The 60,948-nt window shown below is 44.0% G+C and overlaps 3 protein-coding genes across 5 annotated transcripts; 1 reads left to right on the top strand and 2 right to left on the bottom strand.

Annotated features, from left to right (window-relative positions):
• Positions 1 to 3,414: 3,414 nt before the first annotated feature.
• LOC129342557 (nodal homolog 2-A-like) lies at positions 3,415 to 9,900 on the bottom strand. Its single transcript, XM_054998388.1, has 4 exons — positions 9,869 to 9,900; positions 9,494 to 9,618; positions 3,895 to 4,715; positions 3,415 to 3,567 (listed from the first exon to the last, which is right to left on the bottom strand). Exons 2-4 carry the CDS (start codon positions 9,600 to 9,602, stop codon positions 3,415 to 3,417), a joined length of 1,083 nt encoding a protein of 360 aa, XP_054854363.1. The 5' UTR covers positions 9,603 to 9,618; positions 9,869 to 9,900.
• Positions 9,901 to 21,094: 11,194 nt separating this feature from the next.
• On the top strand, positions 21,095 to 44,515 carry ASH2L (ASH2 like, histone lysine methyltransferase complex subunit). Of its 3 annotated transcripts, none has more exons than XM_054998485.1 (17): positions 21,095 to 21,232; positions 22,481 to 22,550; positions 23,253 to 23,398; positions 25,770 to 25,858; positions 26,263 to 26,357; positions 27,531 to 27,626; positions 28,012 to 28,107; positions 28,664 to 28,739; positions 30,213 to 30,230; positions 33,049 to 33,142; positions 33,989 to 34,206; positions 34,914 to 35,081; positions 36,891 to 37,084; positions 37,281 to 37,373; positions 39,538 to 39,636; positions 41,566 to 41,625; positions 44,313 to 44,515. In XM_054998485.1, exons 1-17 carry the CDS (start codon positions 21,096 to 21,098, stop codon positions 44,418 to 44,420), a joined length of 1,857 nt encoding a protein of 618 aa, XP_054854460.1. In that variant the 5' UTR covers position 21,095; the 3' UTR covers positions 44,421 to 44,515. The 3 variants fall into 3 exon arrangements, with proteins under 3 accessions (XP_054854460.1, XP_054854461.1, XP_054854462.1); XM_054998487.1 differs by lacking the exon at positions 21,095 to 21,232 and adding an exon at positions 21,589 to 21,633; XM_054998486.1 differs by lacking the exon at positions 30,213 to 30,230.
• Positions 44,516 to 49,281: 4,766 nt separating this feature from the next.
• STAR (steroidogenic acute regulatory protein) lies at positions 49,282 to 60,539 on the bottom strand. The gene is made up of 7 exons (XM_054998420.1): positions 60,476 to 60,539; positions 53,716 to 53,829; positions 53,417 to 53,544; positions 52,989 to 53,147; positions 52,589 to 52,773; positions 50,196 to 50,289; positions 49,282 to 49,389 (listed from the first exon to the last, which is right to left on the bottom strand). Exons 1-7 carry the CDS (start codon positions 60,537 to 60,539, stop codon positions 49,282 to 49,284), a joined length of 852 nt encoding a protein of 283 aa, XP_054854395.1.
• Between the last annotated feature and the right edge of the window lie 409 nt (positions 60,540 to 60,948).

Genomic DNA, 60,948 nt, shown 5'->3' on the forward strand with positions numbered 1-60,948 from the left:
ATTGCCCTCTGCGCCACTGAGCAGCACGGAGGTCAATCTAAACTCCCCTCTGTCTGGAGATCAGGGGGCGGGGCCACCAGCCATGTGACCATTTTCAAGAGGTTCCGGAACTCCATTCCCCTGCATTCCAGCTGAAAAAAAGCCCTGCATTTATTAATTATTGTGCAACAGACTGCCCTGTACCACCTTCTGACACAGATAGTAAACTGACTTATGGTGACCCCATAGGGTTTTCAAGGCAAGAAACGTTCACAGGTTGTTTGTCTTTGTCTTCTCTGTGTAGGGACCCTGGACTTCCTTGGTGGTATCCCATCCAAGTATTAATCTGGGCCATCCCTGCTTAATTTCCGAGGTTTGACAAGATTAGGCTAGTCTGGGCTATCCAGGTCAGGGACTAAGAACTAGTAATGGAAAATACGCTTTGGGTATAAATATTTCAGTACACCAGCATACCAAATGAACCCCTCATGCATTTGTTGAAGTGAGCTGACTCATAAAAGCTTTGGCTTGGGATAAACCGTTTTCATTTTTAAGGTGTCCCTGGATTCCTGTTTTATTTAGAAATTGTGCACTTTCCCTGCTGAATAGGGACTTGGGTCATTTATAGGGGGTCTTCCTGTGGCAGCCTGTCCTGTGAAGTGACCCTTAACTCAACTCTTGTTGGGCCAGTGTCAACGGAGCTGTTTATGAGCGTGAATGACCTGTCAGGGCATTTCCCCCCCCTCCCTGCCCACAGCTGAGCTGGACAGGTGCCTGAATTCTCACTTTAGATTATGTCAAGCCCCACAGGGAGGCTAGGGTTCTTGTTCAGTTACACTACACAAAACGATCCCAGGGCTAAGGGCACAGCCTAAGGCACTGTCAGGCACTTGAAATCTTGGAGGGGTATAGGATTGGGGGGGGGGGAGCAGAGGAATAAACATGTTAAATTTGTTTCAGAAAAAATACCAACTAGGAACCCTGTGGTACCTTAAAGACTGCCAGATTTACCACTTTCTGCAGATTACCGTTTACCACTTTCTGCTGCTAACTGCTTTAAAAAATGTTTCTTGGAAATGAATGAATGGAGAAGAGACAAATGGGAGAAAGTTCTCATAATCATTCTAGTATGCAGCACCTGCAGAGATCCATTTGCTGCCTTGTGGACTATTGCTTTAAGTATGTGCTCCTATGTACTACCTGTTGCTTTAAGTATGACCCTACCAGGTACTTCTATATATTGTTGTCATATCTAGAACTGCTTACCTGTTTCAGCATTTCTTCCACTCTGTATCAGGTTTTTGCTGATGTTATAACTTTGTAAACCCGCATTTATTTACCTCGTGGCATTGTTTATTGAAATGTCCTTGATCTTGACTGTACTGATCTCATGCCATGTAATCCACCTGGAGTCTCAGTGAGAAAGGTGGACTATAAATGACATAAATATGACTTATTTGCAGCTACTTCAACCTGCTTTAAGAGAAGCATGAACATGCAACAGTACTTGATGGATGTAGCCTTTGGTATGCTACCACAAATCATTGTGAAAATCTGTTTAGGCATGAATGACCAAAAAAAGAGGTGTTCTTGATTAACTGGGAAGATTTTAAAAAATATTTTAAGACGAAAATGTATACAAATTGTGCATGGCAAGAGCCATCTCCGAAAAAGACATTCTCCGTCACAAATGAAGAATGCTTCTTTTAAGATGGCCCCTGCTGGCGTCATCTAAAAACAGAGCAAAGTATTCCCTCATCAGAAATACCATTTGATTCAGAAATCAAGTTATGCAGGTTTATTGAGTAAGGCTGCAGATTTCTGTACACTTAACAGTTTGGCTGAAGGCTTCCCATCGTAAACAAACAGAAGTGATGTCTGAATGCAGCCAAATTGTGTTGTATTTTAGCCAAACGGAAACTTACCTAGGCCAGCAGTGGCCATGTATCATACACACATAGGAAGAGGTTTGGCTTAGAAGAAGCTGCCTGTGTTTGTGGTAGAATCTTTACCGCTTAGAGAACAGATGGGCTATACATTGGACTGAATCAATCCACACATGGAGGAGGTCATCTCCTGTGGTTGTTTCTATCTCTACAGCTGAGGACCTAAGTTTTTCTTTAAGATACTTTAAGTAAAATTTCTGCTGCTAGCGCCAGAACAATTTGTCTGGAATTGTGGAGTTTACCCCCCAAAGTCTTTAACAGCATGTTGGACAGCAATTGAGCTGGATTCATTTCCACCTGTGCAGCCGGAGATGATCTACTGTGGTCATTTCCAACACCCAGCTCCATCTTTGGAGATGCATAATTCAACTTAAGGTGCTTTCAGGAGCATTTCTGCCACTAGCAGGAAGTTGAGCAAGATTCAGGTCCTTTAGCACCTTAAAGACCAACCAGATTCCCAGGGTATCCAGCCAAATTTTCTTGGAAATCTAGTTGGTCTTTAAGGTGCTACTGGACCCAGATCTTGTTTTTCTACTACAGAGCAACATGGCTACCCACCTGAAACTAGCAGGAAGCTGGGTTTGATAAGCCACAAGTTCCTTTCTGAGGAGTCGGTGAGCCCTGTTATAATGGAAACTTAGGAAGATCCTCCCTGTTCCCCAAAGAATTGATAACAACCGCCTGGGAAGGAACTCAACAGGTTTATTTACAAATTATACAACATATTATACAATTTGGGCCTAGAGGCCCTAACTGCAACAACAACAGCCATCTTAATGTCGCTTCTTCTTCCCAGACACCACTGGGAGACAGATGGCTTTAAGGATGAATGCTTTCTGAACCATATCATCCCTATAACTCTCTAACACAGTCCCACACATCATTGCCCTACAAAGCCACAAACTTCAGCCCTTTGTGAGATTCACAGGCAACCCCCATATCTTGAACACCTTTGGTTGAGTCCCTCCTTGGAAATGTCTATAGACGATGGATGCCAAGCTCTTTGTAGAAAACTCTTTCCATACGTTAAGTTCTTCATGTGCCTGCCCTCTTTATAGTGATCATAGTACTTGTGTACTATGTACTTATGTACTACTGGCCTATGTACATATTTTAACTCTTGTTAATTTACAACCTGAAAAACTGTACACTTGAACAGGAATATTTTTTTCCTTGTTGATGGATGGCCTCAGGGAATACATTTCTGGAAGGATCCCCTTAAGGGCAGGCTCTCATAAGATGCAAAAGATGCGTCCCTACCACAATGCTGCCCTTCTGCTGTCTCCTCTTCCCATTCTGTTCAAAGTCTGTGGAGAAAACCCAGAGAAACAGCTTGAGCTCCATGCAGTAAGGAGTCCTCTTTGTTGTCACTATGATGCTTTGGACTGATATCTGCTCTACCCTCTCCCTCTTTAGCATTAGGAGAGGGTTTCGGAGAGCTGTTTTCTAGAAGGTTTGCTGATCAGTTAGCAAGGAAGTCCCCTAAACATCAGTTGCAGCCACATTCTTCTATGATCATGTCCTCATGATGACGGAGCATCACCTCCCCTTTCTCATAGTACAGCATGGACAGCGGGCTCATTTTGACTGGGGCGCAGACCGGACAAGGCACTCGATTGGGCTGGTATAACTTGAGCAAACTCTTCAAGAAACAAAGGAAAGGGAAAGAACACATTAACTGTAAGAAGTATTAAGAGATTACAAAACAACAGGCCCATATTCAAATGGGTATTGGATCTTGGCTCAGTAATAGAGCGCTTGCTTTGCATGCAGAACTTCCCAGGTTCAAGACCTGCCTCTCCACTTGAAAAAAAAATCATGTAGGTGGTGATGTGAAAGACCTCGACTGACCAGTGGTCTGGCTCAGTATAAGGCATCAGTTAAATCTTCCCTTCCCTATACTTTTGCAGACCCATTTCCCAGCTCTCAAGGACTTCAAAAATACCCTTTAAGTGTAGCAGTCTCCTACCTGAATGTATGCATGGTTGGTTGGCTTGAAGGTCTCATCTACCGGTGATGGGCAGTCCCCTGCACAGCGGTATGCGTTGAACTTCTTGGGGTACACAATCCAGCTTCCCCAGCCAGTCTGTTCAAAGTCCACCATCATGTCTACTCTCTTGCACAGAGATCGGCCTTCCTCTCCAAAGTTGGTGTTGGGCAGATCAGTCACTTTAATCCTTTGCTTTTGCTTTCTGTTCCGCCGGTGCCGACGGCCCCCAATTTCTTTGGAGGTGTTGTCCGACATGATGTGTTTTGACATCTCCACAGTCCTAATGAGACTTGGGCCAGGAGAGGAAGCTGAGAACTTATCTTTGGAGAAGACGACAAGTAACACCCTATCAGCCACGCTATGGGTCATGACAGCTTGTTGTGCTTGGCTGGAGTCATTATGCCCAAATCTACCCTGGAACAAACTGGCTGCTCCTCCACCATTGTTCCCAGAGAGGTCTCCTTCCTCCCAGTCCTGGGCCTCTGGAGTGTCCTCATCAGCCCCAGAATTCACAACTTGGTGGAGCCAGAAGCGGAGCATGCTGGTGACATTAAACACCTTCCACGAAGAATGGCTGAAGGAGGAGGAGCTGATGAAGGAGCCGAGGAAGAGTTTATTAGTGCAGGTCTGATTCCCATGACATGTGTGCCCATGGCTATGGTAGATGCTCACAGTCACATTTCCAGCCTGAGAGAAGGGCAGCAGTCGAACACGGAGCTCCGCCAGTCTTACCTCATGGTTGCTGGAAATAGAGGTCATGTCGAAAGAGAAGTCCCAGTGGTTGGCAAACTGGAAAGAACCTGGAAGACAGCAAAAAGGACATTGGAGGAAAAGAGCTTGACTGGAGCAAAGCATTTTCAAGATTGTGATCAGTCTTTGGACAGCAAGCAGTTTTGCTGAGAGGTTGGGTAGAAAGATACCAAGGTGGGAACCTATGAAGGTCTATGTGTCTTATGTCTTATGGCCTTGAGGAGCATAAGTGCATGTTAACTTGCATTGTGAGAGATGGGCTGCTGTGCTCTAGCCACGTTTTCCAGCCTGATTTCTAGATTAAAATTAAGTGAGCGGGTTCTACCTATTTGCTACACTGTGCATAGGGCTAACTGGCTGGTGTTTCTGACTTTGTGAACCTACCTCGTCAAAGCAGTATTTCAACTTTAAAAATCTCTGAGCACACTTGGATTGGAGTTTGGGAATGTCATTGCCAAGTTCCAGACCAATGAAAAGGCACAATGGCTAGCTTTGGGCATGTCATAATCTTTCAGCTTGATGTACTTCATATGAAAGGGTTAAACTTAATAAAGTTACAACTTGCATCAAACTCTAGGGATTTGAGGGGAAAGATTCTAAATTCCACTTCCAAATGCAGGCTTCAACCCAGCAAATGCTAGCCATGATTGAATTGTTACGCAGATGAAAATATCTATGGTAGCAAAATGCAAATTGGATTTACTACTAATATAAAACAATAATTCCATTCTAAGGTCTGGTTGCTTTTGAGAAATGTGATCTGGGTGTAAACCAAGATCAGTTTAAAGGGGTTAAAGTCTCATTGAAATCAACAGGGCTTCATGGCATAATTATGCATTTAAATCCCATTCCTTCTCTCTAAAGAAGGGATATTGATGACAGCCTTTGCAATTTACAGCCGAAAGAAATCCACAGTCTTGAAAATAAATTAAGTGGTAGCTGACAGCATCACTTCCACATTGTCTGTGCAAGCAACCATTTATATCTACAGCCACCAGCAGTGTGCATGGCACATCACAAAAGAATTGAGATCCCTGCCCCAAGAAGTTTACAGTAGCATAGGAACTATTTATGTTTACAGATGAATTACTTCATTTATACCACAGTTTCTCCCTAAAGAGGACATAAAGCTACTTACGTTTTCCTCCCCTCCATTTTATCCTCACAAAAACCCTGTGAGGTAGGTTAGGGGTATGACTGGTCCAAGGTCACCCAGAAAGCTCCTATGTCAGAGTGTGGAATTGAAGCTAAGCCTCCCAGATCCTAGTCTAACCACTAAACCACACTGCTTCTGATAAGCACAACACTTTGTTGTTAACTTTATATGGATCATACTTTTTTCACTTTTTCTTCGTTTGTTATTGCACTATTAAAAGAATAAATACATTTTAAAAAACAGACTAAAATGTGACACCAGAGAGACAAGAAAGAAAGGAGAGGGGTAGAAAGGCAGGATAAACAGGGAAATCTGTCTTCATTTCAGTTTCATATATGTAATTTCTTTGGGGGGGGGGCTAAGGAGTTGTGGCAAAGGAGAAAAATAAAACTACAGCCCTCCAGTTTGCCTTCTTCCAGCCCTGACTTGTTGCAGACCATTATTACACATCCCATTAGTTAACTAGGTCACAAATGATAAAAAGACCAGAGAGATTCAGATCTCATTACATTGCATCGCTCTTTTGTCTACTAACACCGGCACCCCCCTTCCTTTGATATAAAAGCCTTTGTAGAACACTTGAAAAAAGTTCACACCTATTAAGAGATTTTTTTGAAGTGTTGACAAAGTAATGAAGGGAAAGTGCTGGTATAGTTTGTGTACAGTTATTTTCAGCACTGGTGAGAAAGAAAGCAAAAGGGAACAAATCCACATTCACACGTACATATGATAAAGAAGTTCATATTCCTTGCCTTTGCTGGAAGACCCAATAATCCCAATTTGCCAAGATATAAATGTTGATTTGGTCTTTCCAAGACCCACAACCATTGCCAGAGTTGGCAGCATTTTGTGGAATGTGTGGTGTTTTCTTCTCTTTGTCTTGCAATCTCCTCATACTCTCTCATCCTTTCAGTAAGCAATTTATGGCTAATTTTAACAGAACCAGAATGTTGCCCTCTACCTTGTCACTGAAGGCAGCAGAGGTCCTGGTAATATCTAGTAATGTGATTATTTTTCTTGATGATTTTTAAACAGATTGCAGCCACGTGAAGGCCTGGGAGTCAAGAGGGACCCAGCCTATAGATCCATTTGGTGCTCTAAGTTAGTTTAAGGGAGATAATAATGTTGTCTGTAATAGAAGTGCAAGATGTGGGTCTAGAAGCACCTTAGAGACCAACTAGATTTCCAGGGTATGAGCTTTTGAAGGGCACTTTGACTCTGAAAAGCTCTCACCTTGGAAATCGAGGTGGTCTCTAAGGTATCACAAAAATCTATACATTTTTTAGTCTATAGGGTGCCAGTGGACTTCTGTTTAATTTTGCTGCAACAGGATCACACAGCTATTCCTCTAGGATGGTGTATTTATGTTATTTTACAATTACCGTACCTTCTCCCCACCCCCCAGCTCATACGATTGTATGAATGAGATGTGACTGTACGTGGGAGTGGGAATGTTACAGATTCATACCATGCCAATAGGAATATTTTGGGGGCCTCTTCTGCTGAGGGCAGGGATTGTGGTTACTTAACTCTCCTTGTGTTGTTTTCCAGCCTGCTTCTGTTCACATTGGGGGAGAAATATAGATGTCCATACATTTCCCCCAGTGTCAGATGGATAAAATCAGGGGCGGAAGAACATTGTCAAAGAAAAGCATCCCCCCACCCCCGATCTACATTCTGCTTACAAAAATAAAAACTGAGGGGGGAATCATGTAATGAATAGTTCCAGCCTGAATTTTTTTCTTCATATGGGACTGACTTTTACTTGAAAAAGCTTTTGAGTCTCACAGAGAACTTCATTGCGCAGAGTGGCAAAGGAAATTACTCTCAGTTGATGAAAAGGTTGCTTATAAATGCTCTTTGGTCAAAAATCCCATCAATTGTCACCTAATTAAAAAACATTTTTCACTTCAAAGAGGAGGGTGGGGTAGCAGGTTATTACCCTGACCTCACGACCCGAACGCTCCCCTAGTTTTGTTCATCTGACAGGAAAAAGCCAAACAGAAGGCGCGAACCCACAATTTATTTTTAAACGCTTCCCCGCAGAGACTTGCCTGGCACCAAATACACACCAGAATATAGTTATGGTTACCAACAGCCTGGAGGAAAAGTGGCCTATTCCATTAATAGAGCCTTACCATGGTGTTATTTACCGCTATGACATGAAAAGCTTCAGCCGCCCATTTCCACACATTAAGCCTCTATTAAAGTGACTGGACATTTTTCTCTGGTTTGTTGACAACTCTAACCATAGTTCTTTATCTAATTTTTATCCCTGCACTCATCAAAGGAGCTCAGGATAGCATGCGTCCTTCTCTCCTCCATCATTTTATTCTCAAAACAGCTCTGTGAGAGAAGTTAAGGTGTGAGGGGGGTGAACTTCATAGCTGAATGTAAATTTGAACCCAGTCCTTGTCCCAGTCCCACACACTAACCATGATATTGCTTTGGCTGAAACCATTATTATTTTCTACTCTTTCACCTCACCCACTCATTGATTCTTTTAACTGGAGATGCTGGGACTGAACTGGGAATTTCTGCTGCAAAGCATATGCTCTACCACAACATTTTAAATAGACACAATACATTTATGTAGTTATTGAAAACATTTACACTGTACTTTTTCGTTAAGTGATCAAAGCAGCTCACCAAATATTAAAACTGTCATATTGTATTTTGCTCAGCAAATGTTGTAGCTGTTGATTATATTGTATTCACTTGCACTGTGCAATCTGCCTTGGGTCACAGTGAAAAAGGTGGACTATCAATAAAAAAGCAAATAAATAAACACATTTTCAGACAAGGTCCTGCATATTAGCTTTGAGCAATAGCACCCTAAAGACCAACTAGGTTTCCAAGGTATGAGCTTTTGAGAGTCAAAGCACTAAATATCTGGTGGAGCTTTAACTCTGGAAAGCTCTAACCTTGGAAATCTAGTTGGTTTTTAAGGTGCTATTGGACCAGGAACTTGCTCTTCAACTGCAGATCCACACAACTACCCACTTGAAACAAGTTTTTGCAATGACCCCCTGCAGCACAGTCTAGGAGCCTTTCTGTGTGAACTTGAGATGATCACCTAACCCATGCCACAGAAAGGTCGGGAATATACACTGCCGGGAATCCCTTGGAAGAAAGGGGAATATAAGCGTGCTATTCAGAGGCATGCTTTCCCTTTCTTCCAAAAGAGCCCTATCAGCAACTTTCTCCCAGTGACCTGCCAGTGAAAGTGCGGGTACCACTTTAGCCTCTGGAGATCTGCAGGCAGACATTCCGCCCAGTCCAAATGCCTTGATTTGGGCAGCTCCCGCATCCCTCCAGGGCTTGGGAGCCCTGCCTTTCTTGCACTTCTCAATAAACACTGGAACAACTGGCTTTTCCTCCCCTTTCTTCCTTTTTGTCCCGAGCCTGTCCCTGCCAGATATCAAAAGAGTGGGGATGTGGATTGGCCCTCCCTCCCCCTCTCCCCCACAGACGTCTGAGGCCACAATCCACAAACCAGGGAGGAGAGGAGCTTCATTAAAGCCGGGGCGGGGAGGGGGCGCAGGGAAGCACCAGCTGTCAATGACAGCCCCGCAGACCCCAACCCGGGGCGCTTGTTGGGGAGGAAACCGAGAAAGGATCGCGGGGTGGGGGGCGGGGAGGAGAGAGAGAAAAGAACCGAGCAGCCCTTACTTTTCGCCTCCAAGCTGAGGACGGAGTCGGAATCCTGCAGCGCCGAGGCGTCCGCGGCGGGCCGGGCCAGGCTGTTCCCCGCCAGAAGGGAGCGGTAGAGCTGCATCATGTACGCCGGGTACCGGAGCGCGCGGGGCCGGGGGCCGGGGCGGCCTGGAAGGGCGGAGAGGTGCTCGGGAGATCCCTGCTGGAGGAGCCCCCGGGGCTCGGAGCGGGCCAGCGGCAGGAGGGCTACAGTCCAGCAGAGCAGCTCCAGGGCGGCTGGGGTGCGCTGGGGAAGCATCTCTGCGGCGGATGCTCGCAGCGCGTCCTCTCTGGCTGGCCCCGAATGGTCCTCTCGCTCCCGCCGAGCGGCACTTTATACCTGCTGCCGCCCGGCCTTTGATGTCCACGCTGCCTTCATCCCAGGCTGTCAAAACTTACAGCGATCTCCGCGCACTCCGTCCTCCCCCCTCCGACGAGGAAGTGATGGAGAGGAGAGGCGAGGGGCGCAGCAGCGCCGGCGATTAATTACCCTCTTCCCCATTAGGGGAGGGGAGCGGAGGGCTCATTTCGCAGCAGCTTGAAAATAAGCAGATCATGAGTCGCCCTCCCCGCCTTTCTGCTTCCTCCTCCCCCTTGTCACCCCGATTTGGCGCACTCTTAAGAAAAGTGGGTGTCCAGATTTGGCTAGCGATCCGAGATTAGTGGGTTAGCGCTCTGCTTTTTAACTTGCGGCATAAATGGGAAATGGGGACCCCACAGGAGGAAGACACTCTAGGTAACCTTTCTTTCTTTCTTTCTTTCTTTCTTTCTTTCTTTCTTTCTTTCTTTCTTTCTTTCTTTCTTTCTTTCTTTCTTTCTTTCTTTCTTTCTTTCTTTCTTTGTCCATCGTCCATCCTTGTCTGTCTGTCTGTCTGCCCTTGTCTTGCTTTCAGTCTGTCTGTCTTGGAAATATTTATATCCTACTTTTCTCCTGATCAGCAGGATTGGAGTCCAGTGGCACCTTAGAGACCAATAAGATTCTCATGGTGTAAGTTTTTCTGAGTCAGAAGTCCTGTCTGAAGAAGGGGGCTCTGAGTCTCAAAAGCTCATACCCTGAAAATCTTATTGGTCTCTAAGGTGCCACCAGCCTCAAATCCTGCAGACAAGTGGCTATTTAGCCCAAAAATTCTCCTGATCAGTGATCAAAGTGATTGTATTTTGGACTCTGCTGTAAGGTGAAAAAGGCCTATCTAAACAAAGCCAGAGTCTGCATTGGGCCAGAATAAAACTCAAGTCAAAAGGTGTTTTATAGCCTCACCAGATTTATTCCAGCATAATCCTGATACAAGGTATCTGCGAAGTGAGGTCTGACTCCTGAAAAATTATGCTGGAATAAATTTGGTTAGTCTTGAAGGTGCTCCTAGGGCCTCCTGTTTTATTCCACTGCAGCAGATTAACAGAGCAGTCCTATGCATAGTTACTTCCTTCCAAGTCCATTTAATTCAATGGGTTTAGAAGACTGTACTTCTGTTTAGGATTGTACTGTAAAATGGCTAACCATCATTATTTGACCAGCCGACCCCAAAGAGAATTTTTTTTCCATACATCTGATCGCTTGATCTGTCTGCTTTTTTTTTTTTTTTTTGCTTTGCATGGTACTCATTGCACATACGGAGCCCCTATGCGTGCAGTTTGCAGGCCTGTAAGCTCTGTCCAGACATTCAATAGAAGGGTGTGATCCTTCTCCACAATTATTTATTCAGCCCTCCAGGTGTGTTGTAGGAATAGAGCAACTGCAAAGTTTGGCTGCTAGTGACAACAAAACAAAATTATTGGATTTTTAAGCAAAAGTCCTACTATTAGTTTCTTTGTTCCTCAGATTGTATCCTGCCTTTCAGCCACGTGGCTTCAGACTAATGAAAAAGTATCAATAAACACACAAAAAAGTAACATCCTACCAATAAAATTTAATTTCAAGAAGGCAAAGTAATTAAACTGGGGAGTTCACTGCTGGTGCAGGTAGTGAACACAGTGGGTATAAACAGCTTGATAAGACAGATTTGTCTCTCAGGGGACCAAAATCAAGATAATTCAAAGGATGGTATTGCCCATTACTATGCATGGATAAGTTAGATTGTGAAGAAAGCTGACAAGAAGAAAATTGATTCATTTGAAATGTGGTGCTGGAGGAGAGTTTTGCGGATACCTTGGATGGCCAAAAAGACCAATAAGTGGGTTCTAGATCAAATAGAGCCTGAATTCTTTCTAGAAGCTAAAATGACAAAACTGAGCCTATCGTACTTTGATCACATCATGAGAAGACAAGACTCATAGGAAAAGATAACAATGCTAGGAAAAGTGGAAGGCAGTAGGAAAAAAAGACGACCTAAAGCACGATGGCTGGACTCAATAAAAGAAGCCACATCCTCCAGTTTGCAGGATCTCAGCAAGTCTGTTAATGATAGGATGTTTTGGAGGTCTCTCATTCAAAGGGTTGCCATAGGTTGGAGGTGACTTGACGGCACATAGCATGTGCACACAGAGAGAGATGCATGGAGAAGAAGTCCACCAACAGATACTAGCCATGGTGACTGAAAGGAACCTCCATATACTGAGGCAGCAAACCCCTGAAGACCAGTGCTGGAAGGAAGCATCAGGGCAGGGTTTCAGCCTCTCTGGAGAGCCAGGTTTGATTCCCCACTCCTCTGCTTGAAGCCAGCTGGGTGACCTTGGGCTAGTCACAGATCTCTCAGAGCTCTCTCAGCCCCACCCACCTCACAGGGTGATTGTTGTGGGGATAATAATGGCATTCTTTGTAAACCACTCTGAGTGGGCATTAAGTTGTCCTGAAGGGCGGTATATAAATCAAATGTTGTTGTTGTTATGCCTTGTTTGCCCTCCAGAGTGACTGGTTGGCTGCTGTGGGAAACAGGATGCTGGACTAGATGGGCCACCAGTCTGATCCAGTAGAGCTCTTCTTATGTTCTTATATTCTTAAACATCAGTTAGCAACACATGAATAACAAACTGGTAATATAAGCAACAGCCCAGTAGAGTTTTTAAAAAATGCAATGCTTTGGGACAGAAGCCTTTTAAATATTATTGGGATAATTGCTCCTTCTTATATTACTCTTCAGTTGGCTTTATATATATATTCCTTATATCAGCATTTTCTTTATGCTTGTGTTGTTTAAGACCCATTTTAAGCTGCTTCATGTTTTATGTTGTTTTATTCTCTGCTGTGTTTTGAGTGGTGGGTTTTATAACTTTTGTGATGTTTTCTGGTTTTAATTATTTTTTTTGTAAGCTGCCTTGCACAGATTTCCTGGAGAGACAGTACAAAAATTCCCCAAACAAACAAACAAACAAACAAACAAACAAACAAACAAACAAACAAACAAACAAACAAACAAACAAACACCCTCCTTTTTCTCCCAATGAGGATCCAAAGCAGCAAACAACATTCTCCCTTCAGCTTATCCTCAGAACAACAACCCTGTAAGGTAGGTTAGGCCAGATGTATGTGTTGCCCAACTTCACCCACCAAGCTTCTCTGGCAGAGAGGGGATTCAAGTCGGGGTCTCCCAGATCCTATTCTGGCATTCTAAACCTGCTGCATCTCTAGCATGTCTTTTTGTATCTTACATGATTTTCTACGTTGATACATTGTTGTGTTTGTTTTAAATTTCTCAGTTTTGTGTACTTGTAGTAGCAGAGGGGTATGCATTCAATTAGTGAATCAAAGAGTTAGGTTCCCTCCTCCCTTTTCTTACATCTCCAGTCTGAACTGGGCCCTTGTATGGCTGGAACTTTGCTTTCAAAGGGAAATCTATTATCTCCATCGTACCTTGTTTGATCTTCATTTGATAGGCAAGCAGTCTTTGAAGTACTTTTATACTTCATATGAACAAATATATCAGTTTCCCTGTGTCATATCCCTGCTGCAATGGCAAGAAGATGATAATTGGATAATGCCAATTATGTGTTTTGCAGAGATGCTAGCATGATATAGTGGTTAGGGTGTCAGAATAGGATCTGAAATATCAAGATTTTAATCCCCAGTCTGCCATGGAAGCTCACAGGTGACCTAGTCTGGTCACATTCTCTCAGTCTAACCCACCTCAAAGGGTTGTTAAAGTGAGGATGAAAGGGGAGAAAGATGCGGTCAGCTGCTTAGGGTCCTTTTTGGAGACAAAAGCAGAGTATAAATATCTAAATAAATAAGCAGCCATCCTCACCCCCCTGCACTATCATAATTTATACCTTCCTTCTTAAAGGATTCTTCCTCTGTCTTTCTATGCCTCCAGTCTGACAATACACATGCCACATCAAAAGCAGTTTTATGTGGATGCACTCTCTGTTCAAAATAAGCAGTATTTTAAGAGATTTTCTGTCTGTGAAGTTGGCAGCATTTAGTGTGGCAACTGGCTGACCAGTTAGTGCATGCTTGTAATTTAATGGATAGCTTGAATTCCAAACACCATAAATGAAGCCACACTTCATTTATTCCAACCTTGTGTGTTGCTTCCATGCTTATGTCACTGTGCAGTTGACACTATTCATCAGTCAGGGGCATTCATCACACTGGTACATGATCACAACTCACCTCCTGAGACTTCAGATAGCTGGATACCTGTGTGAGAATGCACAAAGCAAACAGGATGCAGTTTCAAACATTGTGAGTGTTAGGAGCCAGGGAGGCAAAATGGGAAAGTCTATACTATTAAAGAGACAAGCTATGCCATTTCCTCCTACACTTACCCACACTCCATCAGATCAAGGAAAGCACACCTTTGAGAAAAAAAAATTCTGTTGGATGGTTTGGCATATGAGGAATGGAGACAAGAACAGCTGTAGGAAAACAAGGTGAATATGTGTGTACAATGCTTGTGAATACAATCAAGAACAAAGTAAAGTGCTTAATAAAAAGCACCCCCCTACACCAGTTGCTTGCAAGTGGCAATCAAACTGTAATTCAAACATGGGAGGGTTTGCCCAGCACTGACAAAAACTAAGGGTTTGTTTCAGTTTGTAATCTCAGAAAGAATGCCAGCTTCATCTCTTGCTTGTAGAAGAGTTGCAGGAAACTTGAATGTTTGCACCTGTGTATGTAAGAGCCATTGGTTTAATAAAAGGTACATCCTGATTTTTGAGGTGTGATACACCATTTGTCTATTGTATTTACTTACTTACATAATGGATTTATAACTTGCTTTTCTCCGTAATTGGGGGCCAAAGAGGCTTATATCATTCTCCTCTCCCGTTTTCTCCTCACAGTAACCATGTGAGGTAGTATCTGTCTGGCCCAAAATCACTCAACAAGTTCCTATGACAGAGTGGGGGTTCGAACCTGGGTCTTCCAGATCCTAGTTGGACACTCTAGCCACTGCACTGCACTGGCTTAGTATCATTTTCTTTAACTGGCAGATGCTCTGTAGGGATTCAGGCAGGGAAAGATATTTCCCATTTCCTGCTCCCTGAGATCTTTCTGCACTTGGGAATGCCTGCATGCAAGACCCGGGCTGTTAGGCCATCTCTCTTCCCCTTAAAAAGTGGGCTCCAGGTAAGGATTAAAATCACAAGCTCATTATGTCCTTCTGTTTTATAAGTATCCCTTCCTATCCTGTTAAGAGCCCTGTGGCACAGAGTGGTATGTTGCAGTACTGCAGTCCAAGCTCTGCTCATGACCTGAGTTTGATCCTGGCGGAAGCCGGGTTCAAATAGCTGGCTCAGGGTTCACTCAGCCTTCCATCCTTCCAAGGTTGGTAAAATGAGTAGCCAGGTTCCTGGGGGTAAAGTGTAGATGACTGGGGAAGGCAATGGCAAACCACCCCATAACAAAAAGTCTGCCAAGAAAACGTCATGATGCGATGTCCCCCCATGGGTCAGTAATGACTTGGTGCTTGCACAGGGGACTACCTTTACCTTTTACCTATCCTGTTGTGCCATTGGAGCTCTACCCACATGCTGGGTTAAAATGATTGCTTGAAGTAATTCTTTACCCAAAGCACCAATGATCTGTAACAGATTGTTTTTCCTAGAGGAAAGAAAAACTAGAAAATTCTCTCTTGAGAAAGCAATTTTAAAACTGCTTTCTAGACTTGCAGTTTCCTTATCCTTAGATCCAAAGTTTTTGGTGACATTGGCCTTTACTGCCACCAAGTGGCTTCAGACTTTTCTCTTCCTCACACAGACATCTTCAAGGGTCACCCACATGCCATGAGGCAAGCAATTTGATACCATTCAGATTTTTAAAAGACAGATGTTTCTTTGTTTGTTGGTAAATACTGTGGCTCGTCATTTTTTTTTTAAAAAAATTGGTCCTTCTAATCCTGGGGGCTTTGAGTAGATGTTTTGTTACATGATCAAGCACTATAGCATCTTCTATTTATAAGGGAAAATCAAAACTTCCATAAGAACTATGGATTGATATAAGAAGATCCGGACAGTGGCACTCTGTGCTGAACTGACATATTATAAACAGGAAACAGATAAACCTCAATCCGTGTGAGAAATAAAATTCTGTTTATGGCTCATTGGAATATAAAATTTTTAGATTCGGTACAACCTTATACACATTTTTTCTGTCACACACACACATATATGAAACATAATCTCAGTGGGGCAGTTGTATTAGCCTTTTGCAGCAAAAGTAAACAAGGCTCTTGTGGTACTTTAAAGATGAATGATGATCAATTAAAGATGGTCAGTTTTATCCCAGTGCCAACTTTTGTGGACTGGAGCTTACTTCTTCAGATGCAGTCAGTGGATCTTCATTAGGCAGTTACAGAAACTTGTTTCTGGCCAGAGGATTTTTAAAATGCTTTAAGGATTTAAAGGCATTGCTATCTTGGAGTAATATTCTGTACAAACACATAACCTCTGTGAAGGTACAGGATCAAGGAATGGACAGATGGCCTTATCTGTCTGCAGTGAGCCTCAATAGTTCATGTTTCAAAGGGAGAGTCTGCAAGAAACTCCCTTGGAGGACATTTGCAGAACAATTCACCCAAAGGAATTACATTTCTTTCCCAATCTGCTTGGCATGATCAAAGACTAACTATATCCAAATGTCTCAAGAGCTCACATTTCAGTCCTTTGCTTGCAACATCAGTCTTTCCAGGGCTAAATCCTTAAACTGCAAAGTATACTTCATGATTCAACAGTGGATAAGCAAAGAGATTTACAAACACCTCTGAGAGGAACTGGGTCATTAATAGTGTCAGGTGGGTAGCTCTGTTAGTGTGAAGTAGAACAAAATTCTAGTCACACAGCACCTTCAAGAACAACAACATTTTCCAGGGCATAAGCTTTGGTGAGTCAAAGCTCACTTCATCAGATACCAAGAAGATTCCCTGCCTAAATCCCTGGATTATTAATCATGTCCTACCGTTGAATGCTCTCAGAAGGCTTCCAATTTTAGCAATCTGAGAGTTCCTATTTTAAGTTGTCTTTCCTCACAGGTGCCTGCCTCTACATACTGTACTTTTCAATGGGCACAATGCATAGTAGCATATCCCACAGAGACCTTAACTCTCTTGAGTTCTCAAAACAATGCAGTGAGGACCATATAAGCTATACTTTAAAAGCAAGTTAAAATGAAACATTTGTATGTGGCCTGCAAGATCAGATCTCAGTAATTATAGAGAACCCTCACTCAGAAAGCCCTGACCAAGTTCTCACCCATCTCACTCTTTGACTGAAAGGTATTTACCCCTGGAGATTTCAAGGAATGTTCTTATTGGTTAGCAACCTCTAGCTAGAGGACAGTTGATCAGAGTTGGGACCTGCAAAATTTTTCAATTGCTTGCAGAATAAAATAAAGCCCAACATCATAGAAAATGTGGCGTTCAGTTGCAAACTGTGATTGGCTAATATTGCGTATGGATACTGAGCATAGGGTTCTTAACCTCCAGTTGGATATGTCCTGTGGCACCTTAAATACCAACATAATTTTCAGGGTGTAAGCTTTCGAGAGCCAGAGCTCCCTTCTTCAGATACATGTCTGAAGAAGGGAGCTCTGACTCTCGAATGCTTACATCCTGAAAATTCCTCTGTGAGGAACTGGATTATTAATAATTTTAGGTGGATAGCTCTGTTAGTGTGGAGAAGAAGAACAAAATTCTAGTCACACAGCACCTGCAAGAACAACAAAATGATCATTTTGTTGGTCTCTAAGGTGCCACTGGACTCAAATTCAACTGTTCTATTGCAAACCAACACTGCTGCCCATCAAAAACCAACCTCCACTTGTGGCCTGGAAATCTCCTGGAATTACAATGCATCTCCAAACTGCAGAGATCACTTTTCCTAGATGAAATTGCAGCTTCAGAGGATAGACTCTATAGGGCATTACACATCCCTGTCGAGTTCTGTCCCCTCCCCAAACTCCAAACTCCTGAGACACTACCCCCAAATCTCCATTAATTTCTCAAGCCAAAACCCTAGTGGAAAGGTATCTTTTTATATCTGGGCTGAAATCTTTTGCATTTGGAAAATAATGATGATGATGACTGCACGTATATACTGCTCTAAGTGCCTCACCCAGAGCAGTGAACAAGTTAGTGTTCTTATTATCCCCACAATACAGCTGGGAAGCTGGGGCTGAGAGGAATGGCTTACCCAAGGCCACCTACTGAGCTCATGGCAGTAGAGCAGATTCAAACCAGTAGAGTCTTGATTTGCAGCTGAATCACTTAACCACTGTGCTACAGCAGCAGTTCAATCTTATATTGGAAGTATTTTAGTACATTTTTATCTACCCCTTCCTCCAAAGAGCTTATGGCAGCATACATAGTTTCCCCTTCTCTACTGTACTCTTACAACAACCATGTGATACATGCTTGACTGAGAGGATTACTGGTCCAAGATCACCCAGTAAGTTTAATAGCAAGTAGGGATTTGAACTCAGGACTCTGCAGTCCTTGTCCAACCCTAACTACTATACCAGACTTAATATGATGACTGCTTGATGACTGTATCTCTTCTCTGCCACTGAACTACTTAGAATTCCTAAGGCTGGATTCCAGCAACAAATCAGTGCGTTTTCTGGCTAATGCTCTGAGGTTATTTTAAAGCATACAGGGAATCAGAAGCTAAGAATCCACTCTAGCACTTTACTGATTATATCACCTTAGTATTATTTCCCTGATCAGATAAGCCAAACCCCCAATCCAAGGTGAACTTGCATGGCACTTTGACAGGTTTCATGGGCTACTTTATTCATACAACTAAGAAAGTAGCCTCTGTGGAATGGGCACACTGGGCAGGATTTCTCTGTCTTGTTCTAAGAAATGTAAGAAAGGATGAGGAGTCAGGCCAATTCCTGTTGGATATCATGAAAACAATTTTCAGCACCACAGGTGATGGACAGCAACTGCTACCCAGAAACAAGGGTGCACCAAGCCCCTAGGGCCAAATTACATAGACTACAGAGGCCTGGAAAAAATCCAGCCAAATAAATGTCTGCATGTAAATGATTCCTGCTAGTGAATCAGCAGCCATGCCTTGTAAATAAATCTCTGGACATAAAGCAGAATCTTGAACAATGACTCACCTATCATACCTCTGGAGTACATGAGACAGATATAAATAATAATGAAATAAATTAAATTTAGATCATGTAACACAATGCCCGCAAACATTTTAATAGATTCAGTATAAAACCAAAGAACAGAGGTTAAGAAGAATTTCTATGGTACAATAGTGACAATCCTTAACCATGACTTTCACTATCATATGATCAACATCACTGGGCTTTTCTTTGATGTTTTCTGGTTTAAACTAACATCAAAGCCAACTCTGCTTTCAAAATCCCAGTTAATTGAATAAGGGATGCTGGATCTCATATTTTAGGCTTGGATTATAGGATACTTTGATCTTTTGTCAGGGAAAAGCTGTTATTTTCTTCCTGAAACTCCTGAAAGCCAACTTTTTATGCAGGAGTAAAACAAGTTACTGGAACTTTGGATCTGCCACACTGAAATTAAACCAATGCATTTTGACTTCTTATTCTGTAAAATGGGTTTGTACTTCAAAAGATTCCTGTGATGATCAAAGCTTAGGAACTGTTGAAGACAATGGGAATTCTGGGCAACTTCAAAGGGACTCTTAATGTGTGAGTGATTTGATAAACGCACAATTCTTTGAAGATGAAAGCCTCTCAACAGAAGGGAGCTGTAACAGTTCTGAGATTATATGATTGCTTTATGGGGACAAATACTTTTTATTGTCTTATTTCTCAAAATCTGTTTTATGAATTGAAACTGAACCCAGACATGACAGAAGTGATGCTGATTGGGAAGGCAGAGATATTGAAGGACATGGTGCTCCCTACTTTTGATAGGGCTCAGCTGACTCTTGCAGACTCAGTTAAGAGCCTAGGGGTTATACTAGATCCAGCACTGGTGTAGGAAAAGGAAGTTAAAGCAGCTGCAAAAAAAACCCCTTTTACGAACTCCAGTCTAGCCCAGAAGATGCCCCCCACCTTGACATAGCTGATCTGGATCCACACCATAGTAACACTGAGAGTAGATTACTGTCATGCACTCTACACAGGTCTACCCCCACAAATCAGCTTGGAACCTCTAGCTGGCACAGCATGTTCTGCTGCAACATTTTCCCCCAGCTTTTATCCGATTTTTACTTGTTTTCAACTTTCTGCTATCATTACCTGGCTATATTGCTTATGAATGTCACAATTGTTGATCATGTTGTCGAAGGCTTTCACGGCCGGAGAACGATGGTTGTTGTGGGTTTTCCGGGCTGTATTGCCGTGGTCTTGGCATTGTAGTTCCTGACGTTTCGCCAGCAGCTGTGGCTGGCATCTTCAGAGGTGTAGCACCAAAAGACAGAGATCTCTGTCTTTTGGTGCTACACCTCTGAAGATGCCAGCCACAGCTGCTGGCGAAACGTCAGGAACTACAATGCCAAGACCACGGCAATACAGCCCGGAAAACCCACAACAACCATCGTTGATCATGTTGATTTAGACTATCTGCCATGAGTGTCAGTGAGAAAGTCTGACTATAAATAATGTAAATAAATAGATAACACAGAGAAATCCAAAGGAGGTATTGTGTAGACAACGGCATTGTAATATATAGAAAATGGAAAGCATGGAGAAGGCAAAAGATGTTAGTGACTGAAATATTCCTGGTAATTTTATGAGCAACATTAATTGCTTTCACAAACGTTTTTTTTTAAAAAAAACCTTTGAAATATTGCTTTAAAAATGTTCTTAATGATGTGCTACATCCGCACATCTAAAACCCAAAATGGTAAGCTGTCCAAATTCAGTAAAAGCACACAGCATAAAATAAGCCTTTCCTCTCTCTCTCTTTGTATTTTTAAAGTTTGGACTATATTCACTTTGTCAAGGGCCTAGGAAAACAGGGACTGAGATGCTAACTTTCTACATGCAGAGACTTTAGGGGTTGAATATAGGGTTCCCACTTCAGTGAGAACAAGATCTTAGTACAGGGTGATATTCTCATGGGCAACCATACCGTCTAACTAGCCACTTTCTTGGACTCCCTTGACGTTGCCCCTTTAAGAAGAGGAAAGAGACGGGTGGGAAATGATCAACATCGCGAGAGTTCCTGCTTGAATTCTCGTGAGAGTCGTGTTCGGGCGGAAGATGGCGGCCGCGGGAGCTGCAACTCCCGCTCCTGAAGAGGAAGGCGATGGGGAGACTACTCCACCGGCGGCTCCGGAAGCAACGGCCGGGGAAACCTCAGGGGCTGCTGAACAGGGAACCGGAGACTCGGAGACCGGGTGAGGCTTGAAGATATGGACGCGAGAGAAAAAACTGCCTATTCGCTCCCATTGGCTAGGCGCAACTCCCACTCCCGCCGTCTGCTCCTATTGGTCAGAACGTTCAACTCCTTTTCTCATTGGCCAGCACTTTCGAACCCGTCTCTTATTGGCCAGGGCTCTGACCTGTTGACCAATCGGATCTGCCTGTCTCTCCCTTTCAGTCATTCAGTAGCTCTTTCTCCCCCCCGTTTCCTTTTCTTCTGTCCTTTTGCGATTTGCGTAGAAACCTCACGGGCCGAACCTCCCGTTGCAGTACCTGGCTTTGAAGCCCAGCTCTTCGCTGTTTCCCCTCTTTCTCTTCCTATCTGCTGATGGCCATTTTGTTCATACATTTCCAGTCCATGGATTGTTGTACTACAGTAAATCAGTTATTCTTCAATATGCCACTAGATTCACTCCTCCTTTTGAGCTTTTCTTAATGCTTAAGGAAATGCTTTTGAATACATTTGGGCTTTGTATAGAAATAGGGTTGCCAGCTCCAAGGTGGGAAATTCCTGGAGATTTGAGGGGTGGAGCCTGTAGAGGGCAGGATTTGAGGAGGAGGGACTTCAGGTATAATGCTGTAAAGTTCAAGCTCCAAGGTAGCCATGTTCTCCCGAGATACTGGTCTCTGTGGCCTGGAGATAAATTGTATTTATTTATTCATTCATTCGATTCTTAGCCCGCCCTCTCCGCAAACGGGCTCATTCTGGGAGATCTCCAGGCACCACTTGGAGGCTGACAGTCCTACATAAGATTGTTGCTGTCCTGCTGAAATTCTTGTATTTTGTGGCTCTGCTCTTTACAGTGCTTCTCAGACATCTCTCTCATACAACCTCTGTGAAATGATAACGTATTTCACACTGTAATAAATAACGTCTTGTCTCCCACAGAAGCTTATGCTGTAATAAATCCTTTGGTCTTTAAGATGCCTCTATGAAGGGTCCTTTTTGTTTCCCCTCTACCCAGAAACCTTCCTCCTTGCACCCATATGCCTGGCTTGGCCTTCATTTACTCATTCCTATACCATATTTGTGCTAGAGTGGCTTTGAGGTCTCCGCTCCTAGGAGACCTCTGCTTTTCTTCCAATGGATGGGTGCTTGGGATGAAGAATAGAGTCCCTTTGAAAGGAAACAAGTCCCATCTCACTCATAATTCTGTGTAATGTGCAGTCATGTTATGAATGTGGTGTGGTTATTTCTGATTATGGCTTTCTGTGCCTTTCAGAGGGGATACATCCTTGGCAGATGCCAGTGCTGCTTTGGAGACCGAATCATCCAGTGGGAAGGATGCGTTGGTAGGTGGATCAGTGGTACCCTGATGGGATGCTATGGGTGCTTTGCTTTTATGTCCTGTTCATTAGGTGGGTGGGAAGAAGCATTTAAAAACTCCACAGTTAATTCTAAGATTGCGCCAAGCCTTTCTGTGCTATTTACAGTGAATTAGATGGCTGATGATGGTGTGATTGAGGCCCATTGAATGAAGCTTTAGAAGGGTTTTTCTATATCTGTTTCTTCAAAAATCCTCATCTTACAATAACAACATGCTAGGTTCTCTTCATGACTCTGGTGAAATAAGTTAGGTTGACAGACAGCAGCCCTGTTCACATTACATACATCCTGCTTGTATGCACATACATCTGTTTTTAAGAAAGAGCCAACATGCATTCACTTTACAAATGAAATGGCAGTGGGTGGGCAGTACTTGGATAAATGTGACGTTTCAATCAGTTATTCAGCTGTACTTGCGTTGAATGTATCAGCAGTACACAGATGGTACATGCATTCACTGTCATCTGTGAACAGAGCTAGCATGTCCCTGTTTGTAGCTGAGTCAAGGTGTGATCCTTGGTCTCCGCAGTCCTGGCCCAACACTATAATAGAGGCACTCTACAAGCTGTCCTGACATGGCATTGCTCTTTGTGAATTGTGGCTAACGTGGTTCTTTGTCTTTCCAGTTGTGCAGCCTTTTTTTTTTAGCTGTACTAATGTCATTGCAGGAGGGTGTTGGGGACAATTCTGAAGTTTTGGATACTCAAACTGGCTCAGTTGATGAAGAGAATGGACGGCAGCTGGGAGAGATTGAGCTGCAGTGTGGAATTTGTACCAAATGGTTCACGGCAGAAACGTTTGGCATTGATACGACGTATGTAGTGGCTATGTGTACTTCTCCATTGTCATCCTCTTTGTTCTCAGATTCTTCGAGAAGTCATTTTAATAGAAACATTTTACTTTATCTTTCCATCCCACTGAGTAAGGTTTGGAGCCTCCTCCAACAGAAGAGTTGCTTAGGTAGAGAAAGAGATCTTAGCCTAAGAATGAATGAGACACTCAGAGACGCTTGAATGGATCTCCTGCGCATGTTTATTGTTAAGTAGCGATTGAAGCCTCCTGTCCCTGTTTCATCTGAGCTGTGGCAGGGCGAAGGAGTGAGAGATTTAGCCCTTCCCATCCATTCTGTTTTCCTGATCTCAACCTATTCATTCTTCAAGGGGGGGGGCAATTATATGTGCCCTTTATGGAACTTAAAGGGGGCTGTGACTGCAGAAGAACATTTGAGATTGGGAAAACATGGGAAGGAAGCTTTAGCTACCACCACTGCCCATGCTGTTGCTCTGATCCACACTGAGGGGTCTTGCAGTTGGCCAATTAAAAATGCTCAGGAAATCCCTTTGTGGCTCTTCCAGCATTTGTCTTATTTGGCCTTTGGTCTCAATATATTTGCATGAATACTGCCAGAAGAGGGCAACGTGAGCTCACAGTTTGGTTCTGTTTCCTTTAAATCAATAGTATATGTCTAAGAAAAGACATGCAAGATTGTGGGCTTCATTTTCTCCCAGGCATTTTTCCTGTGTTTGCCTTTGTTACTGCTCAGGTCTATGTTTCTCTGTAATGTTTTCAGAAACAAACAGATATCCTAAGCAGGTCTACTTAGAAACCTACTCAGGTTTATTCAGTTGGACTTAATCCCAGGAAAGTGTTCACAGGATTGCACTGTAAATCTCAAATTTTTGTTTAGAAAACAAATTTGTGGATTATTACCCAAAGCAGTCAGTTAGAATTATTAAGACTGCTTTGTTGAGTTTTGCAAATAATATTATGTGGCGTATTTTAAGTCCAGGTGTCTAGCATTCCAAACTTCCAGAAAACAGCCTAAAATGGTTGAGTTCCAACCTTGCCCAAACTCTTTTTTAAAAAAGCAATTCGTATAATTTTTTGTGAAGCCAGAAAACGGCAGAAGAAAGAAATACCTATCTGTTTTAACATGCCTTGGAAACAGAAACTTCGATGGGTGGGTTGATTTTCTTTTAATTTAAGAGTTTCATGTCCTGTTTTTCCTCTTTAAAAAGCCTTGGAAGTAGTATGTGGTGCAGTAAAATCGAGCCAAACAACAAAGAAATCTGAATAGGAACAATCAGATCAAATCTAATAAAACAACAGAAACGCCAGTCTATTGTTGAAAGCCTTGGAAGATGAAAAGGTCTTCCCCCAGCAGCAAACTGAAAACAATGTTGGCATCTCACAAATCTGCCTGGAGAGGGGAGGGTCTTGCTTAATTAAACCACTGAAAAGGCTCCTGTGCTGTCAGGCACCCATTGGACCTCTGAAGGCAAGGACCGCTGGGGAAAGGATGCAGACTAGACTTTTTGTAAAACATGCACTAGGGCATGTTAAACATCCTGTGACTAGGGACCTTGCTTCTCCGCTTGTTTGTGTAGCAACCCAGCACACACACAGAGCTGTGAAAAGAATAATAAAACCGTTTGTCCCAAGCCCAGCTCTACATGGCTGCAATCCTTAACTGCTTTACTCTGGAGGAAGAGCCAGCCATTTCAGATGGGACCACAGCAGAGTTCATAGCTCAGGGATGGCAGCCTTTGCATGTGTGACGTTGATCTTGCATTTTCCATGAGAATGTTGGGCTTCTGTTTACTTGGCTGATAATCCCCTGAAGCCTTTTCAGCCTTGGCTTCTGCTGACTAATCAGAGGCAGGCAAGTGGGCAAATATTATTTTGCTGAATCATGTTGCAGCATAAAGAGATTAGTCTGACTGAAAGGTTAGTGTAGTGGGCAGAACTCTTGAATTTATTGGACACGAAAGGTAAAGTGATAGTGGGGTTTGCTTTGCACCAAAGGGTTTGAAAGCATGTGCACGTGTTTTTTAAAAAGCTGATCTAGGGACCAGTTTACCTGTGATAGGGAAATGGGAGGGGCCAAGCATCTTTCTAGTCCCACCTTGTGTTTGGAGGTCAGGACTCGCAGGCCAGCCAGTGCAGTTCTCACCTTAATGTGTCAAAAGGAGTTGCAGAATTAGACGCTTTAACTGAGAAGTAACTCCAGAATGACATGAGGAAGGGTACCAAGCTTTGATGCAGAATCCCCAGAGTCTCTGAGTTTCAGTTGATTTTTCTTTAGGACTGTGATTTTTCTTTAGCTCTGATTCGGCTAGCCCACCCCCCAGTTTTCCTTCTATTCCATGACTTTCTGTGAAATAATAAAAATTGTTCTTTTCCAGATCCTGCCTGCCTTTTATGACCAACTACAGTTTTCATTGCAACATTTGCCATCACAGTGGAAATACATATTTCTTAAGAAAACAAGCAAGTAAGGAAGGGGCGGAAATTGGGAAAGTGTGTGTGTGTGTGTGGGGGATCTATTGATCACATTTTATCCTACCCTGCCTCCAAGAAGCTCAGGACTGCAAACATGGTTCTCCCTTTTCTCCATTTTGTCCTCAAAGCGTTCCTCAGATGTAGGTTAGGCTTTGGGAAAGTGACTGGACAAGGTCACCCACTGAACTTTGTGACTGAGTAGGGATTTGAATTTGGGTTTCCCCACCCCTAATCACTTTGCCGCACAGCAAGTTAGCCTGTCTTTTTAATTTTCAGGAAGTAAGATTGTCTAGCTTAAGAGGGATCACAGTGGTTATGCCCTAAAGCTGTGTGTCCTCTTTCTCTCTCTCTCTCTCTCTCTCTCTCTCTCTCTCTCTCTCTCTCTCTCTTTTGAAGATCTAAAGGAAATGTGTCTTAGTTCTCTGGCCAACTTAACTTGGCAGTCAAGAACCCAAGATGAACACCCAAAGACAATGTTCTCCAAAGACAAGGTACAGGATCCATTCTGTGTCTACTCTGTCTCTGAACATTCATAATACTTAGTATTGACTGATGGACATTTTCGGGGCAGAATGAAATTTGGTCCCTTTTTTGATTTCCTTGTTGACCAAATGGAAGTCTGCTGGCATCTTAGAGACGACTTGGTTTTTGTTGGGGCAGATGTTTTTAGGACAGTAGAGCTTGTTCTGTTAAACTCAGGGTGCTGCAAGGCTCCTGCTAGTGCAGCTTTTTCTTTACAGTTTATTATCCAGAAAGTCTGACAGTGCTATACTATGCAGAGTTACAGCCTTCTAAATCCATTGGTCAGAGGGCTTAGAGGGGTGTAAGGATGGCACTGGTAGCAACTCATTAATTGATTCAGTGAGATTGCTTTGCTCCCTTTGCACTCTAAACACTGCAAACCATGTTTAGCTTCTTGAAATATTTAGAGAAGCTGTGACTTTTTGCCATATCAATAGAGTAAAATCATCACCACAAATTAATTTTACTGTGAAAAGACCTTGATTCTTAACACTGTCATTTGTGTAAAAAAAAATATGCAAGTTATATTCTGCATTCACAATCAGTTCCTCCTACAGTTAACTTCCTTGTGAGTTTGCCTTAGTGTATTTAGCTTACAGCTGCATCCAGATGTTATGCTAAAGCCTGGTTTGTGCAACAAACTCTTGCTGGTCTTCCAGACAGAAGTAACAGATCCCATGTTGCATGTAAACCTTGGCCACTCTCCCATCAGGGAGGACGTCCTCCCTGTATTGCCAGTTCTGTAGCCAGGCAGCTACATGGAGGCAGAGCTGCTCAGCAAATTGATTTGAGAATTCAGATGCTGCAACAAACCACAATAAGGACCAACCGTGGCCAACAAACCAGCTGCAGACCCTGGTTCAATATCATAGTTTGGCATGAAACAATCCCTAGTTTTTGTTAGGCATTCTGCATCGAGACATCACAACTAATTGGGATTTGTATCAAATGGCAGTTTGTTAGTCACAGGTGAATGATAACTGTCTGGATGTAGCTCTTGTAATTGAAGCTACATTTGTGTAATGTCTTGTTTATCATGTAAAGTGTTAGCAATATAATCTGCATGTTGGTGATTATTAAACTTACTAAGAGTGTTTGTTCATTAGTAAAAGTCGTAATTATTTCCCTGTGGTTTCAAACAGGATATTATACCATTTATTGATAAGTACTGGGAGTGTATGACAACACGGCAGAGACCGGGGAAAATGACGTGGCCAAATAATATTGTGAAAACAATGGTAAGTGATAAAGTTGTAAAGAACAAAACAGCTGCAGTCTTTTTATTGGCCACAAACTGAAATTGAAAAAATAAACTTTTGGTGCTTAAAACAAATCCCAGTTACATCTAAAGATACGAACCTGCCTTGTATCAGGTTATAGCACTGATCCATCTAGTTGTTCGTTTTGATTGGCAAGGTTTCGGGCAGAGGACGTTCACATCACCCACTACCTGATCCCAGAGGTGGCAAAGATCAAACCTAGGACCTTCTGTGTACAAAACTCATGCCCAGCTACTGATTCATGATGACCCCTTCCGAGTTCCCATTCTAAGTTCCCATTCACCATCCACGTATTATTGACTATGCCACAAGCTTCTAATATTGTTTAAATGTTCTACTCCAGTGTAAAGAAAGGGATGTATTTTTGGTGAAAGAACATCCGGACCCAGGGAGCAAAGATCCGGAGGAGGATTACCCTAAATTTGGACTCCTGGACCAGGTACATCAACTCAGCCCTTTTTTTCAAGTTGGTTACTGTCATGACTGTCATGAATACACTTAGAGCCAAACTACAAATGACGTCTTACACAGGTTGGACACTAGTCGGCTTCCCTCAAGTTTTGATGGGAAATGTAGGCATCCTGGTCTTGCAGCTGTAATGGAGAGCCAAGCTGTAAAACCAGGACACCTACGTTTCCCATCAAAACTTGAGGGAAGCTGACAAGTGTCCAACCTGTGTAAGGCGTCACTTGTAGTTTGGCTCTAAGTGAAGGTCAGATGGATTGTGTGAATAGAAACGTTGTCAGTTAGAGGCTGCAGAGCACCACAAAGGCTAGTGTGGTCTGATAAAAGCTTTGGGGTGCCTTGAAAGTTTCGAAAATTAAGGCTGCATTCCTAAGCATGCTTACCAGAGGCTTTATCCCATTGGTAACAATGAGACTTACTTCTGAATAAACAATGATTGACATTCTTGGAGTCTACAGTCTTATTTGCACTTCGTTTAAAGAACCTGCCTTAATTTTTTTTAGTTCAGTGTGTGTTTGCTTTTCTTTTAGGATCTTGCCAATATTGGCCCTGCATACGATAACCAGAAACAAAGCAGCACAGTATCTGCAAGTGGGAATCTAAATGGCAAGTTTGTTGTTTCTCTTTCTAAATGAAATCTGATAAGGAGATTTGAATTCTTACGATTTTCTCAGGTCTTGTTACTGGACACACCTTTCTCCTTTTTTTAACAGCTCAAAGGACTCATTTAATTCTTGGCATAGCCTGACAAAAGCATCAGAACAGAAACCTCTTTTTGCCTTGTTAATTTTTTTCTTTTTTAAAATTAGTATAAAGCATTTGATCCGAACTGTGAGATTGGATCCAAAGGTGCCTTTCTGCTCCCAGGGGAAATCCTCCTGTGAACAGAAGTGAACCTGTGGGAACCAGTGTCCTGGTTTGAATCCACCCTTAAGGTACTTTTAAAAACAAATTTCTTACTGGAAATACTTCAGTAATTCTAGGCAAATTTGCATCTCCTGTATGTGTGCTGTTATCGATGGAAATCACTTACCAGTTAAGCTTTATTTTGGGCCGGAGAAGAGGTTGGGCATTTTTCTTTGGCTGCTATTTCTCAACTGCATAAGTCTAACCGGCAGAGCGTTTGTATACTATACAGGCTGTATTCAAGGTACTGCTCTGCTAACCACTGAACCTTCCTCCAGGGCAAGAATGCTTGCTTGAGCAGAAGAGGTGCATTCCACTAGTGGGAGACTTTTTGCACTGGAGGAAGGTTCCACCAATAATGGCACGCAACATTTTGGACCCACTCCAGAATTGTTAACAGGAAAGGTTCTTTGTTTTGGTCACTTAGATCAGTCGCCCCAAATACATCTATGTTTGTACCTCTGCTTCGCCATGTGGAGATGCTTCTAAGAATACTGGAAGGGAAAAGACTTCTTATCTCCATTTGAAAAAACAAACAAACATGGCTGTGCTCTGATCCACTTCCCCTTGATTTCGGCCAGGGCCTGTGCAGGAGGCTTTCCCTATGTAAACAGAATCTAAAGTAATGCACATCTGGATGGGATTCTTCCATCAATATCTAGTGGTCTGGATCTCAAGATACCATTTTTTTTAAAGCTGCCTTTTGGAACAACCTGCTGCTAGTGTGTATGTTTAGACAGCAAAGATGCTAAATTTTCTGCCTCTCTTTGTATACGCACTGAGAGACGCCTGTTGAGGAGAGGTCGCTCAGTGATTGGAGAGAAGATTCCTCCATGGCTGAGAGCCTTGGTTTTTCCTCAGTATGGTACACTTTCCAATGCTTGGTTAGAGTTGCCTCTCCCCAGCACTTGCTCCTGCCCTTGACACCAGTCAGGTCATAACTCTGGCTCCCCCGCCCCTCCTGTCATGCGACTCTTATTGTACATGACTTCCTGTCACATACTTACAGCTCCTTGTCCACTTGGTCTGAGATTTAGAACAGGTGAAGATTACTGATTTAAATTGGCATCTTTCTTGTGTCCTAGTTGTTTTATTTTATTTTAGTGCTGTAGGGGGTTTTTTTCTCTGTCATTTAAACTTAACAGCTCCATGGTGCAACTTCTGTTCTTACAGGTGGAACCTCTTTGGGAGGTGAATATTCTACTAAGTTTTAAATATTGTGGTTTGAAAAGCTTTGTTTTTTATTTTGCCAAATTGTGTTGTATCCTAACAGCTTAGCTTTTCCACTTTCTCATTTGACACCCCCCTCCCCAAAGTATCCATTCAATCTGGACCCCACAATCCCTAGCATAGCTGTTTCAGTGGTAACAGAGCCCCTCTCTCTCCAGTAGAAAAGCTGATAGGATACAACCTACTGTCTTAGAAGCACAAGACAATAAAGTACTTCTCCTAAAAAAACCATGGGAGCAGGGCTTTTTTTCTGGGAAAATTGGTGGTGGAACTCAGTGGGTTGCCCTTGGAGAAAATGGTCGCATGGCTGGTGGCCCTGCCCCCTGATCTCCAGAGAGAGGGGAGTTTAGATCTAAATTCCCCTCTGTTTGGAGATCGGGGGCGGGGCCACCAGCCATGTGACCATTCTCAAGAGGTTCCTGAACTCTGTTCCACCGTGTTCCAGCTGAAAAAAAGCCCTGCATGGGAGTAACACTTTTAACCAACGTTAATTCCACTTTAATGTAAAGCTTTGTCAAGCTTTTAAAACCATCATATTCTGCCTTTCATGTGTCACTGGAATACTTTTTTGTCCGCTTAATTCATTCTTCTGATTTCTCTTGGGCAGCTGCAGGGCAGATCTCTGGTTCATCAGCCTTAATTCTGCATCTGTTAAATAAACTAATGATTGCCTTTCTCACAGTGCTGTGGTGGAATAAGAAAAGGCTGTGCCCCCCTCCCCCCACTGTAAGCCATAATGATTAGAAATTGCAATAAAGAAATGAGAGAATGCATGCAAAATTTGGGATGTAGAAAATTATGCTGCATTTGAGTGTTTAAACAATTAAAGCCAAGTTTGTGCTATCACTGAGGCTGGATTTAGACAACTAGTTTTAAAACCTCTTGGTGGGTATATTGTTCTGCTATTCCTGGTGAGATTTCCCATGCCCTGTCATCTAGAGCCCCAGTAAGGGATAGTGGATGGTGTGTGGACCTTGAACCTGGGGCAAGGGGGATCTTGATTGAAACCCCTGGCTGAATATGGAAGCTCTTTGGGTGGCCTTATCACTCAACTGTGTCTGCCTCTCAAGGGCTGCTTTTAGCCTGAAATGCACTTCCCCCTACATATGCTACTCTTGAATGAGCTGTGTGGGGAAATAGTTGGACATGAAAGTGATGATATATCGGTAATGTTCCTCCTGCATTTTGCAAATGTAATGCTTATTAGAGCTGTGGGCTGTCATCCGGTTTCCACATGCATTTTGGGTCAAAACTGGTTGTCTGGATTCACACGGAGAAGTGGCATTCTAAAGCTGCAAAAAATAATTCTCCTTTTTTTAAAAAAAAAATCTGATTCTGAATAAGGGCCATTCAAACTGATTCATGGTTGTGCAGAATACGATGTTACCTTCAAAAGGCTCCTATCTTTACACTGCTACAGAATTGTTAATAATGTCCAAGCTTGCTACACTTGTAGTTGGTATCCTAGGTTGCTGCTGAAGGTGTTTGTCTGCAGTACAGCAGAATTCTCAACTCTATATTGCTTGGAAGCGAGGAACCATATACATCTGCCACTGGCATTGCATGGCCCATCCAGTAGCAGGCTCTTTAATCCAAATCAATCAGTCCCAAGAAAGTCTTCCCCCCCACCCCAGCCGATACTTTGTCTCCTAAAGGGAATCAGAAGTTCAGAACCCCCCTCTGTACTGAGGTATGCAATCCTGTGCTAACAGGGCACTTCTTTGATTCATTAGCAACCTTGACTGTGAACAAGATGCTAGTTTTAAGGGGTCAGGTTCACCCACAGTATGCATTTCCTCCACATAAATACCATCAAATTCTGGTGTGACTGTGACTTTTTGGAGCTGCTGGCATCAGTCTTCACTGTGTGTGGACATATACAATATTAATAACATCATGTGTCCAAAGCAGCCATTGTCCCAGAGTATAATTGTGCAGTTCATCAACATTTTGAGGATGGTTTCTTAAATAACAAGTATTTGGAGATTGTTTAAACATATACAGGTTTTCATAGCTCCTTCCGGTCTTAATTAACTGACCTTTCCCCGTCTTCCCAGAGTCACCCCAAATTCTCCCCCACTGTCCTGTGGCGAAAGGCAGGGTTTTTCCCCGCAGCTGTTCATATCCACAAGGCCACTAAATCAGCAAACTAATGGGAGGAGACAGTTGCTATTTTTGGTAGTATCGAAACTTCATGGTACTTGCCCATATAACAATTTGCTGGCACTGCAGAGAAACATCTTACGCTTCTGGTTTCCCCCTCTGTTTTTGTTGTCTCTGCGTGCTTATAGCTGATGCAGAAATTGTGTGTTTGAAGTGTCTTATATGCCTTTTGCGTGGTGTTTAAAGTGAACAAGCATCTGATTGAGACCTCTTGATTCCTCCCTGCTTCCCTCTCGAATGGGATCCTGCATCTTCATGTGTTTCGAATCTCCATGAAAGAGATGACAAGGAACCACCTTCAAATTAGTGAACAGCTAGCAAGATCAGGATATTTCTGCTTGCTCTCGCTGTGTCGTGAGAAAGGCCTGCATTATTATTATTATTATTTTTCTCTTTGAATCCAAGTACCATTTCTGTACTAAATCTGGTGCTGGATGATAATACAGGCCCAGAAATGAAATGTAAACCATTTCAGATGGAAACTCTTTTGCTTTCCACCTGGGAGACAATCTGGTTTTGTTGAGATTCAAATGCATCTGGGGAATTTTGAGCAGATTTGCTTTCCCCCTCTCTAATGCCATGTGACCATGTATCTGTGGTTGCTTTCCTTCCCAAGGCGGTATTGTTGCTGGAAGCAGCGGGAAAGGGAGAGGCGCGAAACGCAAACAGCAAGATGGAGGGTCTACTGGAACAACCAAGAAAACCAGGAGGTAAATGCAGCAGATCAAAGGCAAGCAAAGGTCTCCTGTAATGGCAAAGGACCGTGTATAGGATTGGCGTTCCATTTAAAAACAGCTTGGATTGGATGTTGATCTATACCCTCCTTAAAAGAATTCTGTAGATTATCCTCATTATGTGGATTAACTTTCATGCACTTGCTTACAGTCTTGGTTAGAATCATGTAGATGATTTGTGCCTGTGGAATATTTGGACAAGGTTCTGCAAGAGGTGATTTACAACAGATGAAAAAGGGGGTGTAGGCAGGGGGACAGGCAGTCGGAGGCCTGCAGCCTTCTTGATCACTTTCAGTCCTGGATATTCCCCCCCGTCCCTCAATATTGGGGCTGCAGCAAACGCTGCCAACTAAACATGCAAGTCTTTAACTTTTAAGAAATCAGTGTGATAATCCCATTAGAGTTATCACCACAGATGGGAATCTTCGTTAAATGTAGGGGAATGCTGGACAGAAGCCAAAATGGTGGGGTTGGGTCCTCTTCAAGTCCTTGCCTCTTTCCATACCACACACATGTGCCAGCTCTATTATGTCTGAACTGATTGGGGAGGGGGGATGACTCCAGTCTGTATCGTGGCTCTGTGATTCTCTCTTCATATCCTGTGTTCTGATCTGTGCTGGCTTGCATGTTATCTGTGACCCTCTAGCCATGGGCTGGACTGACCATCTATCTGTTCTGGAAAGCTGTGTGCTGATTAATGCAGGTTTTAAGGGTTACACATCTTCATAAATGGGAAACCAACATCACAATGTTGGCTGACTAAACCCCTTTTCTATCTTGGAGGTACGCGTTCTGCTGAATATTCCTTTCTCTGTTATCCAGTGACCCTTTGTTCTCCGCTCAGCGTCTCCCACCTCATGGCTACCCATTAGAGCATCCCTTTAACAAAGATGGATACCGTTACATTTTGGCTGAGCCTGACCCCCACGCGCCTGACCCGGAGAAACTGGAGCTAGACTGCTGGGCAGGCAAGCCTATTCCCGGAGACCTCTACCGAGCATGTCTCTATGAACGGGTCCTCCTAGCTCTGCATGACCGAGGTATGGTGCTTCCGGGGGCTTTCTTCGTGCACTGGCAGGCGTAGGCCTTGTGAGACGTGGGAATTTCTGACAAAACTAGATTTAGTAATTTATTGCCCCTCTTTTCTCCATGGCAGAGGTCCAGAGCAGCTCACAAAAGCAACCAACTTTAAATAAACAATTTAAACAATAAGAATATAATGAACCACCCAAAAGACCCCCCATACCCTAGGCAGGTTCTGAATCCACCATCCAGCTCACTCAGTGGCTGCAGGATATGAGCCAAGAGCCCTTTGTCTCTTCCAAAAGGATTGTGCCTTTGGCCACACCCAGGCTTTATACCTGCAGGCAGGTAGAAGGTGGAAACGTAGCTGCTTCTAAGGTAATAACTGCACTTATATACTGCTGTTCTGGGCAGATTAGTGCCCCACTTAGAGCAGTGTCTGTTATTTTCATTCTCACAATACAGCTGAAAGGAGTGGCTTAACCAAAGCCACCTACTGAACTAATGGCAGAAGTGGGATTCGAACCAGTGCAGTGCTGATTCACATACTTAACCACTATGCTACAATACACATGTGCATTGTGTGTAGTTAGGTGTTTCAGCTTACAGCCCTAGACATTAAAATCGTGGTCCTTGGTTGCTTCTGCTTTTGGGGGTGGGGGTTGAGGGTTTAAACATGGGAAAGATTTGGCATCCATTTCCTCTCTCCCTCCTCCAAACACAGCCCCTCAGCTGAAGATTTCAGACGACAGGCTGACAGTCATCGGAGAAAAGGGCTATTCCATGGTCCGAGCCTCACATGGGGTACGGAAAGGAGCCTGGTATTTTGAGATTTCGGTGGACGAGATGCCTGCGGAGACAGCTGCCAGGCTGGGGTGGTCTCAGCCACTAGGTGAGTTGCTTACCTTTGGCCCCATCTGCATTCATGATTCCCTGGACCAGTTTTTGATTTCCTTGAGTAGTAATGAGTGTGTATTAAGAACATTGTAGACGAGCAAGAAGTTTGCATTCCTTCAAGTCGTAAGAGATTTGAAATATATGTGGCTTTTAAATTTATTTCTTCAGATATTTATGCCCTGCTTTTCTTTCAAATGGGGACCCATGGCAGATTACAATATCATTCTCCCCTCCTCCATTTTATCTTCATGACAACCCTGTGAGGTAGGTTAGGCTGAGAGAGTGATGGCCGAAGGACATCCAGCAAACTTCCATTTGGGTTCAAATTTGGGTCTCAGATCCTTGTCTGACACTACTCACTACACCATACTGGCTTATGGCACTCCCTGATTTTTCTGCAAGGAACTTGCAGTAACTTATATCAGGTTCCTCCCATACAGTCAGCCGTTAAGCCCAGGCCTGAACAATTGCATTTGGTAGTCATTAAGAATGGCACCATTTGGTAGTCATTAAGAAGGACAAGTTTCTAGGTTTTACATGGACAAAAGAGAGAGTGCCTCGCGGACCTCTAGCACTCAGCCACAGAGAACTGATTGTTAGAACCACCAATGGAAAGCTAGGCCATGATGAAACTGCAGTGGGGCCGAGGGTTCAGGTGGAGTGGGGAGAGAGAACTTTGTGAACAGATTTTACCTCGATAGACAGTGCCAGTCCTGGTTAGTTCTTGGATGGGAGACCACCAACAGTGTTCAGGGTAGCTACACAGAGGCAGGCAATGGCAAACCACCTCTGAAGTCTCACCCAGTTTGATATAGTGGTTAAGAGCGGCAGGACTGGGTTTGATTTCCCACTCCATTTGTCAGTCACAGCCCTTTCAGAGCTCTCTCAGCCTCACCCACCTCACAGGGTTGTTGTGAGAATAATAACACACTTTGTAAACCTCTCTGAGTGTGGCATTAAGTTGTCCTGAAGGATGGTATATAAATCAAATGTTGTTGTTATAAGAAGTCAGCTGTGACTTGATGGCACTTTCCACTATCACCAGGCAGTGGGGAGTTTTTTCTTTTTCTTTTCCCCATTCTTAGATGAATTTCACAAGTGTGTATAATGGGCAGGTGCCTTAGGTGCTGTGGACTTACTAATTCTCCCAACTTCAGCAGCGTTCACACCAGTTGAATACACAGCGTCACAGCAGACAGCACACTGGAAGATCTGGGTCTCCAACATTTTCTCCTTGCCTTGAAGATGTCCAGTCACAGCTCTTCCATGTCTTGTCTGCTTTGATCCTGACTACGATGGGTTAGGGCTTTCTGATGCAGAGTCCAGATTATTCAAATTGAAACAAGGGCTGCTGCACCTGGAAATGATCTGTGTATATAGAAAATCCCAATTTGATATGCAAGGACTTTTACTATGGGCATCTTTTTTTTTTTAGTTTATACCAACGTATTTTTAATGCACTTGTGTTCTTATATAGAGAAATCTATTCTGTGGTTTGCGATGCCCTACCTGCCCTGCATAGACTTGTTAAATTGGAACTGTCTGCCTGAAGTTTCTAATGGATGGCACAAATACGGTCTAGATGCCTCTGTGCCTTCAAGCCTAGAATGTATCTTGGGGTTTTCCTGCCTGAGCAGCCAGGCCACAGCCCTATGTCAAAATGAGGGCGAGGGAGATGACTGCCAGTATGGGATGAAAATCTTTCCTATACCCCTAGCAGGTCTTGCTTCTCCGAATTGTCTAGATGCTCCAGGTAGATGGCAGGTCTGCAAACCCCAGTTACCGCAGATTCATTTTTCTTCAGGAAATCTCCAGGCTCCCCTGGGATATGACAAGTTTAGCTATTCATGGCGGAGCAAGAAAGGCACTAAGTTCCATCAGTCCATCGGCAAACATTATTCATCCAGCTATGGCCAAGGCGATATACTTGGTTTTTACATTAGCCTTCCTGAAGACACAGAAACTGCCAAATCCTTGCCAGATACCTATAAAGACAAGGTAAGGTGACATCTTTGAGCTTTGTTGCCGAGATAGAAGGGAAGCTGTACTCCTTGCATGAATTATCTGAATATTACTAGTGGCATCCTATCTAGCAAAGCCCACCGTGGGGTCATGTCTTCACCCCCAGCATTGCATCTACAGTAGTGAAACATTTTCTGCCTTGGCAAACCACCTTTCACATTCTCCTCTTCAGGCTTTAATCAAATTCAAAAGCTACTTGTACTTCGAAGAGAAGGACTTTGTGGATAAAGCGGAGAAAAGTTTAAAGCAAGCTTCTGGAAGCCAAGTAAGTCAGGCTTTGGAAAAGAGATGCTGATTTGCACGTCTGTTGAGTAGAGCTGAGCCCATGGAGCCTCAGGCCAGCCTCCTCTGGTGTCTTCTAATGGGGGGTGTTTCCTGCTAATAGCAGCTGCTGTTTATGACGACAAGGGTGGCTGCAGTTGGCTGACTGAGTGTGCTGGACACTGTTGTGTTTTCCTTTTTTCGGCTACAGAATGAACAGTTCCTATAGATGGATTGGATCCAACAAGCTTTTCTGTTGGTAAAAAAGTTAGGAGCTCTTTGACCACCCAAAAGTCTACGCTGAGAATCATTTATTTTATTTATTTATTTGCTTTACTTATAGTCCACTTTTCTCACTGGAGCTCAAGGTGAATTATACAGAGCAAGTCAGTACAATCAACAAGATGGGACATCCAATGAACAATGCAATAGGATATGTATTGTAGAAATCTGGAATTAAGCAGAAATCTGAAAACGGAACGGAAGCAAAACATAAGTGTTAACATGACATGTTAAATGATGCAGAAGATTACATAGTAAGGTCCTACTTACAGCAACAGGCAGCATGTGCTATACGCAGTAGTATAGACCACAGCCCCTAAACCTTAACTCGAGTAGCTTTCTAAAGCCCTCTGTATGGTACAATCCTATTACCTTTGTAGAAAAGCCCTTTTGAATAATTCAGTTTCCATAGTCTGCAGAAAGCCAGGGGAGTGGGAGCCTTCCTGACCTCATCAGGCAGGCCATTCCATAAGGTGGGAACAGTGACAGAGAGAGCACGTGTACAGGCAGTTGTTGGTTTTGCCCATTTCCCCACCCGCCGAAGCAAAACTGTCATCGCAGAGGATGGGGGAGAGGTGGTCCCGCAGACCAAGGACACGAAGGGCTTTGTATGTTGTAGCCAGTGCCTTGAATTGAGCTGGGTAACTGATGTGCATCCAGTGGAGTGATTACAGAATGAAAGGAATATGCACGCTACATCTAGCTCCTGATAATAGCTGAGCTGCAATGCTCTGCACCAACAGCAGTTTCCATGTTGATTCATGGGGCAAAGATGTTCAGAAACCATGTTTGTTTTATTTTACGTAATTTCTACCATATTTTTCCTCCAGCGGGTTCCCACACTGGCTTACAGCGTTCTCCCCTTCTCCATTGTATGCTGTGCGATAGGTTAGGGTGAGAGCATGTGACTGGCCCAAGGTCACTCGGCAAGTTTCCGTGGATGGAATCGGGGTTTGAACCTGGGTTTAACAGATCCTAGATCAGACTCTAATCTCTACACCATGACGGCGCTCGTGCGGGATGAGGGTTGAGATGCAAAAGAGAATTAGGTGAGATTGAGTGGACAAGCTGCCGGGATCCAACCCTTGCTGCTAATTTGGCTAAGGGGGTGGGCTGCAAAAACGGTTCTAGCCTGGAGTAGATGAGTTGCACTTCACTTAGGGATCCAAAGCAGTGAGCCAGTGTGATGTAGTGGTTAGAGTGTCCAGAGTATGATCTGAGAGACCCACTCTGTTCTGACCCCCACTCTGTCATGGAAGCTTGCTGGGGGACCTTGGGCCAGGCCCACACATTCAGCCTAACCTACTTCACAGGGTTGTTGTGAGGATAAAATGGAAGAGAGAGCAGAGTAATGTAAGCCATCTTTCTTGCTCAGGAGATCTTCCTACTGGCTTGCAGCTATGACCCTCAAGCTAAGCGCCAAGACCAAAGGCCCTTTGGTTCTTACCTGAGGGTGTGTGCCGCCCATTAAACTCGGGCCTTAAGTACGCATGCAGGAGAAGGCAAAGACTCAGCCTGGATATTACAAGCCAGCAGCCATCTTCCCACAATTCTTCATCCACTAGTTGCTTGTAGCCTGCAACAGTGGCTGCTCACACCCTCTGCCTTGCAACCTTCATACCCTTTACTCAAACGGCACTCAAGAGAACTTTTGTTTTGAGTTCTGTGGAATGCAGGACGTGAGGTTTTGTGCGTCGCTTGCCTTTCGAGCACCTGCTTGCTAGCCTTCACTCAAACTGAAGGATACTTGGTGGATACCGTGAAGACCTGTGACCATGAAGAAGAACTGGCTCCTTAAGAGGCAACAAGTTTCAAGGAAGGGAGCTGAGGTAAAAGGTCACTCTGCTTGGCTGCTTCCCGTGGTGACTGCCTGCTATCTCTTTCAGATAATATTCTATAAAAACGGTGCCAACCAAGGAGTTGCATACAAAGATATTTTTGAAGGCGTTTACTTCCCTGCTGTCTCTTTGTACAAAGGCTGCACGGTAGGTGGTAAAGCAGGTGGGTGTGATGAATTTGGCTCCTGCGCAACTGGGGGAAAGGCTGTGCGTCAGGGGAGGACTGTGCACTTGCAATGCAAGTGGCCCCAGCTTCAGTTCCCCCCACCCCACTCCCAGCATCTCCGGTTAAAAGGATCTAGGGGAAGCCTTTTCCCTGCTGGAGTCTCTGTAGAGTTGCTGCAAGTCAGAGTAGATGATTTGAGGCAAGATGAACCGGGCGACTGAGCTGATATAAGGCAGGTTCAAGTGATCACTTGGGAGCTGAAAACAAGAGGTTTTAGTCTGGTTCTCCAAACATTGGTGGCACATGTGCTTGTGATACACATTCATGTATCATGCACCCACTGACTCCCTGAAGATGCTGTGCTTATCCTGTCCTCTCTCCCAGCCACCTGTCCTTACATCAGCATAAATGTCTATACTACTGGAAAAGGCTATGGAGCAAGGAAGCTGGGGGTGGTCATGCAAATTTGTCTTTGTCCCTCAGCGAGCTATTTTTGCCTCCCGTTTTTAGAACAACGATCCCTGCCACGGTGCCCACAGTTTCCTGGTGCCCCCTTGCTTCTGCCCCAAAGCAAAGAGCTAATTCTGGCTTTCCTTCTCTTCCCTGGCATAGAAGCACCTTCAGGACAGCTTGGGCTGCATCCCACGTGTGTCTTTCCAGAAGCTGTTTCCATCATACAGTGTTTCTTGACGGAGCCTCCTTACATTTTGTGGAACCTCCCTACATCCTTTGATTGGAACCAGCCAATTTTGTGATTGGTTCCGTCCCCATAGCAGCCGCTTCATTGTGGCACCCACAGCCCATTCTCAAAATTCCAGTTTTGCCAACACAGGTATAGGGAAGTTGCTTTAGAAGGACCAGCACAGTTTCTGTGGACTTACTTGGAGGATGGAAGTCACCACCTTGCATTGGGCAGCATCTTTATTTTTACTGTCGCAGGGATGGGGAGTGTGTTGCGGGATGGTTTTTAGGAGATGCAGGATCATTGGAATTTCATGTGAAGCTGTAGTTCGCCTCTTTCTTCAACTCAAACACCTGCAATGCAGCCTGTTTATTCCCCCTGTTCTTTGTATCACATTCGTGTGTTCTAAGAACGGAACAGCACCTTGGTTAGGTGACTGAGCTGCAAATCGGGAAATCCTCCTGCTTGTATCTCACCTCTGCCATGAACATTCCAAGTGGCCCCACATGAGCCACCTGACAGGTAGTTGTAAGGATTGCAACAGCTTGAGCCTGCTATCTAAATGCTATGGGCCTGTCACCAGAAGTAAGTAGCTCTTCTGTTGGAGGATGAGCTGCTTAAGTTGGAGGAAACCTCCTTCAGCTGTGGAGCTTCAAACTTTGCTCAGTGGAAAGGAGCTAGTGTCCTTTTACTAGCCGCTTATATGAGCATGGCTAACTTGCTTAAATGTTTGGATTATACTTGTTACTGAGATTCTCTCTTCTTATAGAATGAGCTGGCATAGCACAGTGACACAGAATGAGCTGTGATATGAGAGGTCTCTGGTCTCCTCTTGACCACTAACTCACCAAGTGAGTTAGCCATGTTAGTCTGTAGTAGCAAAATAGAAAAGAGTCCAGTAGCACCGTTAAGACTAACCAACTTTACTGTAGCATAAGCTTTCGAGAATCACAGTTCTCTTTGTCAGATCTGATTAAGAGAACTGTGATTCTCGAAAGCTTATGCTACAGTAAATGTGGGTAGTCTTAAAGGTGCTACTGGGCTCTTTTCTATTTAACTCACCAGGTGTCCTTAGGCAAGCCACTTTGATTTCTCCCTGCACCCGAATCTGTAATATGGGGGTCTTATTACTAGCCTACCTCGCAGGGCTTTTGTGACGATCACAACAATGTATGTGAAGTGCTTATTTACGAAAAGAATTACAGATTTTTTTAATTCCTCTTTGTAGGTTTCGATAAACTTTGGGCCCTACTTCAAATACCCTCCAAGAGATGTCAGTTACCGCCCGGTAAGTGTGCTGTCAGAATGGGATTCCCTTGACCATCTTGCACGTCTTTGCTGAGAATCTGGAATTCTGCCTGTAAAAGGCCAGTACCTTTCATCAGAAAGCTCAGTCTCTGCAGTAGGAATAAAATGTACCAATTTGGACTCTAGAATGTAGAGCCAGAAGGACAAAGAAGCATCTGCAGGACACAACCAGATGCTGCTGCTTTATCTGACGTCAGGTTGGTCAGCTAGCTCAACGCTGCCCACTCTTCCTCTGGGAAGCCACTGCTGCTGTTAGTTAGTCTCTCTCAGTGCCTTTTACTTGAGGTCCTTTATCTGGGGTGTGCCAGGGATTAAGCATGGAAGGTTCTGCGTCCAGGGACTGTGCTCTACTTTGCCACCCACCATGCAATACTCCCCGTTGGCAGAATTCAGGGCATTCAAATCCAGGTGCATGCAAGTTGCATGCTTATTCTCTCACTCTCTCTCTCTCACTCTCACTGTTGGTATAATTTAGCCTGCAGTGCTAAGAAAACTTTCCTGGGATTAAGCCTTCTGGAATATAGACTTACTTCTGCGTAGTTCTGCTTAGGATTGCTCCTCCCCAGGTATCTTTTAGCATTCCTTCTCCAGATCAGCAAGTTAGAGTAGGCAGGGAGCCATACCAGGCAGGCTTGTATGATGCCTACCGACCATTATATTCCTGGCTAAGGCAGTCAGGTGTCCCAGATTGGCAGGATATGTCCCATCACCAGCCCTCTTCCCCTGCAACTTCTCAGTGGGTTGGGGGCAGAGGTGGAATTGCTGGCAACACAGTGATGTCACTTCCACTGCAACCTGGAAGTGACATCACTGTGTAAGGGGTGAATGCTAGAACATCACAACGTGGCTGGCAACATCACGATATCACCACAGACGCACATACCCCCCCCCTCCATTTGCTGTTATGTTTCCTGCTGGTTGGCAGCCATTAGGCTGGCAACACTGTTCCTGACACGTGTCTGTTTTCTAAGCATTCCTGTGAGTACTAGAAACATGTTTTCTTTATTATAAATGCAAGTTTGAGTTCCCAGATTTTACAGCAAATGCCAGATTCTGTATCTTGCAGGTCATTTGCTACCATGCAGGTGTCTAGGCTCTCTATACATACTGTCTTAAATGCAGAGTATTCCATGCGTGCATCTGGGCTTTCTTGCTCCACTTCGCATTCCCCCTCCCACCCAAATACTACTGCTGCTAGGGGTGGATGGTTCTTCTGGAGCATTTTGTGGCACAGGGGTGTGTGAAAGAAGTAGGTCCCTTAAAATTCTGCAGCAGTTACAAATCCTGCCGCAGAAGCAGCTCACTAGGAGCCCTGCTGATGCAAATGCAGCAAGTTCAAAACAGTTTCATTCTCTTCCCCCTCCCCCTCTTTGGTGTTACCTTCCACCAGCGTAGGCAAGTAGGGAAAGAATCGTTAGCTTTAGACGTCAGACATAGCTGAGCTGGGCCTGGTCTTATTTTTACCCATTTCATTCTTATCTTTAGTTGTCTCAGGGAAACCCAAACTATTTCTCTGTCTGATGTCAGCCTTGAAGTGGATTCCTAAAATACTCACATTCTAGGCCAGCCATTCCTAGAAGCCAGAAATAACGGTCAAAGTGGACAAGATGAATGTCATGGATCTTGGGGCTTCCTTAAAAACTAAATTTCAGGCAAGCAGGGCCTTAATGGACACTGCGAGCAGGGATGCAATCTTTCTACCATTCATGGTTTTTACTTTCCGAAGTGGTCTTCTCCTCTCCCCCATTAGCTTCAGAAGGAAAAAAAAGGCATGTGTTGTTTGCCATCTTTTTCCTTCCAAGTCACAGGGGAAAGATAGTGTTAGTAGGTGAGATGGGACAGGGATTCAAAGGGTTAAATGGCCTTTGTCTACTCACATGGCCTCAATTTGACATCAGACTGCGTGCTGGAAACTTGGCTTTCAGCAACACTGGGAAGAACCAGTCATAGATCTTCCAGTGTCTGATCTGTTTTGACCTTATGCAAAGGAAAGGTAGGCAGAGAGAATTCAGCCATTGGACAAAGCAGCATTGAACGTGTGGCTGATTGGTTTGTTCTCGACTTCATTCTCTGCCCCACACAATAGTGTCCACCATGCACCCCCAATTGCTCACTCCTGTCAACTTGTATTGGGTCAAGCCTTCCTGTCAGCAGCCATGGTCCCAATTCTCCACCAGCTAGCTGATAATGAGGATTCCAAAATCGTGTGGAGGGCTTTGTTGCTTTATTGAATGTGCAAAAACAGTGTTGCTATTGCCAAATATGCGTATTCAGAATGGCAAGATGTTCTGGTTTAATTCTCAGTGGTTTAATTTGGGTGTTTGCTGACACAGAGTGGTGAAGGGAGAGTGACGGGAATGTGATCATGCAAGAGACCACTAAGCCCCAGGCTCCTTTGTAGGTGGCCCTTCCCGACCCAATTCACATACCTACTTTTCTAGACTTCCCTAGAAGGGTTTTGAAGACATAAATCTTATAAACATTGACTCAGAAAACTTTGCTTTGGGTTTTGTCAATCTGACAACTAGGGAGATACTTTCCTCTAGTGGAAGGCTCCTCTGCTACTGGAACCGGTCTTTGGGATCCCAACTTCTGGCCTTATCTTCTTCTTGCTACTTTTTACACGGCGCCGAGGAGTCTAACCTCTCTTTTTCTTTCCCCTGGCAGATCAGTGACATGGGCTGGGTTGCCGTGGTAGAGCACACTCTGGCAGACGTCCTTTATCATGTGGAAACGGAGGTGGACGGGCGGCGGAGCCCACCTTGGGAGCCTTGAAAGACATTGTATATAAATACGTGTGTTTGTGTGTCCCTTTTTTTTTTTAATGAAACAGCATCACTGGATGTAAAGCGGAAAGGAAATAAATCTCCTTTTTATATATAAAAACAAAAAAAGAGCAGACTATGTACTGTTCTTAGTTCCACACCTAAAAACGGGATTGAGCAGGAACACGCAGGAAGCTGCCTTCTACTGAGTCTGACCATCGGGCAGCCAAAGTCAGTATTGTCTACTCAGACTGGCAGCAGCACTCCAGGGTCTCGGGCAACAGTCTTTCACAGCACCTACTGCTTGAGCTTTTTAACTGGCAATTGACCCTGGGATCTTCTGCAGGCAAAGCAGAGACTCTTCCACTGAGCCGCAGCTCTTCCCCAAAGGAGGAAGTGGTGACATCTGCTGCCCAAAGGAATTTGTAGCTGTCCTTCCAACCAGGATAAATCATTTGGATTAGAAGGGGCATACTGTTTCAAGACTTAATAAACGAATGGAATTGCTGGTGCTGTGCATTTGGGAGGACCTTGGCAGTAGGCTTTACTCCACCTTTCCTTCACCCCTCCTTCATGCGATTTGGTGTCTCTCTTCTTAATTCCTGTGGTCAGGGAGGTAACTGTTCCAGATAACTGGGAGCATCTGGAGAGCCCTTTTCCTGGTGATGCTTTGCTTCTAGCCAGAGAGGGAACCGTCAGAGACGTGAGCTCCCTCTCCCACCCTCTGTCCCAAAGCCATTGTGGAAGAGATGTGAACAAGAGAACCTTGCCAGGGACCAAATGATGGTTTCCAAGAAGAGGCCTTCCCAAAATCTTTTAACACCCGTTCTTTTGCGTATGATTATTTTATCAATGTATTTGCATTAGAACCCCGTTTTGGAAACCATCCTGTTTGAAAAGGCATCATTTGCAAATGAGGACATATCCTTGTTTTCGCTTGGTGCTTTGGAAAATTCAGCCGACCATAAGCATCTCTGTGGTTGAAAGGGTAACCTTTTGTTTGCGTACAAGTGGGGGCAAGGTGAGCTGTGGTTTTAACTTACACGCCCAATGTTTTCTGTACATTAAGCTCCAGTATTGTAAGGGCAAGTCATACTGGAATATGGAAGGGACAGCTAGAAGGTAGAACACATCACGTTTCCCAGTGGTAGCTAGTTCTATTGCTTCAAACCCACACAGAGCCATCTTGCAGAGCTGAGAGATGTCCAGACTGGAAAGAAAGAATGAAGGCACTAGGCCAGAACCTAACAGGGACAATAGCAAGATCTCAGCAATAATCTTGTGATAAACTGAAACAGCAAAGAAGAAAAGACCACTTTCCCTTCTCTTTGCTGCCCCCAGTTATGTCTCTGGGAGATCTTATCTTGCAGCATCAGAACTGAGCTAACCACAAGAAATACAACCAGAGTTTCTTTTGCTATGGCGTATGACAAACAAAGCAGGATTAACTGATGGGGGTTGAGCTGTGAGAAGCCTTGCAGAGTTGTTGTGAAGGTAAAAGGTTGGTAGTGGATGCTGCCCTGAACTTGAAGAGAGCAAGTTCAGGATTGAATGAACACATCTATTAGAGGTACAACAGAACGGTAGCATATTCAATTTGGTGTTATTTAGAGTCATCCTGTCCATACTGAAAAGACATAGTCACAACCTGCTTAATCACGCAAATGTTTATTTTCAAAAGTACAGATTCACCAAGTGTTACAGCTGAATTACATTTCTTAAACCTGTTGCATGAGATCATTAGCCTCTTACTATTAAGTTGCAACTAGCTTTTGATTGTGACGATTATGGAGAATTTAGTTTTTCCCTGCACAGGACTAGACATGAGCACTGCTCCTTTGCATAGCCATCTTCACACTGCATTCTCTGCCCGTTTCTTTGTGAAGCTGATCCAAGTTCATAAGAGAAAGATGTCATTTCTTAATACTGATGCGTGCAATAAATATTAAATAAACACCTTGTCCAAAAAGCATACAAGGCAAAATAAATACCTATTGTTCGCTTAGAAGCGACTCTTAACAGGGAAGCATAGAGCCAAACTTGTCAAAGCTATAGTGTGAGAGGCTAGCTAATGTGCCAGCTTCCCGTTCAGGCTTAAAGCAAAACTGCAGTCTTGCAGATCATGACTAGGGATCACAGATTCTTCGAGAGAGTGGAAGAAAAGAACTGGTTTCAGGTTAGTTAATGGAGGTTGGTTATATTAATAAGGTAACTCCAGCAAGGAAGAACTGGCTAGTGGTGTACCTAATATTATAACCTGATCCCTCAACCCAGTTTCAGTAGAACCTAGGTGCAGTGATTTAGTTATGCTTAAGAGAAGAATAATATTGGGCATCCCCCTGCTTTAGGCTTCAGAGAAGATGCGTGCTTTTAAAGCCCTCAGCTCGACAAGTTAAAATGAGTGCCTTTTGGACAATTCAAAAACCCACCAACATCCAATATCAGTTCCAGCTATTTAAGCCTGCAGAGGAAGCTGATGGCTTTAAAAGCTATCCTCACATTTTTCCATCTTAAGACTTACAACTTGGTAATAAGATGGTTAAGGGACAGTTTTACCTGCGCTCAAGATGAAGGCAGTGTTAAGAGCATCTCAGTCCCTACATTAAAAATGGGTTTGTGTTAACTATGATTATAGTTTGTGAAAGTGAAATTCAACTTGCAGATGACCATTCATATCCTGCTTGGTCTGCTTCAACACCTTCACAGCGGAGAGCTGGCAGGTATCCTGGCCTGCCCGGCCACAAGAATGGAACCAGACCAGCCACCCACCCTTTCATAGCACACAAAGCCAGAGTTCAGTGTAGTTAAAAAACCAACTTCAGATCCAGCACAGTGGCATAGCCCTGTGTGTGAACAATCGCACCACAATTAGTTTAACGAATCCATATTTTCACGTGATGCTTGAACCAGCACATATGGGCTAGACCTTTCTTTAAACTGCAGAAGTGACTCAATTCTTGAAAGTTTAAAATCCAGACTCTGTAATTTAGCCATAAGTCTACGGCCTTAAGTGTCCCTAGCGACCATTGCAATTATTTATAAAGTTCCATTGATGTATGACACAAGATGAGTACAAGATGATATGCTCCTGCTCTGCAGAGCTTACAGTCTAAAATTTGGCACAAGGGAGACAACAAAGGGAGGGGAGGGAGGTGGAGAAAGAGACAAACAAACGGGAAGAATATGTGTTTCAGGTACACTTGCTTAGGCTTAGTTTCAATAGGGGGAAGGGGAAAAAGAGGTGGTGTAAAAGACCTCCCAGAAAAGAGAGGGTTTGAAGGAGGGAATTTGTGGCACTGGACCTGAGGGTCAGTGTTGTATAGTGGTTAGAGAGTTGGACTAGGATCTAGGTAACTCAGGTTAGATTTTCCCCATTGGGAAGTTTTTTTTACATTTTTTGTTAGCTGGGGCGTCCATCTTTCTGTCACCTCAGACAGTTTACCACCACGTGATTTAAATGGGATGCTGGCTAAGGTGAAAGAACTTTCCTGTAGGACTCTTCAGGGCATGCACTGTGTCCTGTTTAATCTAGGCTTCTATCCATGCAGGCAGAAGCCCAGGTTAAAGAAGACACGATGAAAATGCAAAATGTGTTAAAGAGAATTCTCTTAATTCCTCTTTACCCAATTTATCCCTGAACATTTCCAGTTCTTTCCCTCTTATTTTGGAATTAGATTTTGTTTTGAATCAATTCCATTTTGATCAAAAGAAAAATGTGAAAGGGGAGGAGCAGGAAGTAGGTTCTGCAACATTTTAAAATTTCACTCAGTAGATGCTCAGAGGCAAACAATGTTGTCCCAGACCTCCTGCTAGAGCACTACCCTGTGGTGAGTAACATTAAAAAAAAATCTCAACGAGGGCTGAAGTTACAACAGAAGACTCCAAAGAGAAATTAAAGAGAAAATCCTCTTTTGAAAGAGAATTTCGGGGGGGGGGGTGGAATAACACTAGCAAACAAGAACGTGCTTTTGCCTGCAGTGGAGTTACGTTTAAGTTGCATGTCAGGGAAGGTGATAATTAATTGACTGTAGTGGATATGATAACGTGCCATGCACTGAGAAGTCACTCATTTCCCCCATGGCAGGTGCTGAGGCCTATTTCAAACTATTGCTTTTGCAAAGTCAATGTAGTGGCATCCTGCAAAGCCTTTAAGCAATATTTAAATCAGGCCTGGCACAGCAGTCCTGGTTCTGAGAACTTTCATCCCTCTTTCCATCTGTGAAATGGTTGAAGGTGTGTGACTGTGCCGGCCGCTCTTTTCCCTGAGCTCCTTGGAGGAAGGGAACATAATTGCCATAAATTAAAGAAAAAAGCATTTACTAAGCTTTTACGAAAAAAATATACAGGTGGTTAAGGCCAGTCTTAAATCATGGATGAATACCATCATTTATACTGTTTGAGATTTGCTGCATTTTTTAAAAAAAATCTCAACTAGGGCTGATCTCTCTATTTTTCATTAAATGATTAATGAAGCCAATAGGTAGCCCATTTCCCCCTGTTGTACTGTTCTATTGCTTGGGAAGAAAAAGATGCCACTTTTTTTCAGCAAGCGTACTGGGAAGCAGACAGGCACTCTGGTCCCTGTCAGGGGTACAGAGGTGTCTCCTTGGGTAACAATCCTCTACTACTAGAGAAATTTGGAAAAGGTACAAGTCTCCCCGCCACCAAAATCGGCTGCAGACCCAGCCCTGTTTTTCGAGTGACTCTTTACTAGCAGAACGGCATCCTTCGATGGGTTCATTTCTATAGGTTAATCTAAGAGCACACACATCTAAACCATAGGCTGTATCCCCTCTTGGTCAAACAGGGAGGGGGCTGCTTGCGTTACACTGGCGCAGCAGTAGTCCGTTATGCATGGAGGTGGGTGTGCTTTAGCAAGATATGGCAGGACTGTGGCTCAGATGATTGCGCAGGTGGTTAGCAAAATCCACTTGGGTTTGGGAGAGGACTTGGTTGATGAGCGTCTTTGGCAGCCATCCCTGGTTGGGGGGAAAAAAGACAACAATCAGAGCTAGAATAAGGATTTATGACTGCAATTTTAAACCCAATGATGCCTGATCAGGTACATGCCTGGTGTTGCTTATTTTCTTGGGCATTACCCAGTACCTGAACTTCAGACATCCATCCTGCTGTTTGTCCTGCCAGAACTGTGGAATGGCATACAGCACATGCAACCAAAGCTCACCTTCCCATGTGCTCCTAGCAGTGTGGGAGCTACTTCAGGGGCTGTGGGGAGCAACACCACGCAGCAGGGATAGAGATTACCAGACCAATGAGTACTTTTCCACCCAAATGTGTGCCTTTCTTCCTAGCAAGATATCAAATATGTGGGAAGGTCTAGACAGCCACGTGATTCCCATGCATGCCCCTCCAGCATAGAAGGGCAACACACATCAGTAACTCCCATGTTGTTGGAAACACATGAAAGTGGCCTAGAATACTAAATGGGCCCTTAAAAGTGTGATTTTTAAGGCTGAATTATCCTTCAATGTTCATAATATTGTAGTCCTAAAAGAATATTCCATAGAGGTCCCAGATCACAGAGTTTATGTATGTGGCTACAAATGACCCGGAAGGGAGGAGGCATGAACAGGCAGTGGTGGAGGGACATGCAGATGGGTGGGCAGGAAGGGAGACACATGCAGGGGGCATGGTGGCAAGCAGAGAGTCAAGTACTCTCTGCCTGTGCCCTTGGGCACCCCAGGAGACAACAGTTACCCCATCCACTTTGTAAGGAAAAAGTCATTTATGCAGCCATTTCATGGAGTTCATCATGGGCATGTACCTTTAAGTCAATGCTCAGAAGCCAGGTTAGTTTGGTCTGTGAGGGATCTCCTGTGAGTGGTCGAAGAACCATACATGTGGGTCCATTCTCAGCTCTGTAGAAGAACAGGGCAACATCAACTTAGCCGTTTTCAAAACCATGTTTTATAAACCTTCTTAAGGTATGAGAATGTGGAGCAGTTCCAAGCTAGGTTTTACTTAGGAATTCGATAAGCTGGATCTAGGCAGGCTGTATGAAGGACTCTGGTGAGCTTGATTCTCTTCCCTTTGCTTCCTACTGTTTGTTTTGAATACATGTATTCAATGTGCTATGAGTAAGATGTGGCCACTTAGGAATATGCTGAGAGTTTTTCCCCCTCACTGCCAGCATCTTAAACATAGCACAGTGATACTCAGTGGCCTGCAGAGCCACCAGTGCTGGCTCTTTGACATGCCAACCTGTGGCACTTCTGAGCACCATTCCCAATGTGGCATCTGCCCTACATCTCAGAGAAGAGGACAAGACTGTTGCCCAGTAAGGCTTGTGGTTAGCAAGTGGTTCCCACCTTGAAACAGCCACCAACAGAGGAACAGGTAAGCAGTGTGCTTTGCTGAGGTTCAGACCTCTTGCCAGTGATGGGAGTAAATGTGGCTCTTTAGGCTGATGGTAATTGCGAAAGTGGCTCTCCATGAGCAATGGACTGAGGACACTGCAACATAGCTGCCAGCCTAATCGCTAGAAATGTATTTGCAAGGCTCATTTCGAGGGGGAACGCGCAGGAACGCGGTTCTGGCAGTTCCCCAAAGAGGTCATATGTCAGGTGGCCCCACCCACCTCTCGGCCATTTTGGCCCATTTCAGCCTGGATTGGGGCCAAAACAGCCCGGATCGGGCGTCTGGCGGGCGGTGGATCACTCTCCCACTCAACAGTGGCCCAATCCTGACCATTTTGGGCCCCTTTGAGGCCATTTTCAGCCCCTTTTTGCCATTTTGGGCCCAATTTCAGCCCTGAATGACCACGATTGGGTCCAAAACAGCCAGAATAGGTGATGTCAGGGGGTGTGGCATATGCAAATCAGTTATGCTAATGACACACTTCCAGTGATGGCAAGGGGTGTGGCATATGCTAATGAATTATGCTAATGCGTTCCTCCAGCTCTTTTTCTATGAAATGACCCCTGTGTATTTGCATAAACCCCCAACCTTAAATGTCCCCAAAGACGATACTACACTACAGACTGTAGGCTGTAGATTAAATGGGCAGTGGTTACTGTCTTGGACTAAGACCAGCAAGAGCTGGATTCAAATCCCTTACTAGAGGCCAAGCTACAAGTGACGAATGACACTTGCCTGGCAAGTGAACAGACTCACGTGTATTCCTCCCTGTTTGCCATTCACTTGCTCTCCACTTGATCAAGTGGAGCACAAGTAAATGGCAAGTGAACTGGGAGGAATACACATGAGTCTGTTCACTTGCCAGGCAAGTGTCATTCGTCACTTGTAGCTTGGCCCTAGGTGATCCTAGGCCCATCACTCTTGCAGCCTAATCTCCTTTACAATGTGGTAAGGAGAAAATGGGAAATGAAGAGCCCATGTGTCAACCTGAGCTCCTTGAAAGTAGCGTGGGATAAAAATGGGGGGATGTATTGAAAAACAGGCGGGGAGGATCAGACTGCTGTTTTCAGCAATTACCATCAGACATCATTTTTTGTTTTGCAGAAATAAAATGGTTGTCAGTCACCTTCGCTCAAGAATGGTGATAAGAACTGCTAAGGGCTTTCGTTTAGGGGACTGCAAGCGTTTGTGATGGACTGTTTATATGGCAGTATTTGCTCTGCTTTTCGATCTGGCAATAGGCAATTTATGTGCAGGAGGGAGTGCACAACCTTATTATTCATGGTGAGTTGTTGAAACAGAACGACTTTTTTTAAAAAAACTGCATCTTTAACCAGAAGGGGAAAAGATATATATACTTTACTTTTGAGAGAGCAAGCTATGATGAAGTAAATGAATATGGCAGGTAGAAAAAAATGCTCAGTTTTATGCAATATGTGTGCGTGAAAGGCCAGCAAGTCACAGTTGACTTATGGCAACCCCACAGAGTTTGGAAGATGAGGTTCAAAGGTGGCTTGCCATTGCCTACCTCTGCGCACTGATCTGGATTTCTTTGATGGACTTTCATCCAAATATTAACCAGGGCTAACCCTGCTTAGCTTCTGAAATTTGACAAGCACAGGCTTGTCAGGTCAGAGTATTTGTATGTCATACTGGATATATACGATGGAGGCAGAGGGCTTGCACGGAGATGCTTGGGATGAGAATAGGTGCATTCTGCAAGTGTTCCTATTATCATTTGTGAAATATTAGAGGCCCTGGCCATAAATTAAGGCAGTCGTTTTTTGTAAAGTTGTTTACCTGATAACCCCCTTCTGTTCGGGCATTCCTGAATAGGCAGTGGACATGCCAGCAAGCACACACGTCGAGCCCCGCCTCTTAGAGCAGCGGACGCTCACAAAGTCTCGTGGCCCAACTATATTGCCAGGGGTGGCGGCTGCGGTTTCATGGGTGATCACAGTATCTTTGCCGATTTTCTGAAGTATCTACATCAAGATCGCCAAGAAAAGAAAGACAGTTATTTCACATCAACTTGTGTTCTCACTTCCATGCTGGTAAATTCCTGGAGACTTGGGGCAGAGCCAGAAGGTGGAATTTGGAGAGGGCAGGGGAGAGAGCTCAGCAGTGACATGAGGCCATACAGTTCACCCTCCAAAGCACAGAATGTACCCCCCCACACAATTCTTTTATTTTTTTTCACCTTGATTTCTTTGACATTTGGGTTCCAGTTCCCCATCTGCTCCATCTTCTCCACCAACTCACTGTAGACACAATCTATGGGTTGATCAACCACCACCTCCAGCCGAAATACTTTCCCCACATCCGGGAGCACTTTGCTCAGGACTTTGTCACCATTGTCCTAAAGAAAAGGTAAGACCTTGAAGGGTGAGCATCACTGGCCTGCACAAACTGAGACACGCAAGTTAAAAATGCTGTTACATGAGAGAGAAAATGGGAAAGGACCAGATTAGTACTGCATTCTGCTCAGATCTTTGTGGGCAATCACTATCAATTAATTCTGCTCAACAGGAACTTGGTAGAATAAAACGGGATAAGAAGGGATTGCAACCTGCCCGGGGCCCTTGCAGCTGGGAAGGAAATTAACCAACAAAAACGCAGCAAACCTACCACCAATGTCTCTGTTTTCCAGCCATCCTGGTCCCCAAGAATTTTAAGCGATTTCTGAAGGGCTTCCTCTCCCTGTTTGATGTAGGACATTTCTGCTTCACCAAAAATCTTCTCCTCCAGTCTAGAACCTGTAAGGTTGAATTGAGAGTGGGGATTTTAAAGAGAGAGACCATCAATGTTTTCAGTGGCTGCCTCAAATCTCAGAGAGAGAGAGAGAGAGAGAGAGAGAGAGAGCTCGCCGAAGAGGAAGAGGGCAAAATAGGGGATCGAGGCCCGTTGCCTCCTGTGACTGTACTCACTTAGCAGAGAGCTCCTTCTGCGAACTTGGTTGATCCAGTTACTGGGGCCTGGCCTGGTAAACGTACATTTATTCAGCTCCTGAGTTATCGCTGCCGCAGCCTGCCTCTTCAAGCCTGAGGAGTGGAAAGGAAAATACTGGGATGAAACAAGGGGCTGTGGACATGACCGCCATTTTTCATTCTTCTTTTTTAGACCTCCAGAAGAGGAGGAGGCCGCTCGGTCTAGGGTTTTGCCTGTTAAAGACAGGCCCTGGTGCTATGGCCGTTAGGGTAAGGTAGATTCTCCAGCTCCAGGCAGAATGTATTCCTGTATTAGGGCCAAGCTACACATGACGAATGACACTTGAACGGCAAGTGGATTTAGTGGAGGGCAAGTGAACAGGGAGAAATACACTTGCTGTTCAAGTGTCATTCGTCATGTGTAGCTTGGCCCTTAGAGTGCAGATTAATGCAGTGCTCTTCTAGGTGGACATGGACAAAAAGCATAAGGCACCTTTTGCTACAGACTAGGTGTACTTTTTAAACAAGTACTTATTTTAAAAACAACAACTTTTTTAGAGTAAGGAAATGTGCTGTAGTTATAGGCAGATCTGAGGCACAGAGCGGGTCCAATCAGTACTCTGCGCTTCCAGCTTCCTCTGCAAACTGCCAGAATCAAGTTCCCCCCCATGTTCTGTCCTGAAGAAAATATTGTACATTGGAAACAATGAACTTCCAGCACAAACCCACCAGTAAATTATGTAAAAGCGGACAAGTCTAGTTTAAATACACTTTCCAACAGACAAGGTGGCTTCTGTTTCATTAAAGTGATAAAAACATAGTTAACTATCACAGATATTAGAGAAATATGCAGACTGATGCATGATTATTGAGCGCTCTTCGGAGAAGAAAATATTGCATGAATGATGAAACGATCATCTGGATAAACCTTCAGTTGCAGGGGCAAAGTTTAGGACTGTGCAGAGAGCAAATATTGCTTGCTCTGAATGGTGGTGGGCTGCTGTAACCAAAATCTCCTTTGCCTGCCAGAAATTCCACAGTATCCTGGCATGATTACCTGAAACATCTGCTTCCCCCTCCTTTTCATTTTGTAACATCTGGCCTGATGAAGAATTCTGGGGAACTTGAAAGCTTGCAATCTTAAGTGTCATTGGTTTAGTCCTAATAAAAGCTATGACGTGGATTGTATTCGTTGTTTTTTAAATAGCTATTCAGGGCAGCCTGTACTGAACCTTCCTTACACTGACACAGAGCAATGGGTTCATCTAACCGCATGTGGTATATTCTAAATACACAGTAGCTCTCTATGATCTCTGGCAAGTCTTTCTCACCATGGTGATGGGTGTTACTCAAAACCCTAATACCTGGAGATTGAATCTGGGACTTGCTACATGCAAAACATCTGCACTATAGATGTTTGTAAATTCTGTCTTATGGAACAGACATTTCATTTTTCAGCAGGGTACATTAAACAATAATAGGACAAGACACACATTTTTACCATCTTCCCCCACCCTCCCACCCCGCATCGATACTGCAGAGGTTTGTTAAACTGGCCAGATAAAGGTACACACAGCAATCTTCCATCTGCAGAAGGCTAAATGTAATTTTATCAGAAGCAGTTTCTGACGCAAGGGCACTCTGGGAAAGGAGCATTATTCAATGAACTGCAAAGCAGCATGTCAATCTCCACTATCGTTATGAAGCAAACACCATCAGTGCACAGCAGGAAAAAAGGCAATTGTGTGATAGCAGGTAAGACGGTGCTTTGTTTTACAGAAATGCACTCTAATGCACTCTAATGGGCCAGGTTCCCGAGGCTATTGTCACCCCTCTGCCTTCCATCTAATGGCTTCTTAATGTTTTCCTGCATTATGTTTTTATTCCAAATTCTCTCCATCTTTGAGCGTGTTCTGCAGCAGTGTAGTCTGGATTTGGCAGAGTACATTTATTCTTAAAATACCAAATGACAAACCAGATAATGCCATAGTTACACTACATTCTTTTGTCTTGGTTTTCCTCTGTTGTTTTCCAACATGATTGGGAAAAAAAACCTTAATGTATAATTGCAGTAGCAGATTGTCTTGTATGGACTGAAGCTTCCCAGGGCTGTCCTTTTAATTTTTCTCCTTTGAAGCCTAATTGGTTAAATATCAGGGTTGGAGGGAGGGGTTAAGATTAAGATCCAGAGGAGTTAACCATGTTAGTCTGTAGTAGCAAAAATTGAAAAGAGTCCAGTAGCACCTTTAAGACTAACATGCACCTGAAGAAGAGAATTGTGATTCTCGAAAGCTTATGCTACAGTAAAGTTGGTTAGTCTTAAAGGTGCTACTGGACTCTTTTCGAGTTCAGATTAAGAACTGTTCTGTTTTTTAACTTTGTGGAAAGCCAAGTCACTGATCATCCACTGCCACTGTCACTCCACATACCCCATTCCTTTAAATGGATCTGGTCATTTGGGAAACCCAGGTTCAAATTCACACGCTCATAAGGAAGCTTGCTGGGTGACCTTGGGCCAGTCACATACTCTCTGCCTAACCTACCTCACAGGGTTGTTGTGGGGATAAAATGGTGGGAAGGAGAATAATGTAAGCCATTTTGGGTTCTCATTGGGGAGAAAGGCAGGGTATAACAGAAGTAAATTCATTTAAAAAATGTTTAAAAATTATGAGTGGTAATTCGACAATACTTTGACAATACAGTGGTAATTTTATTAAAAATAAAAAATGGTTAGCAGCCAAGAAAAAACAGGAGGTGGTTTAAAGAGGGAATTTAAAAGGAAAATGAAGGGACTGCAGGACTTTGGTTATAGGAAATTTATTTCTCCATAGACATATAGCAAGATCTTGCCCCTGGGGTAGGGTTGTCAGCTGCAGGTTGGGAAACTCCTGGAAATTTGGGGTGGAGCCTGAGGAGGCAGGGTTCTCAGCAGAGTATAATGCCATAGACTCCACTCCTCAAAGGAGCCATTTTCTCCAGGAAGGTTGACATTCCCCCTGTGGGGGTGGGGGATCCCCTGCTTCCACCCTCCAGCCCCGCCACCATTCACTTGGCCGGCAGGGGGAAAGGTGGGGTAACAGGCTGCCAGGGCAAGCTCCTGGGGCGGCACGATGACGTCACTCCCAGAGTGATGTCATTGCGCTGCACCGGGAATGCTCCCATGCTTTGCAGAGGGCCAAAATGATATTGTCATACTGGCTCAGGAGCATGTGTATGCTTTGTGCACATGAAGAAAAAGAAGAAGGTGAGTGCCAGGTTCCTCCCCTCCCACTGTGAGGGTAAGGGAACCTGGCAATCCTTTCTCCAGGGCAACACTACCCTGGGGGGGCAGACATTGCCAAGTTTCTGAAGGGACTATTGTACTAATTGAAGAGTCTTGTGGAATCCCTGTCCTAGAAAAGGAATCCATCAGAAATTTAGAAAGGTCCTCATATGGAACTAATCTAGGGTTGCGAACTCTGGGTTGGGAAATTCCTGGAGATTTGGGGGGTAGAGCTTAGTATGTTATAATCCACTCTCCAAAGCAGCCATTTTCTCCAGAGGAACTGATCTCTTTTGTCTGGAGATCAATTGTAATTCCAGGAGATCTCCAGACCCCACCTGGAAACTGGTAACCCTAATTAATCTGTGCTCCAAAGAGCTCAAGGCAGCACATACCGTTTCCTGCTTCTGTATTTGGCTCTGCCGTGAGATAGGTTAGGCTGAGAGGGTGTGATTGGTCCAAGTCATGCACTCAAACTTTATGGCCATTGGGATTTGCATTCCAGTCTCTCAGGGTCTCCTATAGTCCAACAGCTGAATCACTATGCACACTGCCTTTCTGATACTTCCCTTCCCATGATTATGTGAGGGGAGGAGGGAGATGCACAGCCTAAATTCGCTCTTCCGGGCAGTTAAAGAAGATACCAGAGGAACCCCCTGCCCCCAACCTGCCAGTCCTGCTAGCTGTCCACATACTGCAGAATTCCACTCACTCTCTCTAAAAAAACCCTTAATGGGAGCAACAATAAGAGGACTTCGAGATACCTGCAGCACAGAGCAGTTAGAGATTGGACACAGGAGGTCTGAGTTCAAATCCCCATTTATCTGAAAAGAGGGAGGCCTGGGTTATGCTGGGCCATTCACTTGTCTCTTTGCCTAAACTGCTTCATGGGGTTGTTGTGAGGATGTGGGAGGGGGAGACACCAAGTGCACCACTCTGAACTCCTTGTTGGGGAGGGAATAAAATGTATGTAAGTAAACCTGTAGCATCCCAATACCTCTGACTTAGGGCCACAAGTAGCAAATACATTGTAAATAATAGGTACTCCAACCCTTCTTGTGCCTGGCACAGTGGTTAAGTAATTGAGCTTTGATGCAGCACTTTTCTGGTTCAAATCCCACTACTGCCACGAGCTCAGCAGGTGGCCTTGGGTAAGCCACCCCTCTCCGCCCCAGCTCCCCAACTGCATTATGGGGATAATAATAATAACACTGACTTTGTTCATTGCTGTAAATGGGCATGGACACCAATCTGTGGTATACAAATGAACTGTTATGTTATTATTAATGGGGGGCACATAAATGTCCATAAAGCAGGCAACAATTTAGACACCCAGGTTTTTTGATGGGCAGATACTTTGTTTGCATTCCGATGCCACTTTTAACTGACATTGAGCCAGCATGTACATGATCCCAACTTGACTGCTGTGAGTTGTGCACACCTTGCTCTGCCTCCCCCTGTCCCAAGTGCCAGTTAGAAATTAATCCCATGACATCCAAATGCAGGCACACAGGTTAACTAGAGTTAGGTTTCCTCCTATAGTCTGGAATTCTCAACCAGGGTTTAATCCAGGTTGAGAATCCCACTTTGTGCAGAGGAGAACTAACTCCACTTAACCTGCAAACCTACCTCTGTATCTTGCAGCAGATTTCATGAGAAGAAGGGGGAGGTGAACAAGCTAAGCTTGTGCTCATCCTGAAAGGAGCTGCGGCTCGGTGGGAAAGCATCTGGGTCCTGGGTTCAATCCCCAGCATCTCCATTTAAAAGGATCAGGAAATTGGTGTTGTGAGATGCTGTGATGGGGAGGGGCAGAGCTTTGTGTGTCATGCAACTGTGAAAAAGCACAGTACTGCTGACCGTTATAAAGGTGGCAGGAACACAGTCTATATAATTTGGTTTGTGGAGTCAATTGCTGGGACAAGATGATCTCTTCCATGGAGTCAGCAAGATGACTGTTTTCACTTGTGTAGTCTTGGAGTCTGTGCTTGTCTGCTTTTGTTTGTGTAAGCTCTGGGTGCACAGACAGGGTGGAATCTAACTCTTTCCTAAGAGCCCTTGTGGTCTTAAAAAAATCAATACAGTTTTTGTTAATAGACGGTCAAAGAAGAGATCAGCAGATATGAAAAGAGCCTCAAAGTGTACTGTAACCCAACTTGTTACACAGACCTTCGGCAGTTTGATATAATCTGGGAATGGGATGGTGAGGATTATATTTTGGAAGTGCAAGCTGTGCTTTCTAAGAATGGAGACCATGATGTGACATAAAAGGATTTTGGTTTTGTCTTCCTTCTTGCCAGGTTTATTAGAAGTGTGTTTTGGTCTCTGATAATAGCACTGCAAACCCTCCTGAGTTACAATGCCAAGTCTGCTGCAGAACAGCTGTTTGCTATTAGTTACCAGTACCGTCATGACACACCTGTTCCCGTGAGGGGCAGCTTACTCTCGTCCCCCCTCTTCTCTCCTCCCCAAGACATGATTGAAAGCTTCCTGCTACGGGAATACTTCTGGGAGAAGTGGAGTTGGTTTCCTCCCACCAAACTCGGATTCTAAAATAGAATTACACAGGGAATCCTGGTTCCCAAACCAGGAACCTTTTCCATTATGTTGTGTGAATGAAGGAAGATGTTCTGGCAGTGGCAGCCCTAAATATGTGCAAAAGAATTCACATTTCTTTAGGCAATATTTCCTAAACTGCAATGTCTGGGTGGTTTCTTGTTTTGTGATGCTAATTTGGATTAGAATTCTTTGGGACAGAAAATTCAGCATTTTTTAAAAAGTGGATTTATTTTGTACCACTCAACTCATTGGCAAGAAAATCTTCACAAGTTTAATTCCCAGAAACTGGAACAGTTGGGGCCAGGGAGATTTTATTTATTATACCGGTATATAATACTCATGGGCTGACCCTCATATTTATTTATTTACTTCATTTACACCCTGCCTTTCTCCTCAATGGGAGCCCAAAGCAGCTCACATCCTTCTCCTCTCTTCCACTTTTATCCTTACAACAACCCTGCGAAGTAGGTTAGGTTAAGAGGGTGTGACTGACCCAAGGTCACCCAGCAAGCTTCCATGGTGGAGTGGAGTCGAACCCAATCTCCCAGATCCTAGCCCCAAACTCTAACCACTATACAATACTGGATCTCTAAGCAAATCCAAACTAAAGGGTCTTCCTCAGCTATGGCTTAAGGTTCTGCAGGTTTCCAGGAAAAGCTGACAATTTTCTATATGTATACCCTGTATATTCTAATTTTTAAAAAAAAAAAACAGCAAAAAAGGAAAGAGAGACTGGACCAAAGAGTTTTCTTGGGCATTTCAGGTTCTTGGGTCAGCCTTTTATGCTGTGCTCGGCCAAGAGAGTCTTGATCTAACCCTGAATCCATACAGACCATCATATCAGCTCATTAGCTCTAGCAGCCCAACTAGCCACACACTGCTGCTTCATTTCAACCAGTGATTTTTTTTTTAAATTACAGCTGCAGCTTTGCTTGTTCTTACCTGTCATGTTGTGCAGGTGTCTGTAGGAGATTCCAGCACACAGCTTGAAGGTTGCTGGCAACATTGTCGTCCACTAAACTGGTTCCAAAATCTCCTGTTTTGGGGCTCTCTCTCTGAGGCCGTGGCTGTGCTGTTTTGCTGTTTCCTCTGCTCTCAGAGGGTTTAAATAGACGCGCTGAAGGATGCTTCTTTGTCAGCAGAGAGATAAGAAAAGACATCACTTACAGCAGGCCTGTTGACGCCAAGGTCAAATGTATCACATCATGCTTGGGGGGGGGGCGCTATCTGAGAGCAGACAGTGCAATCCACAACTCTTTTAAACCAGCATCCCTTGGATTAAGAACTTGCTTTGCAATAAATTAGGAGGATTTTCCAGAGGGGGTAGCCAACAAATAGCAAAAACTCTCGTGGTGGCACCTTGAAGAATAATAAATGGACTGTGGCATATGGTTTTCTGAGAAAAATACCACTTT

This window comes from Eublepharis macularius, chromosome 14, assembly GCF_028583425.1.
Source record: "Eublepharis macularius isolate TG4126 chromosome 14, MPM_Emac_v1.0, whole genome shotgun sequence".
NCBI lineage: Eukaryota > Metazoa > Chordata > Lepidosauria > Squamata > Eublepharidae > Eublepharis > Eublepharis macularius.

Bases quoted from the DNA above. Each gene is read 5' to 3' on its own strand.
- LOC129342557 (XM_054998388.1), bottom strand. From the start codon at position 9,602: ATGATGCAGCTCTACCGCTCCCTTCTGGCGGGGAACAGCCTGGCCCGG. The intron at 4,716-9,493 runs GTAAGGGCTGCT...GCTGTCTTCCAG, and splicing joins CCTCAGCTTGGAGGCGAAAA to GTTCTTTCCAGTTTGCCAAC. The intron at 3,568-3,894 runs GTAGGAGACTGC...TGTTTCTTGAAG, and splicing joins CCAACCATGCATACATTCAG to AGTTTGCTCAAGTTATACCA.
- ASH2L (XM_054998485.1), top strand. From the start codon at position 21,096: ATGGCGGCCGCGGGAGCTGCAACTCCCGCTCCTGAAGAGGAAGGCGAT. The intron at 27,627-28,011 runs GTAAGTGATAAA...GTTCTACTCCAG, and splicing joins ATAATATTGTGAAAACAATG to TGTAAAGAAAGGGATGTATT. The intron at 34,207-34,913 runs GTATGGTGCTTC...CTCCAAACACAG, and splicing joins CCTAGCTCTGCATGACCGAG to CCCCTCAGCTGAAGATTTCA.
- STAR (XM_054998420.1), bottom strand. From the start codon at position 60,539: ATGTTGCCAGCAACCTTCAAGCTGTGTGCTGGAATCTCCTACAGACAC. The intron at 53,545-53,715 runs GTGAGTACAGTC...TCAACCTTACAG, and splicing joins CAGAAGGAGCTCTCTGCTAA to GTTCTAGACTGGAGGAGAAG. The intron at 50,290-52,588 runs GTAAACAACTTT...GTTCTTCTACAG, and splicing joins GAACAGAAGGGGGTTATCAG to AGCTGAGAATGGACCCACAT.